General features: G+C 47.2%; 3 protein-coding genes across 3 annotated transcripts in view; all 3 read left to right on the forward strand.

The window, feature by feature from the left end:
- tp53i3 (tumor protein p53 inducible protein 3) overlaps nt 1-3,282 on the forward strand; it is a 3,443-nt gene extending 161 nt beyond the window's left edge. The window contains exons 1-5 of the mRNA XM_072457632.1: nt 1-8; nt 95-362; nt 1,253-1,465; nt 2,077-2,273; nt 3,071-3,282. The exon at nt 1-8 is cut by the window's left edge and continues 161 nt beyond it. Coding sequence (XP_072313733.1) covers nt 1-8; nt 95-362; nt 1,253-1,465; nt 2,077-2,273; nt 3,071-3,265 — 881 coding nt within the window. The 3' untranslated portion in view covers nt 3,266-3,282. The remainder of the gene's footprint in view (nt 9-94; nt 363-1,252; nt 1,466-2,076; nt 2,274-3,070) is intronic.
- A 42,705-nt stretch (nt 3,283-45,987) lies between these two features.
- LOC140370965 (protein NLRC3-like) lies at nt 45,988-54,574 on the forward strand. The gene is made up of 12 exons (XM_072458246.1): nt 45,988-46,022; nt 48,159-48,236; nt 49,471-49,545; nt 50,349-50,426; nt 50,560-50,641; nt 50,716-50,911; nt 51,216-53,007; nt 53,083-53,256; nt 53,335-53,505; nt 53,610-53,780; nt 53,842-53,888; nt 53,957-54,574. The coding sequence occupies exons 1-12, from the start codon at nt 45,988-45,990 to the stop codon at nt 54,490-54,492; spliced, it is 3,435 nt and encodes a 1,144-aa protein (XP_072314347.1). The 3' UTR covers nt 54,493-54,574.
- A 14,447-nt stretch (nt 54,575-69,021) lies between these two features.
- dnajc5gb (DnaJ (Hsp40) homolog, subfamily C, member 5 gamma b) overlaps nt 69,022-71,897 on the forward strand; it is a 6,359-nt gene continuing 3,483 nt past the window's right edge. Inside the window, exons 1-2 of the mRNA XM_072457625.1 lie at nt 69,022-69,166; nt 71,566-71,711. Of these exons, the coding sequence (XP_072313726.1) occupies nt 71,599-71,711 (113 nt within the window). The 5' untranslated portion in view covers nt 69,022-69,166; nt 71,566-71,598. The remainder of the gene's footprint in view (nt 69,167-71,565; nt 71,712-71,897) is intronic.

Consider the following 71,897-nt stretch of genomic DNA (forward strand, 5'->3'; position numbering starts at 1 on the left):
TTCTGCAGGTGAGGGTCGACGAGCCCGATGTCGAGATGTAAAAGTCGTTATCGCTCGGTGTAATTAACGTTTCCATGGTGCCGTGTGCGCTCAGAGGCGTGGCCTGTACCCTGCTCCTCCGGGAGAGAGCGAGGTCCTGGGCCTGGAGGTGTCCGGGACCGTGGAGGCAACGGGCCCGGGGCTGAAGAGCGGGTTCGGGCCCTCGGAGCGCGTCATGGCGTTGCTCTGCGGAGGCGGCTACGCCGAGTTTGTGAGCGTTCCAGAGGAGCTGCTCCTGCCGGCGCCTCCGAACCTGTCGTTCTCTGAAGCGGCGGGCGTCCCAGAGGCGTGGCTCACCGCCTTCCAGCTGCTGCACTTTGTAGGTGGGAAACTTCAGTCCTCCTCCTTTAGTCAGAGTCTAGTCAGCTTGAGTCCAACCCGAGTCCAGCTTGAGTCCAGCTTGAGTCCAGTTTGAGTCCAGTTTGAGTCCAGCTTGAGTCCAGCTTGAGTCCAGCCTGAGTCCAGCTTGAGTCCAGCCTGAGTCCAGCTTGAGTCCAGCCTGAGTCCAGCTTGAGTCCAGCCTGAGTCCAGCCTGAGTCCAGCTTGAGTCCAGCCTGAGTCCAGTTTGAGTCCAGTTTGAGTCCAGCTTGAGTCCAGCTTGAGTCCAGCCTGAGTCCAGCTTGAGTCCAGCCTGAGTCCAGCTTGAGTCCAGCCTGAGTCCAGCTTGAGTCCAGCCTGAGTCCAGCTTGAGTCCAGCTTGAGTCCAGCTTGAGTCCAGCCTGAGTCCAGTTTGAGTCCAGCTTGAGTCCAGTTTGAGTCCAGTTTGAGTCCAGCCTGAGTCCAGCTTGAGTCCGGCCCGAGTCCGGCCCGAGTCCGGCCCGAGTCCGGCCCGAGTCCAGCCCGAGTCCAGTCTGAGTCCAGCTTGAGTCCAGTCATTTAAATCCAATTATAATCCTGTACAAATGTATAAATCCCATTTTTAGAACTACAACAATGAATCAAATAATCAGGACAAGTCGTCTATAAAATAATAATGGTTGTATTTAGATAAACTTAATAATTATCTGGACTATAAAAGACTAAAACACAAAGATGGCAGTATTATTGAATGAAAATGTCAATCATCAACATTTGTAAATATGCTCAATCTCCACATTTCACCCTGTATTTGATGATGATGTATGTAAAAACCTGACTTTGGTTCGTTCTTGTGCCGCTTCTCGGTGTAGAACCCTTGGGTCATAACGCTGCTGCTCTCTGTCGCCCCCTGCAGCTCACGTTCAGGAGGGCGAGGTGGTGCTGATCCACGCCGGGGCCAGCGGCGTCGGGTCGGCCGCCGTTCAGCTCGTGCGTCTGTGCGGGGCGGTGCCTTTGGTGACGGCGGGAACGCGGGACAAACTGGCGCTGGCCAAGTCTCTGGGCGCCGCCGACGGGTTCAACTACCGAGAGGACGACTTTGTGGAGGGCGTGGCCCAGTTCACACAAGGTCAGTGCGAGCGACGAAGCCTCAGCTGTTTAAAGGGGCACTGTGTAACCTCTCATGGAGATATGCAGAGAATGTTACACAGGATGGCATTAAACATTTTTTATTTTATTGTATTCATTTTATGGTATTTATTCTTTATTTATTATTCATTTAATTTTATTGTATTTATATGTTTTTATTTATTATTCATTTAATTTTAATTTTATTGTATTTATTCTTTATTATTCATTTAATTTTTTTGTATTTATTCATTTTATTTTATTTCATTTTATTGTATTCATTGTATTTATTTTATTGTATTTATTTTTTATTTATTTAGTATTCATTTTATTTTCTTTATTTTCTTTAATTTATTTTATCGTATTTTATTAATTCGGGTTATTATTTATTTATTTTCTTTTATTTATTTATTATTTATTTTATGTCTTTAAAAACCTGCGTGCATAAGGGCAGACGGACCCTTCTTAAACACATTAAAAATGGTCCACACGTGTCACTCACTCACCAAATGCATTCTGGGAACCAGTTATTCTTCAGGATGTGTTTATAAGATCTCTTCACGACTTTCAGAGGCGAGAGCAAAGTTAAAGCTAAACGGTCATGTGTCGCAGGCCGAGGCGCAGACGTGATCCTCGACTGTATCGGAGGCTCGTGTTGGGAGAAGAACGTCTCGTGTTTGGCAGTGGACGGGCGCTGGGTGCTGTACGGGACACTAGGGGGCGCCACTGTGCACGGAGATCTGCTGAAGAGACTTCTGTCCAAGCGGGGCCAGCTCCTCTGCAGCCTGCTCCGCTCCAGAAGCCTACAGGTGAGAGGCGGGGTCTACATGTGAGGGGCGGGGTCTACAGGTGAGAGGAGCCTAGAGGTGAGGGGAGACTACAGGTGAGGGGAGGGGTCTCAGGAGGGGTCTATGGGTGAGAGGAGGAGGGGTCTACAGGTGAGGGGAGGAGGGGTCTACATGTGAGGGGAGGAGCCTACAGGTGAGGGGAGGAGTCTACAGGTGAGAGGAGGGGTCTGTTGATTACATTTATGTAAGTACTAATGAAAGACAGATATATATTTTATTGAATTGAAAATGTATTAGCGTCTCTTCTCCTCCTCTCCTTTCTCCCTTCTCTTCTCCTCCTCTCCTTTCTCCCTCCCCCTCCCTTCTCTTCTCCTCCTCTCCTTTCTCCCTCCCCCTCCCTTCTCTTCTCCTCCTCTCCTTTCTCCCTCCCCCTCCCTTCTCTTCTCCTCCTCTCCTTTCTCCCTCCCCCTCCCTTCTCTTCTCCTCCTCTCCTTTCTCCCTCCCCCTCCCTTCTCTTCTCCTCCTCTCCTTTCTCCCTCCCCCTCCCTTCTCTTCTCCTCCTCTCCTTTCTCCCTCCCCCTCCCTTCTCTTCTCCTCCTCTCCTTTCTCCCTCCCCCTCCCTTCTCTTCTCCTCCTCTCCTTTCTCCCTCCCCCTCCCTTCTCTTCTCCTCCTCTCCTTTCTCCCTCCTCCTCCCTTCTCTTCTCTTCTCTTCTCGTTTCTCCCTCCTCTTTCTCCTCCTCCCTCCTCTCTCTCCCACTCCCCTCCTCTCTCCTCCTCCTCCCTCTCTTCTTCTCCTCCTCCCTCTCTCCTCCTCCAGTACAAGTCGTCCCTGATTCGCTCGTTCGCGTCCCGAGCGTTGCCTCACTTCTCTGACCCTGAGCTTCTCCTGAGGCCAGTGATTGACCGAGAGTTCAGCCTGGAGGAGGTCGGCGACGCCCACCAGCACATGGAGGACAACAAGAACATGGGCAAAATCATCCTCAACGTCATTCCCAAACATCTACACGGATAAAGGGTCAAACAGAGACTATGAAGGCTTACACTTCCTATAGGGAATATTTATGAATAAACTGTATTATTGAGAAATACATTTTGGCTGTTTTGATTTAATAATACTTTTAGTTTTTGTCATGTATCCTGATTGCACAGAGCAGAGAATGATCCGGCACGTTCCTTCACCCTCGTGTTCCTCGGGTACTCGCATGTTCCTCCGGTTCCGACTGACACTGCTGCCACGAACTGTAAAGTCGATAGCCGCAGCTGCCCTGAGGTCTACTTTCTCTGCTTCTTTTTCCCGCCCAACATCAACTGTGCGTCATGGCGGTACTTGCTTATCTTCTCTAAATACTGAGCTTCTCTTTCTTTTAAATCTGTGTGCTTTTCTTTTTCATCCAGGTACATTAGTTGATGCTCGAGCACTCTGGCCATCCACACGTCTCTCTCTCTCATCCAAAACTCTTCTCTCTCTCGTTTGTCCTTCTCTAATTCTGCTCTGATGTTTGTATTTTCCTTCTGCAAGTTGTTCACCCGTCGTTCCAGTTCCTGAAGAGCCTTCGAGCGCTCCTCAATGTCGTCCAGCTCTCGTTTGTTTGTCGCTTCCATTCGTTGAGCCAACATTTCCTTCAAAATCTCTACAGTCGCTGCCAGATTCGTACGTTCTAGCGCATCAGCGACTCGTTTCTCCACGGTCTGGCACATCTCCTTCAACGAATCGGATTGAGTTGCCGCGTCAGCTTTAGCGACCTTGTCGTTAGCTCCGCTTTCCCGGTTTCTGGTACACGGCGACTTGTCTTTTTGAGCCAATCGTTCCTCCAGAGTCTCAACGGTCGCTGCCAGATTTGCGCATCGTTCTTCCATGATCCGGCACAACGCTTTCTCGCAGGTTCGGTTTCCCAGCACTTTTTCTTGCACATTTTGTCCTCGATGAAACTGCTGCTTCTTCAATCGGGCACGTTGCTGCTGCGTCGCCCGATTCATCCCCGTCGAACATTCTCTTTGCCTCAGACATTTATTAAACACTTTTCTCAATTGTTGCCTCATAATCTTGATGACTTCTTCTTCTTCCTCGTCGGTGATCCTTGCATCCTTCGCCTTGTGCTTTTCCCTGAAGATTTTTGCTACACCTGCGGTTTCTTTTGCCCGAAGGACGTTTCCTTTTCGGGACAACAGTTGCGCCAAGATGTTCACGAGTTCTTCAGGTTCAGCACCTTCATTCTCCAGATTAGTAGTTTGTTTGTGCTCCTTCCCAGACTCTTTAACTAACCTCGTTTCCTCGTGGTCTTTCTGCACAACTCCCTGTTTTAAAAGTACTTGCTCCTCTTCAAAAGCCTTTACTTTGGCACATTCTTCCTGAACTTCATCCACTTTTTGAGCCGTGTTTTCCCGTGCTAGACTCAGATGTTCCTCAGACATTTTCCGACTGACTTTGTTGCTCTCGATTCTCTTCATTTTAATATCCGTTTGCAGCCGCATTTCCTTGGGATACGGTTGGCTTTGGAACGCTCTCCGATGACTCTGGCAACGCTGTATCGTACGTTCCGATTCTCTCCGTTTCCTCTCCTTTTCGAACTCCATTTCTTTGGCTTGGCTCTCCTTGACTTGGTCTTCTGATGTTCTTAACTGGGCAGTACCCGCAGGAGTATATCTACTCACTTCTTTGCTTTTCTCGATTTCAGTCCCCGCAGCAGAAAGCTTGAAGACGTGTTTCACATCCTTTTGCGATCGCGTTTCTTTTCCCGGTTGCCCCTTGCGTGCGTTCACACAAACCTTCTTCACGAGCAGTTCTTCATTAGCCCTCAATTGGCCTTGCGTCTTATCCATAATTTGACCTCTGAAATGCTTACGCTCTTGCTTGAGCTTTTGACCACGTTCCCGGCTCGTCTCTGTCGTGATGCGGGTCAAGTTCGGTTCTTTAAAGTTAATTCCTTTTCCCTGTTGAAGATTCGCCGTTTCTATCCGGGATTCAAATTTGACGCGCTTCTTCTCAAGTTTCCTTTCCGTTTCACGCCCTTTCCTTTTCTCAGCGTCGTGTTCTTTCATAACGAACGCCGTTAATTTGTTTTGGAGACCGTCGATCGTGTCCAGTATTTCCGTGACGGCGAAATGCTTCACAAACACGGAGTCTCCAGCGTTAGTCATGGATTTCAGCGCATTTGGTCGAGAGCAAATCTTTGTGTCATCCATTGCTGTCGATGTGTGTTTTATATGTCGTCTATAAACTTATTCTCTGGTTGTTGTTGTTGTGTTACTTTTAATGGCGGATTGCAGCCAACTGGAAAGGTGCATTTACCGCCACCTACTGGAGTTATACGTTGTAAGTTTACGTCTTCAAAGTATGTGTTTTACGTTCAAAATAAAATTTAAATAAATCAATACAAAAGTAAAGGAGAGAAAGAGAGAGATCTTTCTTCTTCTTCGGTGTTTTATGGCGGTTTGTGTTCAAGTGTTACATTAGCGCCATCTACTCTTTTCATGGGACTTGTGATGTCATCTGCTCTATGACATCCCAGCTTTGGAAATCCTGTTTCCATGGAAACCAGTTTGTTATTGAGTGACTGCATAACGCATTATTGACAGTCCCTTTTGTGCCCGTCAGTGACCGAAGACCCACACCAGGATGCCACTGGGGGGCGGGTTATAAAGTCAGAAGAATAAAATCTGAAGTAGAAGTATGAGTAAGTAAGGAAGGAAGGAAGGAAGGAAGGAAGGAAGCTAAGGAAAGAAGCTAAGGAAGGAAGCTAAGGAAAGAAGCTAAGGAAAGAAGCTAAGGAAAGAAGCTAAGGAAAGAAGCTAAGGAAAGAAGCTAAGGAAGGAAGGAAGCTAAGCAAGGAAGGAAGGAAGCTAAGCAAGGAAGGAAGGAAGCTAAGGAAGGAAGCGAAGGAAGGAAAGAAGCTAAAGAAGGAAGCAAAGGAAGGAAAGAAGCGAGGAAGCTAAGGAAGGAAGGAAGGAAGCGAAGGAAGGAAGCGAAGGAAGGAAGCGAAGGAAGCTAAGCAAGGAAGGAAGGGAGGAAGCTAAAGAAGGAAGGAAGCTAAGGAAGGAAGGAAGCTAAGGTTGGAAGGAAGCAAAGGAAGCTAATGAAGGAAGGAAGCTAAGGAAGGAAGGAAGCGAAGGAAGGTAGCGAAGGAAGGAAGCTAAGCAAGGAAGGAAGGGAGGAAGCTAAAGAAGGAAGGAAGCAAAGGAAGCTAATGAAGGAAGGAAGCTAAGGAAGGAAGGAAGCTAAGGACGGAAGGAAGCTAATGAAGGAAGGAAGCTAAGGAAGGAAGGAAGCTAATGAAGGAAGGAAGCTAAGGAAGGAAGGAAGCTAAGGACGGAAGGAAGCTAATGAAGGAAGGAAGCTAAGGAAGGAAGGAAGCTAATGAAGGAAGGAAGCTAAGGAAGGAAGGAAGCTAAGGACGGAAGGAAGCTAATGAAGGAAGGAAGCTAAGGAAGGAAGGAAGCTAATGAAGGAAGGAAGCTAATGAAGGAAGGAAGCTAATGAAGGAAGGAAGCTAATGAAGGAAGGAAGCTAATGAAGGAAGGAAGCAAAGGACTGAAGGAAGCAAAGGAAGCTCATCAGCGCACTGGCTGTGGATGACGTCATGAGCAGGAACATTCAGGTGAAGTCGGGCGACACGTCGACAAGAAATGAACAGTAAAGGCAAAAATGATGAACTTTTACGGTTTGATCTTGGATTATTTAAAAGGAGAAATATATTGCACCAGTGTTTTTGTTTTTGTTTGTACTTCCAGGAAACATTGGCCCCGGTGAAAAGAAACTCGTTCTCCTCAGTCTGAGTTTAACGTTCTTAGATCATGTGAGCTTCTGTTTCTCCAAATCCTCCATTGGAAAAAACAAACTTTTTTCTGGAGTTGAAGTGAATTCCGACACCTGCTTCTGCCACGGCCTTTAATCTGAGACGTGGAGATAAGCTCAGCCAATAGGAACTCAGCTCAGACCTCAGCCAATAGGAACTCAGCTCACACCTCAGCCAATAGGAACTCAGCTCAGACCTCAGCCAATAGGAACTCAGCTCAGACCTCAGCCAATAGGAACTCAGCTCAGACCTCAGCCAATAGGAACTCAGCTCACACCTCAGCCAATAGGAACTCAGCTCAAACCTCAGCCAATAGGAACTCAGCTCAGACCTCAGCCAATAGGAACTCAGCTCAGACCTCAGCCAATAGGAACTCAGCTCAAACCTCAGCCAATAGGAACTCAGCTCAAACCTCAGCCAATAGGAACTCAGCTCAAACCTCAGCCAATAGGAACTCAGCTCAAACCTCAGCCAATAGGAACTCAGCTCAAACCTCAGCCAATAGGAACTCAGCTCAAACCTCAGCCAATAGGAACTCAGCTCACACCTCAGCCAATAGGAACTCAGCTCAGACCTCAGCCAATAGGAACTCAGCTCAAACCTCAGCCAATAGGAACTCAGCTCAAACCTCAGCCAATAGGAACTCAGCTCAGACCTCAGCCAATAGGAACTCAGCTCAGACCTCACCCAATAGGAACTCAGATCAGACCTCAGCCAATAGGAACTCAGCTCAAACCTCAGCCAATAGGAACTCAGCTCACACCTCAGCCAATAGGAACTCAGCTCAGACCTCAGCCAATAGGAACTCAGCTCAAACCTCAGCCAATAGGAACTCAGCTCAAACCTCAGCCAATAGGAACTCAGCTCAAACCTCAGCCAATAGGAACTCAGCTCAAACCTCAGCCAATAGGAACTCAGCTCACACCTCAGCCAATAGGAATTCAGCTCAGACCTCAGCCAATAGGAACTCAGCTCAAACCTCAGCCAATAGGAACTCAGCTCAAACCTCAGCCAATAGGAACTCAGCTCAGACCTCAGCCAATAGGAACTCAGCTCAGACCTCACCCAATAGGAACTCAGATCAGACCTCAGCCAATAGGAACTCAGCTCAAACCTCAGCCAATAGGAACTCAGCTCACACCTCAGCCAATAGGAACTCAGCTCAGACCTCAGCCAATAGGAACTCAGCTCAAACCTCAGCCAATAGGAACTCAGCTCACACCTCAGCCAATAGGAACTCAGCTCAGACCTCAGCCAATAGGAACTCAGCTCAAACCTCAGCCAATAGGAACTCAGATCAGACCTCAGCCAATAGGAACTCAGCTCAAACCTCAGCCAATAGGAACTCAGCTCAAACCTCAGCCAATAGGAACTCAGCTCACACCTCAGCCAATAGGAACTCAGCTCAGACCTCAGCCAATAGGAACTCAGCTCAGACCTCACCCAATAGGAACTCAGATCAGACCTCAGCCAATAGGAACTCAGCTCACACCTCAGCCAATAGGAACTCAGCTCAAACCTCAGCCAATAGGAACTCAGCTCACACCTCAGCCAATAGGAACTCAGCTCAAACCTCAGCCAATAGGAACTCAGCTCACACCTCAGCCAATAGGAACTCAGCTCAGACCTCAGCCAATAGGAACTCAGCTCAAACCTCAGCCAATAGGAACTCAGCTCAGACCTCAGCCAATAGGAACTCAGCTCACACCTCAGCCAATAGGAACTCAGCTCAGACGTCAGCCAATAGGAACTCAGCTCACACACTCAGCCAATCGATCACCGCGATTATTAAAGTCACAATATAATCTAAAAGAACAAAAACAACCGTAATTTTTAACCATTTAAGACAAAATATGACTCACTATCACAAGAGACTTTCAGGAGCGTTTTCCTGTTGCGTTTGTGACGCTTTAGTCCTGAGGGCTGTTACTCCCCTCAAACAGCCCTGACCTTTGTTCAGCTGTTTTATTATTCTACTTTTACTCATCTGCTCAAAGAGACAAATGAAGTCTGCAATTGTTCTGCAGAGCCTGTGTTCTGCAGAGCCTGTGTTCTACAGTGTGTTCTACAGAGCGTGTGTTCTACAGTGTGTTCTACAGAGCCTGTGTTCTACAGTGTGTTCTGCAGAGCCTGTGTTCTACAGTGTGTTCTACAGAGCGTGTGTTCTACAGTGTGTTCTACAGAGCCTGTGTTCTACAGTGTGTTCTACAGAGCGTGTGTTCTACAGTGTGTTCTACAGAGCGTGTGTTCTACAGTGTGTTCTACAGAGCCTGTGTTCTACAGTGTGTTCTACAGAGCCTGTGTTCTACAGTGTGTTCTACAGAGCGTGTGTTCTACAGTGTGTTCTACAGAGCCTGTGTTCTACAGTGTGTTCTACAGAGCCTGTGTTATACAGTGTGTTCTACAGAGCCTGTGTTCTACAGTGTGTTCTACAGAGCGTGTGTTCTACAGTGTGTTCTGCAGAGCCTGTGTTCTGCAGAGCCTGTGTTCTACAGTGTGTTCTACAGAGCGTGTGTTCTACAGTGTGTTCTACAGAGCCTGTGTTCTGCAGAGCCTGTGTTCTACAGTGTGTTCTACAGAGTGTTCTACAGAGCGTGTGTTCTACAGTGTGTTCTACAGAGCCTGTGTTCTACAGTGTGTTCTACAGAGTGTTCTACAGAGCATGTGTTCTACAGTGTGTGTTCTACAGAGCCTGTGTTCTGCAGAGCCTGTGTTCTACAGTGTGTTCTACAGAGCCTGCGTTCTACAGTGTGTTCTAGAGCATGTGTTCTACAGTGTGTTCTACAGTGTGTGTTCTACAGTGTGTTCTACAGTGTGTTCTACAGAGCATGTGTTCTACAGTGTGTTCTACAGTGTGTGTTCTACAGTGTGTTCTACAGAGCCTGTGTTCTACAGTGTGTTCTACAGAGCATGTGTTCTACAGTGTGTTCTACAGTGTGTGTTCTACAGTGTGTTCTACAGTGTGTTCTACAGAGCATGTGTTCTACAGTGTGTTCTACAGTGTGTTCTACAGAGCATGTGTTCTACAGTGTGTGTTTTACAGTGTGTGTTCTACAGAGCGTGTGTTCTGCAGAGCGTGTTTTACAGTGTGTGTTCTACAGAGCCTGTGTTCTACAGAGCATGTGTTCTGCAGAGCCTGTGTTCTACAGAGACGCCGCAATGTTTAACGTAATTTTCACGCATGTTTTGGGTTCGTTGGGTGTGTTTTCTGACGTCTCGACATTTCAATTTTAGCCAAAAAACTGTCCGTTTAGTTAAATGTGTGTTTTTCATGTTTATAGTAAACATCTGTAAAGACATGTTCAGTCCAGACTGAGCACAAATGCCAGGTCGTTCACACAGAATGAGTTAAATTAATAAAACGGTGATAAGCTTTTGTTGATTTTATAAAAACTTTATGAAAAATTAAATACATCTTAAAAAGTCAGTGATATTTCCACAAACTCCCCAGTATTATATTTATGAAAAAGGTGCAGAGGTTCACAGGACACATTTGAAAATGTCAAAAGCAATTTATTTTGCAAAAATAGAACTAAATACAAAAATAACTATACAAAACAGGAACAAGAAGGACCATGGCCTGGAGAAGAGTTTAAGGACACATTGTGGAAGAAGGGGTCAGATTCCTGCAGAACAGGGGTCGGGAACCAATGGCTCTTGATGATTTCATCCGGCTCGCAGATAACGATTCTTTACTGCTCATGTCCCGTTCAGGGCGGCAGGAGCAATTGTCCGTTCTTTTAATTGGATGATACTGGCCTATGTTGACTGTTGCTGGGTAAGACAGGTAAACGCCCCCCTTTGCTCGGGCATTAGCTCAAAGCTAACCCTTCGGCGAAGAAGATGGCGAAAAGAAAAATAGATGACGACTATCGTACATTTCAGGACGAATGGACCGAAGAATTCGCTTTTGTTGAGAGCAGGTTCTGCGGTGTGTAATTTGCAATGACAAAATTATATCGATGAAAAGGTCGAATGTGAAGTGGCACTTCGACACGCGCCATGCTACCTTTGCATCAGAATACCCTGAGGGAGACAGCAGAAAGAAAGCGTGCCAAGAGCTACTGAGCAGGGTGCAAGTTAGCCAGCAGCAACTCCCGACATGGTGACAATTCTGCTAGCTTTGCTGGATCTTGAGCAATAGTGAAGAACAGAACCATTCACAGATGGCAAGTATGCTAAAACATTCATGCTGGATGTAGCCAATGAACTTTTTGATGATTTTCCGAACAAAGACAAGATAATCAAACGGATACAAGACATGCCTCTGTCGGCAAGAACTGTTCATGATCGTACCATCGTGATGGCAAACAAAGTGGAGGAAACTCAATTGAAGGACATAAATGCAGCGCCGTTCTTTTCCCTGGCTTTGGATGAGTCAACAGACGTGAGCCATTTGTCGCAGTTCAGCGTGATATGCTGTTGGTGACACCCTGCGCGAAGAAAGTCTTGCATTTCTGCCATTAAAAAAGGGGCCACAAGAGGTGAGGATTTATTTAAGTCTTTCATGGAGTTTGCTCAAGAAAACAAATTACCTATAGATAAACTTGTGTGTGTACCGATGGTGCTCCTTGTATGATGGGGAATAAAAAAAGGATTTGTTGCGCTTCTCAGTGAACATGAAAATAGACCCATCCTAAGTTTCCATTGCATTATACACCAGGAGGCACTTTGTGCTCAGATGTGTGAAGTGATGTCGCTGGTCATTCATGTGGTCAACTTCATTGTTGTCCGAGCCTTAAATGATCGCCAGTTTAAAACACTGCTGGACAAAGTTGGAAATAACTATCCTGGTCTGCTTTTGCACAGCAATGTGCGTTGGATGTCAAGAGGGAAGGTGCTTAGCAGTTTTGCCTCAAAGAAATCCGGACTTTCCTTGAAATGAAAGGCATCGAGCATCCTGAGCTATCCCAAACTGAGTGGCTCTTCAAGTTTTACTTTCTCGTAGATTTGACTGAACATTTGAACCAGCTCAACTTAAAAAATGCAAGCCATTGGAAATACAGTGTTATCCCTTCAAAAAGCTGTATTTGCTTTTGAAAACAAGCTAGAGCTTTTCATCCTAGATCTTGAAACAGGTCGTTTACTACATTTTGAAAAACTAAGCCAATTTAAAGATGAATGCACAGCAAGTGAGCCTACTCAAAACTTTGCTCTTCACCAGCTAGCAGGCTGCACATCCAGTCTCCTACAGACCTTCAAAGCACGCTTTGGAGAAAAGTGAGCACGCTCGTCTTTTTAAGTTCACCCTTCCAAACGAGTGTTCACTGAACACAGACGACCTGAGTTACATTCCTGGTGTCTCAGTCAGAGGTTTTGAAGCAGACGTGGCTGACCTGAAGGCCTCAGACATGTGGGTGAATAAGTTCAAGTCACTGAATGACGATTTGGAAAGAATCACAAGACAGAAAGCGGAGTTGGCGAGCAAGCACATGTGGACAGAAATGTAAACACTTCAACCCGAAGACCAGCTGATTCTCAAAACTTTGAACGTGCTTCCTGTCACATGCCACACTGCAGCGTGTGAGTATTGCTGTATTGACCATGTTTGGATCTACGCATGCATGTGAGCAGCCATTCTCACATCTTAAAAACATCAAGTCCAACATACGATCACGTTTAACGGATGAAAGCCTCAACGCTCGCATGAAGCTTAACCTCACCAAGTACCAACCAGACTACAAGACATCTGCAAATCCATGCAGCACCAGAAGTCGCATTAATGGTGAGTATTATAACAACATTGTTTAAGAATATATTCAGAGGCTTATTATACTGACAGTTAAATTCACTTTTTAAATATATTACATGGCCCTCACTGAAATACATTTCTAATTTTTGTGCTTTCATGGCTCCCTTAGTCAAAAAGGTTCCCGACCCCTGCTGCAGAAGGTTCCAGCTTATGTCTAGTCCACTGGTTCTAGATTTAAGTCAAAGCAGGACCAGCAGCAGCAGCAGCAGAACCAGCAGCAGCAGGACCAGCAGCAGCAGCAGAAGGACCACCAGCAGCAGCAGCAGGAGGACCAGCAGCAGCAGGAGGAGGACCAGCAGCAGCAGGAGGAGGACCAGCAGCAGCAGGAGGAGGACCAGCAGCAGCAGGAGGAGGACCAGCAGCAGCAGGAGGAGGACCAGCAGCAGCAGGACCAGCAGCAGCAGCATGAGGACCAGCAGCAGCAGCAGCAGGAGGACCAGCAGCAGCAGCAGCAGGAGGACCAGCAGCAGCAGCAGGAGGCCCAGCAGCAGCAGCATGAGGACCAGCAGCAGCAGCAGCAGCAGCATGAGGACCAGCAGCAGCAGCAGCATGAGGACCAGCAGCAGGAGGACCAGCAGCAGCATGAGGACCAGCAGCAGGAGGCCCAGCAGCAGCAGCATGAGGACCAGCAGCAGCAGCAGCAGCAGCATGAGGACCAGCAGCAGCAGCAGCATGAGGACCAGCAGCAGGAGGACCAGCAGCAGCAGGAGGACCAGCAGCAGCAGGAGGACCAGCAGCAGCAGGATGACCAGCAGCAGCAGCAGGACCACCAGCAGCAGGACCACCAGCAGCAGGAGCACCAACAGCAGGAGCACCAACAGCAGCAGCGAAAAGAACATTGCACAGCAGTTATATTTTGGCCCAGAACATTTAGTGCAATATTATTTAAACTTTCACTAATGTATTAAACATATTTAATGAGGCATACGCATTATATGAAGCCAATATCATTTTACAGTTTCATAACAACAACAAACCTGATACTGCCGCTTCAGGCTCTGGGTCCTCTGTGGCCTCCTCCATCCTTCTCTCAATGAGTGATGAACAGGCCGAGGAAGGACATGACCCCAGAGAACAACCACCCTGCTCCTGACCCGTGCTCCTGACCCGTGCTCTTCCTCTTCTTTCCACCGAGTTCTGCAGACGTCCTCTGAATAAACGCATGAACTCTTCAAACACAAACTGGCACTAATTATTAAGACCGCATCAACTATAAACACATATTTATCGTTTAAAAGTTGTACTTACCAGGCAGTCCAGTCTCCAGCTGATCCTCCTCCAGGTCCTTCTTGTCCCTGTGATGGACCAGAGACATTGTAGAGCTCCTGGCGCTGACGCGCCGCCACAGCCTCTCGTCCGCCATCATCGCCGGTGCCGTGCTTCTTCAAAGGCGAAACGCGTACGTACGTCACTGGAGCGTCATCCCTGATTGGCTGCTGCAGAGGGTTGGACAAAGCTTAACATTTCCGCTTTAGACGTTCTGGACGCATCAGACGCACGTCCAGAACGCAGAAATCTTGCTGCGCAAAACGCAGAGCGCCAAAGACGCGCGTTTACATAGAACGTAATGTTACTCTGAATGTAAAGTGGCTTTGGACGCCGCGGTCTGAACGTCCTGTAAGATACATGACACGGGTGCGCCCCATTAGCATTTTAGTTATATTTTACCTTGCCGGGGGTCCGGACGAGGGAGCGAGACGGGGGTCCGGAAGAGGGAGCGAGCCGAGGGAGCGAGCCGGGAGGTCCAGACGAGGGAGCGAGCCAAATAACAAAATGGACTGAAAAACACAAAAGTTTGTCCTTCAGGCCGACTTAGCACGCTAAAGTACACGGATGCCGATCAGCTTTAAGGTATGAAGGAGCAGAGGGGGTCCAGAGGGGGGCGACTTAATATGCATCAAACACCGGCTAATGTTCATGTTTTACAATAAATAAGCTCAGATCTTGACACCATTTCAGTTCTGTGGGAATGATCCTTGACCTGGGTATATCTGAAGTTAATGTTTTTTTTCCTTTGAAATCTCATTCTCCATTATTCCACTATGGTTATACATCTCACTTACCAGAACTTTTTAATGACAGGAATGACCAGCTCAAGTCCAGGATTCAAGCGGATCATCTCTGATCATCTTTCATCAGCCACTCTGAGGAATAAGAGTGAACTTGTTTGTGGAAACACTTTCAACTGTTTTAGATGATTTAGACCATCAGAAGGTGACTTAGGGTCTTCAGAGGCAGGTGTTCAGTGGACATGGCCTCCTTCTGAGGACTTTCACGTCACCAATATCTGTAATGTTGCGCCTCATGAACTGTTTACCTCTTGCCTCGAGAGTGGGAGCATCAGAAGATCAGACTTTGGGTGAATTACAAGAAGTGTCAGGCCAGATTGAACTGGCGCTCGTGTCCATCTTGCTTCTGATATAAACAAACACCAAAGTCACTGGCCCTTGGACCAACAGTTGGACATCTCACCAGGTTCACCTCATGCACTAAAGATACTGAATAATCTTCACACCGCATCATTTGACAGTATCATGACCTTTAAAGAAGTCTGGCCCAACTGCAGATAAAACTGGAAGATGTCATTCTTTCAAGTCCCCCTGTCTTTATCTTTGAGGCTGTAAGAACTGTCAGAACGCTCAACAACAGAGCTAGCGATAATACCCTCTGTCCGAGGGGGCCGGAGGGCCCGGACGAGGGAGCCAGGCGAGGGGAACGGGGGGTCCGGATGAGCGGGACCGGGGTGTCCGGATGAGGTGGTCGCTGCGTGCGTTTCCACCATGTCCGGCACGTTTTCATCTGAGGAGAAAAGAGGGAATGAAAGACGATCCGTGCTTTACATCACACGTGGATCGTGTCGCATCAAGCTCTTTGATCCCTCCTCTCTCCTCCCTCCTCTCTCCTCCCTCCTCCCTCCTCTCCTCCCTCCTCTCCTCCCTCCTCTCACATACCTCGATGTTAGTGTTGTAGGTTGTTCTAAAGCGCAGCCCAAACTGGCTCGTTTGGCCCTTGACGTGGCTCAACTGTTTGGCCAATGTTAAAGGTCGTGATTGTGGCTTCGCTCCAGAGACAAAGGCAGAGCTTTTATTCTAAAGAAAAATATTTTCATATACAATAAGTAGTTACAGGTAGAATTCAGTTTATTTGTTGACCTGGTTTATGGGTAATATTTCGGTCATTACTGGGCCTTTCCATAGCACAAATAAAAATGTTTGTTTAATGAATGTTGTGATGTCTCGTGAACTCGACCTATTGAGGCTTTCACACCGTGTCATACAGTCACATTAATATAGAGCAAGAGCCACTTCATTTCTTAGTGTGTTTGTTTCAGATTAAAACTTATTATAGCCCAAGTGCTCAAATGTCCATTTAATTTCTCTCATTAATTTATTTCACAAAGAATATACCCATGACAGCCGACTCAGCTTTACGGGGGCCCCCTTCGTCTTGGGGCCCCTCCCCTTGATCACCATCCTTTTGAAAATCTGCAAAAAGAAATAGTAAATCTTCACATAAGGCAAGTTTATGTGCTCAATTCATACACAAGGCAATTCAAAGTGATTCACACAAAACAGTTTAAGACATAAAAGAGAAGAGTGTAAATAAAATCCCTTCAGTCACAAAACTGTTTTTAGTTTGGATTTCAAAATTGACAGTAGAACCTTTCTCACATCTTCAGAAAGATTGTTCCAGATTTTAGCTGGATAAAACTGAAACAGATTCCCCATGTTTAGTCCTGACTGGCACCAGCAGGAGGCCGGTCCATGTTTAGTCCTGACTGGCACCAGCAGGAGGCCGGTCCATGTTTAGTCCTGACTCTGGCACCAGCAGGAGGCCGGTCCATGTTTAGTCCTGACTCTGGCACCAGCAGGAGGCCGGTCCATGTCTAGTCCTGACTCTGGCACCAGCAGGAGGCCGGTCCATGTCTAGTCCTGACTCTGGCACCAGCAGGAGGCCGGTCCATGTCTAGTCCTGACTCTGGCGCCAGCAGGAGGCCGGTCCATGTTTAGTCCTGACTCTGGCGCCAGCAGGAGGCCGGTGCATGTTTAGTCCCGACTCTGGCGCCAGCAGGAGGCCAGTCCATGTTTAGTCCCGACTCTGGCACCAGCAGGAGGCCGGTCCATGTTTAGTCCTGACTCTGGCAGCAGCAGGAGGCCGGTCCATGTTTAGTCCCGACTCTGGCGCCAGCAGGAGGCCGGTCCATGTTTAGTCCCGACTCTGGCGCCAGCAGGAGGCCGGTCCATGTTTAGTCCCGACTCTGGCGCCAGCAGGAGGCCGGTCCATGTTTAGTCCCGACTCTGGCGCCAGCAGGAGGCCGGTCCATGTTTAGTCCCGACTCTGGCGCCAGCAGGAGGCCGGTCCATGTTTAGTCCCGACTCTGGCGCCAGCAGGAGGCCGGTCCATGTTTAGTCCCGACTCTGGCGCCAGCAGGAGGCCGGTCCATGTTTAGTCCCGACTCTGGCGCCAGCAGGAGGCCGGTCCATGTTTAGTCCCGACTCTGGCACCAGCAGGAGGCCGGTCCATGTTTAGTCCTGACTCTGGCACCAGCAGGAGGCCGGTCCATGTTTAGTCCTGACTCTGGCACCAGCAGGAGGCCGGTCCATGTCTAGTCCTGACTCTGACACCAGCAGGAGGCCGGTCCATGTTTAGTCCTGACTCTGGCACCAGCAGGAGGCCGGTCCATGTCTAGTCCTGACTCTGACACCAGCAGGAGGCCGGTCCATGTTTAGTCCTGACTCTGGCACCAGCAGGAGGCCGGTCCATGTCTAGTCCTGACTCTGACACCAGCAGGAGGCCGGTCCATGTTTAGTCCTGACTCTGGCACCAGCAGGAGGCTGGTCCATGTTTAGTCCCGACTCTGGCACCAGCAGGAGGCTGGTCCATGTTTAGTCCCGACTCTGGCACCAGCAGGAGGCTGGTCCATGTTTAGTCCTGACTCTGGCACCAGCAGGAGGCTGGTCCATGTTTAGTCCTGACTCTGGCACCAGCAGGAGGCTGGTCCATGTTTAGTCCTGACTCTGGCACCAGCAGGAGGCCGGGCCATGTTTAGTCCTTATTCTTAGAACCATGAAATGACCATACAAAAACTAAAAAAATAAATCAAAAACCAACCTCCTCCACAGCCCCTTTTACTCAGGTGATTGCCGACTTCATTCTTCTCATGGGCCACTGGTGTGGAGGGCGGGGCCACTGGTGTGGAGGGAGCAGCGGGTTCCCGATGAGGCGGTCGCTGCGTGCACAAAAACTTCAAAGTCCAATAGGAAAAAATGGTTTCGCTCAAAAAAATACTTGTCTGTTTAAAAGTGTGAGTGTTCTGACCTTGTCCAGCCGGGAAGCAACAGAGGGAGCCGGGGGTCCGGATGAGGGAGCCGTACAGACAAGGGAGCCAGGACAGGGAGTCCGGACAAAGGAGGTCCGGACGAGGGAGCCAGGGTAGACCTATCGGTAAATAAGAGGGCTTTGCCTTTCGACTCTGCACCGCCGCTGCACCAATCCGCCTTTCAATCTCACGCTCCATCCTTCCCTCACTCGTGAACAAGTCCCCGAGATACTTGAACTCCTCCACATGGGGCAAGGACTCCCCGCCCACCTAAAGAGGGCAGGCCACCTTTTTCCGGTCGAGAACCATGGCCTCGGATTTGGAGGTGCTGATTCTCATCCCAGCCGCTTCACACTCGGCCTGAACCGTCCCAGTGCAGCTGCAGGTCCGGGTTTGATGGAGCCATCAGGACAACATCGTCTGCAAACAGCAGAGATGAGATCCTGTGGTCCCCAAACCGGACACCCTCTGACCCCTGACCACACCCTCCGACCCCCTAGAAATTCTGTCCATAAAAATTATGAACAGAACCGGTGACATAGGGCAGCCCTGGCGGAGTCCAACATGCACTAGGAACAGGTCTGACTTACTGCCAGCAATGCGAACACAGCTCCTGCTCCGGTCATACAGGGACCGGACAGCCCTGAGCAAAGGGCCCCGGACTCCCGGAGCACCCCCTAAAGGACACCCCGCTGCGCCCCGGAACCTCGGGTGAGCAGAGCCCGCAGCATTTGTGCCCGCGGCCACCGCACATTCATCTCCGTGAGTGATCTCAAACGATGTCTATGAAATTCTCTTTTGGCTGGCACTAGGGTACAGAGCCGTGTATTATATTTGGGCTTTTTCCAAGGTGTTGATGAGGGAACCGTCTGGACGAGGGAACCGTTTGGACGAGGGAGAGCCGGGACTGGGGGGGGGTCCGGACAAGGGAGAGCCGGGATACTGGGGGGGGGGGGGGGGGGTCCGGACGAGGGAGAGCCGGGACTGGGGGGGGGGGGGGGGGGGGGGTCGGACGAGGGAGAGCCGGGACTGGGGGGGTCCGGACGAGGGGTCCGGACGAGGGGCAGCCATCCAGACAAGGGACTGGGGGGGTCCGGACGAGGGAGCCAGGACTGGGGGGGGGGCCGGTCCATGTTTAGTCCTTATTCTGAGAACCATGAAATGACCATACAAAAACAAAAAAGAACCTCCTCCTCCACCCCTTTTACTGTCAGGTGATGGCCAAATACATTATTTCCTTTGTTGTGGAGGGCGGGGCCGCCACTGGTGTGTTGTGGAGGGCGGGGCCGCCACTGGTGTGTTGTGGAGGGCGGGGCCGCCACTGGTGTGTTGTGGAGGGCGGGGCCGCCACTGGAGTTTTGTGGGCGGGGGGCCACTGGTGTGGAGGGCGGGGTCCCTTCACAATTTGTGCCTTTCATCTATAAGGTCTAGAAAGATTTAAAAAATAACGTTTTTTTTTTTTAATACATCAGATTTATAAATCAAATGTAATCACTTACTTCCAATTGGACGGTTTCCATTATGAGGCTCTCAGGGGCCAATGAAGTTTTTCCCTGAATGAATAGCTGGGCCTTGTACAGGGTCATGGTCTTTGATTGCTGGTGGAGGACATGGTGAGCTGAGGAAGCTCCTGCATCTCACCACTGAACACTTCTTACAAACTCATCCGTAAAACAAAATTCCCAATCGTATTTTTTCTTATCATGTCTGGTTTTTAACACTTTCCACCAGAAAATTAACAAATGATCAGAGTCAGAACAGACTTGATTCCCCAAATCTAAATATGTAAGTTGAAACCAATGAGTAATTTAAACCCCCTTAAAATAATTTGTTTTAAGGAAGTATTTAGGAAAAAGAAAGTCCTGACAAAAGAAATTAGCCACACCTTTTAAGCCCCCGCCAAATGGACACACCCGAGGTAATAAGAGGAGTTTGTTCTGCCTCTTCACTTTCTCTGCTCAAACCGAGAGGCCCCTGGAGCGGGGGGGGGGGGGGGGGGGGATGAAGAAGAGGTGGGGTTCTGCAGTTCTATAGGTGTCACAGTTGCAGTTGACAGAGGGTCAGTCCGGTGGAATCTGAGGGTCAGACCGGAGCGCACATCAGGGCACTAAAATTCCATACCCTGATAGTGAAAAGAAGTACTTTTAAAGCTATCCAATCATGTCTCATTCAAATATCACATCTACAGGAGTCAGTTGTGGTCATTTGAATGTAAACACCTCTGAAAAACTTTAGAAGACAACGGGGCTCAAACTTTCCCCACCTGGGCTCACAAGGAGGACAATTGTGCTCGTTTGCATCTGATTGAGACAAGCCCCTCCCCTCCTCACAGTGACACCGTTTGGTATTCAGAACGGCAAAAGCCGGGTTAGCCACGAAAACCTGGCGAAAGTGACAATAAAATCAAGAAAACTAACACCAAACTATCAAATCTTTTGACTACTTACGCCAGGCACTTTTTCATGGATCTTTTTTCTTTCTTTAGCCATCTTCAATGCTACAGACATTTACAGGAGGGAACATGAGTCAGACCTGGCTCACAGACAGACACAGACTGGATTGAAGTGAAATGTTGCACTTTTGAGACCAACTCATGTGAAGTTAAGAATAAAATGTGTTTTTTTAAGCAGATGTTAATTACAATGAGCTATAACGTTTTTTCGTGACAATTACTGTCGTGATCACATCCAATGGTATTTATGTTTTTATTTATTATTTATTTGTATCTTTATTATTTTCCCCTCCATCCCTTGTTGGGTAATGGGAGGTTTTGTCTATGGGAGTTTGTTTATAGGAGATCTTCTAAAAGTGTTTTTCAAACTTCCTATAAGTGATCTATTCTTTTCATCTGCATCTACCTCTGCATCTACCTCTGCATCTACCTCTGCATCTACCTCTGCATCTACCTCTGCATCTACCTCTGCATCTACCTGCGTTGCAACAATGAAATTTCCCTATGTGGGACAATAAAGGAATATCCTCCTGCTGGTGCGTATAATTGTATATGCTTTTAAATGGTTTACGGAATGTACAAAAAGAAAAAAAGCATTTTGCTGAAAAAACGTCAATTTATTTTTCAATTATTTTGCCGACTCACCAACTTGCCTTTATAAGTTGGTTTGCCTCTTTCGGCGCCACTGACATGTCCATTGTAATGTGAGCCTCTGTCAGGGAGTGAAATTTGACTTACGCAAATGCATTCTGGGATTGAAACACGCCCAGCAGCATCATCACAACAAACATGGCGGCGCTCGTGCCCCCCGCATGTTCCCCCCGCTCGCCTCGCTACCAAAATAAAGGATAGCGGCGTACAAAAGGTCGAAATATCTTAAAATCATGAGATTTAGTCTCCCGATCGGGTTGAGAGAGACATTTTCCGTCATTGACTGTTGAAGCCTGACCCCTGGTGGTCACTACGACTCAAAAAAATGACATTTTGCCTTAAACAGAGGTATATTCTATCAGCATTTCCATTCTATTTTCACCTTGCCGGGGGTCCGGACAGGGGAACCAGGGGTCCAGACGAGGGAGCAGGGGGTTCCGGATGAGGCGGTCGCTGCGTGCACAAAAACCTCAAAGTCCAATAGAAAAAAATGGTTTCACCTAAATAAATACTCGTCTGTTTGAAAGTGTTTGTGAGTGAGTGTTCTGACCTTGTCCAGCCGGGACGCAACAGATGGAACAGAGGGAGCCGGGGGTCTGGACGAGGGAGCCGGGGGGTCTGGACGAGGGAGAGCCGGGGGGAGGCCGGACGAGGACGAGCCGGGGGGGGGGCCGGACGAGGGCGAGCCGGGGGGGGGGGGGGGGGGGCCGGACGAGGGCGAGCCGGGGGGGGGGCCGGACGAGGGAGCCGAAAGAGGGTGAGCCGGGAGGGTCCGGACCAGGGAGAGCTGGGGTGGTCCGGACGAGGTTGAGCCTCAACGAGGTTGAGCCAGGGGGGGGCGCCCGACGAGGGAGAGCCGGGGGGGGCGCCCGGACGAGGGAGAGCCGGGGGGGCGCCCGGACGAGGGAGAGCCGGGGGGGCGCCCGGACGAGGGAGAGCCGGGGGGGGCGCCCGGACGAGGGAGAGCCGGGGGGGCGCGCCCGGACGAGGGAGAGCCGGGGGGGCGCCCGGAGGAGGGAGAGCCGGGGGGGGGTCCGGACGAGGGTGAGCCGGGGGGCACTCTACGATCACATGAGGACTTACACTGGAGAAAGAACATTCAGCTGTTCAGAGTGCTGGGGGGTTCGGACGTGGGAGCCAAGACGGGGGGGTCCGGGCGAGCCAGGACGGGGGAGCGGGAATGAAGAGGAGGAGCGTGAAAAGTGGACTCAGGGACTTCCATTGAACTGTCTTCCTCCCGTTCTCTTACTAAACACAAGGAAACACCAATTTTATTTAATATAATAGTGAGATACATTTTGAGCATCGACAGTGTTTACATTTTCAAACATGGTTAAAGTCTTTAGTTTAATACACATTAACGGCACAGAAATGAGCCACAAACGCAAAATTCTGTCCCTCTCATTGTGCACTATTAAACACTCACGTCAATGCCAATAATATTGTGTTCTATTCATTTTATGATTCAAACGTATTTGTGACGACTAAATAAATATAAGCTTCATCACGTTTGCAGCTAATAACTGTTCTGGCATTAAACACATAAAGCTTAAAATTGGACAAATACTTCATTGTGTTCAATCACATACTTAATTTAGATGTAGCCGCTGACATGCTAAATGGGGGTCCGGACGAGGGAGCCGGGGGGTCTGGACGAAGAAGGTCTGGACGAGGGAGAGCCGGGGGGAGGCCGGACGAGGGTGAGCCGGGGGGAGGCCGGACGAGGGTGAGTCAGGGGGGGGCGCCGGACGAGGGAGAGCCGGGGGGGGGGGGGGGGGGGGGGGGGGGGGGGGGGGGGGCGGACGATCTACGATCACATGAGGACTTACTGGAGAAAGAACATTCAGCTGTTCAGAGTGCTGGGGGGTTCGGACGTGGGGAACCAGGGGTCCAGACGATGGGGCCGAAAGAGGGCGAGCCTGGGTGGGGTCCGGACGAGGGCGAGCCTGGGTGGGGTCCGGACGAGGGCGAGGTCCGGACGAGGGCGAGGTCCGGACGAGGGCGAGCCTGGGTGGGGTCCGGACGAGGGAGCCGAAAGAGGGGGAGCCAGGGTCCGGACCAGGGAGAGCCGGGGTGGGGTGGTCCGGACGAGGGCGCGCCGGTGGGGTCCGGACGAGGACGAGCCGGGGGGGGGCCGGACGAGGGCGAGCCGGGGGGGGGGCCGGACGAGGGCGAGCCGGGGGGGGGCCGGACGAGGGAGCCGAAAGAGGGTGAGCCGGGAGGGTCCGGACCAGGGAGAGCTGGGGTGGTCCGGACGAGGTTGAGCCTCAACGAGGTTGAGCCAGGGGGGGCGCCCGACGAGGGAGAGCCGGGGGGGGCGCCCGGACGAGGGAGAGCCGGGGGGGGGGGCGCCCGGACGAGGGAGAGCCGGGGGGGGGGGGGGCGCCCGGACGAGGGAGAGCCGGGGGGGGGGGGCGCCCGGACGAGGGAGAGCCGGGGGGGGGGCGCCCGGACGAGGGAGAGCCGGGGGGGGGCGCCCGGACGAGGGAGAGCCGGGGGGGGGGCGCCCGGACGAGGGAGAGCCGGGGGGGGGGGCGCCCGGACGAGGGAGAGCCGGGGGGGGGCGCCCGGACGAGGGAGAGCCGGGGGGGCGCCCGGAGGAGGGAGAGCCGGGGGGGGGTCCGGACGAGGGTGAGCCGGGGGGCACTCTACGATCACATGAGGACTTACACTGGAGAAAGAACATTCAGCTGTTCAGAGTGCTGGGGGGTTCGGACGTGGGAGCCAAGACGGGGGGGTCCGGGCGAGCCAGGACGGGGGAGCGGGAATGAAGAGGAGGAGCGTGAAAAGTGGACTCAGGGACTTCCATTGAACTGTCTTCCTCCCGTTCTCTTACTAAACACAAGGAAACACCAATTTTATTTAATATAATAGTGAGATACATTTTGAGCATCGACAGTGTTTACATTTTCAAACATGGTTAAAGTCTTTAGTTTAATACACATTAACGGCACAGAAATGAGCCACAAACGCAAAATTCTGTCCCTCTCATTGTGCACTATTAAACACTCACGTCAATGCCAATAATATTGTGTTCTATTCATTTCATGATTCAAACGTATTTGTGACGACTAAATAAATATAAGCTTCATCACGTTTGCAGCTAATAACTGTTCTGGCATTAAACACATAAAGCTTAAAATTGGACAAATACTTCATTGTGTTCAATCACATACTTAATTTAGATGTAGCCGCTGACATGCTAAATGACATGCACCTGGTTAAAACTACCACAAATATAATTAGCCATGTGTAAACTCCAAATTATATTCAAATTTACCAGAACAGCGCAGCACAGTGCTATTTTTTTTATAATGGCCGGCTACAACTACCACACGTGCGGTCACGCCAACGACCCACACGTGCGGTCATGCTAACGAGACACGCTAACGACCCACACGTGCGGCCATGCTAACGAGCCATGCTAACGACCCACACGTGCGGTCATGCTAACGAGACATGCTAACGAGCCACACGTGACACGACCAACACGTGAGGTCATGCTAACGAGACACGCTAACGAGCCACACGTGACACGACCAACACGTGAGGTCATGCTAATAGTTAGTTAGCTTGGCTGCTAATGCTACCTGCTACACACTTAAGTTTCCTTTCAGTTCCAGCTGAGACTAATCTTAGAATCTTGGACCTTGGATGTTTAAAATGTAATGTTCATATTTTCTCGCCATTGCTGCCAGTTTAAAAGAAAAAAATATGTCAAAAAGTTGAGCTAGTTTTAGTAAAGTTTATTCATGTTGATGGTCACTGGTCAAACGCATACACTTGACACACAATTATGACATGTTCAATATTTTTAAGACTTACCCATTTGTCATCTTTCTGCCCCCCACGTGTGAGAAAAAGCGTCCGTGCGTCTGTCCGGTGTCCGGTGTAGGCGTGTGTCCGTGGTACGTGTGTGTGACAAGCATGGATCTATGGTGACAAGCTGCTCATTATGCTAATTAGAAAAGATGGCTGCCGGGATTTCCCAAGCTTTAACCACTCCCCCAAAAATATAACATAAATAAATCAGAATAATAAATTTAAATTTGGTTTAATGGAATAAAATAATGTCATACCTGGTGCTAGATTTAAAAAAATAAAAACAGAAAAAATTAGATGTATAGATAAAGATATATATGTTTAGACTAAACATGGACCGGCCTCCTGCTGGTGCCAGAGTCAGGACAAAACGTGGGCCGGCCTCCTGCTGGTGCCAGAGTCAGGACAAAACGTGGACCGGCCTCCTGCTGGTGCCAGAGTCAGGACAAAACGTGGACCGGCCTCCTGCTGGTGCCAGAGTCAGGACAAAACGTGGGCCGGCCTCCTGCTGGTGCCAGAGTCAGGACTAAACATGGACCGGCCTCCTGCTGGTGCCAGAGTCAGGACTAAACATGGACCGACCTCCTGCTGGTGCCAGAGTCAGGACTAAACATGGACCGACCTCCTGCTGGTGCCAGAGTCAGGACTAAACATGGACCGGCCTCCTGCTGGTGCCAGAGTCAGGACTAAACATGGACCGGCCTCCTGCTGGTGCCAGAGTCAGGACTAAACATGGACCGACCTCCTGCTGGTGCCAGAGTCAGGACTAAACATGGACCGGCCTCCTGCTGGTGCCAGAGTCAGGACTAAACATGGACCGGCCTCCTGCTGGTGCCAGAGTCAGGACTAAACATGGACTGGCCTCCTGCTGGTTCCAGCTGGTTCTTTGGACTCTTCTCTTTTATTTCTTAAACTGTTTTGTGATTTCTGTCATTTCTTTGTGATTTTAATGCATTTTTCCTGTTTTTGAAGCACTTTGAATTTCCTTGTGAATGAAATGTGTTCTACAAATAAACTTGCCTTGTCGTGTTTAAAGAGTTTTCCTTTTTCTTCCGGCTGAATTTGTTCTCACATTTAGGAAACATAAACTAATGTTTTATTACGCCTAATAAACATAAAAATATAACGTCTATCATTTTATATAATTATTAAACTAAGTGTAATGATTTAACTAAATAGCATTATTAAAGTTGAACAGATGTAGTTTAAAAGTACTAAAGGTCAGTGTTTTGGTCATAGACAGTTTCTATAAATAGTTCAGTCTCTTAAAGCTTCACTGTGTCACTTTTCTGGGGTGTGGCCTCTTCCACCTGCTCGTCTCCATGGAGATGACGCTGCTTTGCCTGGAGTGTTCTGTGTGGCTTTAAACACTTCTATCTGTGAGCGGGGTCGCCTCTCCACAGATCTGACCTGTAACTTGGTAAAACATCTCCATAGAAACCAGCAGCTGGTGAGCCCTGCTTCAGGAGAGTTACACACTGTGACTTTAATGACTCGTGTGACATGAAGGTCACTGGAAATCTAGAAACAAATGAGTTCTATATTTAATCAAATGTAAATGAACAAACAAAGAGCCACAGAACTTCTGTGGAAGCAAGAGGTGACGACAGTTTGATATATTTCCATATTCAAAATCAGAAGAAGAGACAATTTATAAACCAGAGAAGAAGAACACGAGAGACACTTCAACTCTGACACGTCAAGATAGCTACAGGTACGTTGGACCTGCTTTAGTCCTGGTTTAGACCTGGTTTAGTCCTGGTTTAGTCCTGCTTTAGTCCTGCTTTAGACCTGGTTTAGTCCTGGTTTAGTCCTGGTTTAGTCCTGCTTTAGACCTGGTTTAGTCCTGGTTTAGTCCTGGCTTAGTCCTGCTGGTTTAGTCCTGGTTTAGTCCTGCTTTAGACCTGGTTTAGTCCTGGTTTAGTCCTGGTTTTGACCTGGTTTAGACCTGGTTTAGTCCTGGTTTAGTCCTGGTTTAGTCCTGCTTTAGACCTGGTTTAGTCCTGGTTTAGTCCTGCTTTAGACCTGGTTTAGTCCTGGTTTAGTCCTGCTTTAGTCCTACTTTAGTCCTGCTTTAGACCTGGTTTAGTCCTGCTTTAGTCCTGCTTTAGACCTGGTTTAGTCCTGGTTTAGTCCTGCTTTAGACCTGGTTTAGTCCTGGTTTAGTCCTGGTTTAGTCCTGGTTTAGTCCTGCTTTAGTCCTGTTTTAGTCCTGGTTTAGTCCTGTTTTAGTCCTGGTTTAGACCTGGTTTAGTCCTGGTTTAGTCCTGGTTTAGTCCTGGTTTAGTCCTGGTTTAGACCTGGTTTAGTCCTGGTTTAGTCCTGGTTTAGTCCTGGTTTAGTCCTGCTTTAGATCTGCTTTAGTCCTGCTTTAGACCTGGTTTAGTCCTGCTTTAGTCCTGCTTTAGTCCTGCCTTAGACCTGCTTTAGACCTGCTTTAGACCTGGTTTAGACCTGCTTTAGTCCTGGTTTAGACCTGCTTTAGACCTGCTTTAGTCCTGGTTTAGACCTGCTTTAGTCCTGGTTTAGTCCTGCTTTAGACCTGCTTTAGACCTGCTTTAGTCCTGGTTTAGACCTGCTTTAGTCCGGGTTCAGACCTGCTTTAGTCCTGGTTTAGTCCTGCTTTAGACCTGCTTTAGACCTGGTTTAGACCTGCTTTAGTCCTGGTTTAGACCTGGTTTAGACCTGCTTTAGACCTGCTTTAGTCTTGGTTCAGACCTGCTTTAGTCCTGGTTTAGACCTGGTTTAGACCTGCTTTAGACCTGGTTTAGACCTGCTTTAGTCCTGGTTTAGACCTGCTTTAGACCTGCTTTAGTCCTGGTTTAGACCTGCTTTAGTCCTGGTTTAGTCCTGCTTTAGACCTGCTTTAGACCTGCTTTAGTCCTGGTTTAGACCTGCTTTAGTCCGGGTTTAGACCTGCTTTAGTCCTGGTTTAGTCCTGCTTTAGACCTGCTTTAGACCTGGTTTAGACCTGCTTTAGTCCTGGTTTAGACCTGGTTTAGACCTGCTTTAGACCTGCTTTAGTCTTGGTTTGGACCTGCTTTAGTCCTGGTTTAGACCTGGTTTAGACCTGCTTTAGTCTTGGTTTAGACCTGCTTTAGACCTGCTTTAGACCTGGTTTAGACCTGCTTTAGTCCTGCTTTAGTCTTGGTTTAGACCTGCTTTAGACCTGCTTTAGTCCTGGTTTAGTCCTGCTTTAGACCTGGTTTAGACCTGCTTTAGTCTTGGTTTAGACCTGCTTTAGACCTGCTTTAGACCTGGTTTAGACCTGCTTTAGTCCTGCTTTAGTCTTGGTTTAGACCTGCTTTAGACCTGCTTTAGTCCTGGTTTAGTCCTGCTTTAGACCTGGTTTAGACCTGGTTTAGACCTGCTTTAGTCTTGGTTTAGACCTGCTTTAGACCTGCTTTAGACCTGGTTTAGACCTGCTTTAGTCCTGCTTTAGTCTTGGTTTAGACCTGCTTTAGACCTGCTTTAGTCCTGCTTTAGTCCTGCTTTAGACCTGGTTTAGACCTGCTTTAGTCTTGGTCTAGACCTGGTTTAGACCTGCTTTAGTCTTGGTTTAGACCTGCTTTAGACCTGGTTTAGACCTGCTTTAGTCTTGGTCTAGACCTGGTTTAGACCTGCTTTAGACCTGGTTTAGACCTGCTTTAGTCTTGGTTTAGACCTGCTTTAGTCCTGCTTTAGACCTGGTTTAGACCTGCTTTAGTCCTGCTTTAGACCTGGTTTGGACCTGGTTTAGACCTGCTTTAGACCTGCTTTAGACCTGGTTTAGACCTGGTTTAGACCTGCTTTAGTCTTGGTTTAGACCTGCTTTAGACCTGCTTTAGACCTGGTTTAGACCTGGTTTAGTCCTGCTTTAGTCCTGGTTTAGACCTGCTTTAGTCCTGGTTTAGACCTGCTTTAGTCTTGGTTTAGACCTGCTTTAGACCTGGTTTAGACCTGCTTTAGTCTTGGTCTAGACCTGGTTTAGACCTGCTTTAGACCTGGTTTAGACCTGGTTTAGACCTGGTTTAGTCCTGCTTTAGTCCTGGTTTAGACCTGCTTTAGTCCTGGTTTAGACCTGGTTTAGTCCCGCTTTAGTCCTGGTTTAGACCTGCTTTAGTCCTGCTTTAGTCCTGGTTTAGACCTGCTTTAGTCCTGGTTTAGACCTGCTTTAGTCCTGCTTTAGTCCTGGTTTAGACCTGGTTTTGTCTCTCCAGGTGAACATGGACCAGTCTTCGTGGATCTTCGTGCTGTTGCTCAGTGAGTTTATCATTTTTCTGTTTTGATGTTTTTTCTGTTTGAAAAGTTTGAAAAGTCAAAGTGTAAATAGATGATTGATGTCATTGTTCATGCCCGGCTCCATCAGAACTCCATTTGAACTAAACTGTGTGATCAACCACCAAAGAAGAACCAGGTGTTTTATGAGCAAACATGAGCAAACTGCACCTTTAAGGACAAATGTGAGGACAGACCTGTGTTTAAATGAAATGATGAAACGTTCAGGTTCAGAGTGGACACTGTGTTGGTTTCCATGGGAACGACACAATCAAAAGCATCTCTTTAATGTTTAACGCTCGTAACGTGTCATGTTTTCTTCTTCTTCAAAGGTCAGATCGCTCTCTCTGCGTCTGAAGACCTCAAGTACCTCTTTATAAAAGACCCTAAGACCTGGAACCAAGCTCAGACGTTCTGCAGAGAGTTCTACACAGACCTGGCAACAGTGAGGAACATGAAGAACCTGAAGGAGCTGGAGAGTCTGACAGAACCAGACCAAGGACCAGACGGAGGAACAGACGGAGGAACAGACGGAGGAACAGACGTGTGGATCGGACTTCATCAAACCAGCGACGACGCCCTGGACACAAACAGGAAGTGGCTCTGGTCTCAGCCCGAGGTCCAGTTCAATGAAGCTGAAGCTAAAGCTCCGTGGAGGAAAGGGGAACCTGATGATAATGGAGGAGCTGAAAACTGTATGATTATTGATTTCAATAACAAATGGGGTGATGTACTATGTGATTTGACATTACATTTCATCTGCTACAACGGTGAGGACTGTTTTTACTTTTATTACACTTCAGTATAAAATAAATCTTATTGTAAATCCTTTATTCATGTTGTTGTTTATATGATATATGTTTATATTATATATTTATATATATATATATATATATATATATATATATATATACAGAGTCCTCCAGCTCCACTGTCGTGATCCATGAGGACAGATCCTGGACAGAGGCTCAGCAGTTCTGCAGAGAACACCACACTGACCTGATGAGTGGACTGGACCAGATAAGACAGTTCCAAGTCAAATATCCAGACCGTACCTCCTCCTCCTACTATTAGTTTGGTCTGTCCCGGGACACGTGGGCGTGGTCAGATGGAAGTAACTCCTCCTTCAGGAACTGGAACTCTGATGTAAATCCACTGAACCATAAATGTGCTGCTCTGAGAGCTCAAGGCCGATGGGAGAGCGACGCCTGTGACCTGAAGAAACCCTTTGTCTGCCACGGAGGTGAGTGAAGCCCCTCCCACATGAAGCCCCTCCCACATGACGACCCTCCCACATGACACCCCTCCCACATGAAGCCCCTCCCACATGACGACCTTCCCACATGACACCCCTCCCACATGAAGCCCCTCCCACATGAAGCCCCTCCCACATGAAGCCCCTCCCACATGAAGCCCCTCCCACATGAAGCCCCTCCCACATGACACCCCTCCCACATGAAGCCATTCCCACATGACACCCCTCCCACATGACACCCCTCCCACATGAAGCCCCTCCCACACGACGACCCTCCCACATGAAGCCCCTCCCACATGACACCCCTCCCACATGACAACCCTCCCACATGACACCCCTCCCACATGACACCCCTCCCGCACGAAGCCCCTCCCACATGACGACCCTCCCACATGAAGCCCCTCCCACATGACACCCCTCCCACATGACAACCCTCCCACATGACACCCCTCCCACATGACACCCCTCCCGCACGAAGCCCCTCCCACATGACGACCCTCCCGCACGAAGCCCCTCCCACATGACGACCCTCCCACATGATGCCCCTCCCACATGACACCCCTCCCACATGATGCCCCTCCCGCACGAAGCCCCTCCCACATGACGACCCTCCCACATGAAGCCCCTCCCACATGAAGCCCCTCCCACATGAAGACCCTCCCACATGAAGCCCTTCCCACATGAAGCCCCTCCCACATGACGCCCCTCCCGTACGAAGCCCCTCCCACATGACGACCCTCCCACATGTTGCCCCTCCCACATGACGCCCCTCCCACATGACGACCCTCCCACATGAAGCCCCTCCCACATGAAGCCCCTCCCACATGACGCCCCTCCCGTACGAAGCCCCTCCCACATGACGACCCTCCCACATGTTGCCCCTCCCACATGACGCCCCTCCCACATGACGACCCTCCCACATGAAGCCACTCCCACATGACACCCCTCCCGCACGAAGCCCCTCCCACATGACGACCCTCCCACATGTTGCCCCTCCCACATGACGCCCCTCCCACATGACGACCCTCCCACATGATGCCCCTCCCACATGACACCCCTCCCGTACGAAGCCCCTCCCACATGACGACCCTCCCACATGAAGCCACTCCCACATGACGACCCTCCCACATGATGCCCCTCCCACATGACGCCCCTCCCACATGATGCCCCACCCACATGACACCCCTCCCACATGACGCCCCTCCCACATGAAGCCCCTCCCACATTAAGCCCCTCCCACATGACGACCCTCCCACATGAAGCCACTCCCACATGACGACCCTCCCACATGATGCCCCACCCACATGACACCCCTCCCACATGACGCCCCTCCCACATGAAGCCCCTCCCACATGAAGCCCCTCCCACATGACGACCCTCCCACATGATGCCCCACCCACATGACACCCCTCCCACATGAAGACCCTCCCACATGACGACCCTCCCACATGACGACCCTCCCACATGACGCCCCTCCCACATGACGACCCTCCCACATGAAGACCCTCCCACATGACGACCCTCCCACATGACGACCCTCCCACATGACGCCCCTCCCACATGACGACCCTCCCACATGACGACCCTCCCACATGATGCCCCTCCCACATGACGACCCTCCCACATGAAGACCCTCCCACATGATGCCCCACCCACATGACGCCCCTCCCACATGAAGACCCTCCCACATGACGACCCTCCCACATGACGACCCTCCCACATGACGACCCTCCCACATGACGACCCTCCCACATGACGCCCCTCCCACATGACGACCCTCCCACATGACGACCCTCCCACATGATGCCCCTCCCACATGACGACCCTCCCACATGAAGACCCTCCCACATGATGCCCCACCCACATGACGCCCCTCCCACATGAAGACCCTCCCACATGACGACCCTCCCACATGACGACCCTCCCACATGACGCCCCTCCCACATGACGACCCTCCCACATGAAGACCCTCCCACATGATGCCCCTCCCACATGACGACCCTCCCACATGAAGCCCCTCCCGCACGAAGCCCCTCCCACATGACGACCCTCCCACATGATGCCCCTCCCACATGACACCCTTCCCGTACGAAGCCCCTCCCACATGACGACCCTCCCACTTGATGCCCCTCCCACATCACTCCCCTCCCACATGAAGCCCCTCCCACATGACGACCCTCCCACATGAAGCCCCTCCCACATGAAGACCCTCCCACATGACGACCCTCCCACATGAAGCCCCTCCCACATGAAGACCCTCCCACATGACGACCCTCCCACATGACGACCCTCCCACATGACGCCCCTCCCACATGACGACCCTCCCACATGACACCCTTCCCGTACGAAGCCCCTCCCACATGACGACCCTCCCACATGACGACCCTCCCACATGACGACCCTCCCACATGAAGACCCTCCCACATGACACCCTTCCCGTACGAAGCCCCTCCCACATGACGACCCTCCCACTTGATGCCCCTCCCACATCACTCCCCTCCCACATGAAGCCCCTCCCACATGACGACCCTCCCACATTACACCCCTCCCACATGATGTCCCTCCCACATGATGCCCCTCCCACATGACGACCCTCCCACATGAAGCCACTCCCACATGACACCCCTCCCGCACGAAGCCCCTCCCACATGACGACCCTCCCACATGATGCCCCTCCCACATGACGCCCCTCCCACATGAAGACCCTCCCACATGAAGACCCTCCCACATGATGCCCCACCCACATGACACCCCTCCCACATGACGCCCCTCCCACATGAAGACCCTCCCACATGAAGACCCTCCCACATGAAGACCCTCCCACATGAAGCCCCTCCCACATGACGCCCCTCCCACATGAAGACCCTCCCACATGACGACCCTCCCACATGAAGACCCTCCCACATGACGACCCTCCCACATGACGACCCTCCCACATGACGCCCCTCCCACATGACGCCCCTCCCACATGAAGACCCTCCCACATGACGACCCTCCCACATGACACCCCTCCCGCACGAAGCCCCTCCCACATGACGACCCTCCCACATGACGCCCCTCCCACATGACGCCCCTCCCACATGAAGCCCCTCCCACATGATGTCCCTCCCACATGATGCCCCTCCCACATGACGACCCTCCCACATGAAGCCACTCCCACATGACACCCCTCCCGCACGAAGCCCCTCCCACATGATGTCCCTCCCACATGATGCCCCTCCCACATGACGATCCTCCCACATGAAGCCCCTCCCACATATGAAGCCCCTCCCACACAGACTGTTACCTCTGAAATTACTTTTTTAAACTCTTTATTGTTGCAGATGGAACGATCCAGAAGAAGATTCTGAAGAAGACTCTGGTGAAAATAAGTCTGTTCTCAGCTGTAGATCTCAACTCACTCGACCCTGAACTCCTCAAACAGGAAGTACGTGTAGTACTTTGTAGTTGTGTATTATTATATTTATAGAACAATGGGATGGAACACATCCAGGAGCTCTAACGTTTGAGAGAGTGAAACATGAAGTGTTAAACTAACACGAGAATCCCATGAGTTTCAGAACATGTTTGAAGCTCTAAATGACACGTTTACAACGCCATCGATGGTGATTTGGATCTGAGTTTGATTCACTGCAGCTTTGTTCAAGTCGTTCATAGAATCCTTTTCAGGCTTTTCTTTCTGCATCACAAAAGCCACTGGTTTAAAATCCTGCACAAATGAATCAATCTGTGTGTTTTCCTTTATGGTCTTTAGTTCCAGTGTCTGTGTTTATTCTTCTCATTTCTCAGTCTCAGAAAAATGAACTTCTCTCCTTTTTCTTCAGATGGAGAAGAAGTTCAAAGAAAAGAACCTCAACGTCAAACTGAGCTGGAAAACAGGAAAAGACGGAAAGATTTTCCAAAAACAAGACAAAGACAAGAAGAAGACTAAGAAGGACGAGCTGTGATGAAGACGAGGATTAAGACCATAAACACATTTCCATTGCCTTTGTAAGTGACTAAACACAACTAGGAATGAGCTTCAACACCATGGCAACCGTGCTATCGTAGTACTATCCACAACCTGGGTTATGTAGTACACATGTAGTATACATGTAGTATACATGTAGTATACATGTAGTATAGCAGTACTGCAGTATAGTATATAGAAGTATAGTATATAGAAGTATAGTACATAGAAGTATAGTACATAGAAGTATAGTACATAGAAGTATAGTATATAGAAATATAGTATATAGAAGTATAGTACATAGAAGTATAGTATATAGAAGTATAGTACATAGAAGTATAGTATATAGAAGTATAGTATATAGAAGTATAGTATATAGAAGTATAGTATATATAGAAGTATAGTACATAGAAGTATAGTATATAGAAGTATAGTATATAGAAGTATAGTACATAGAAGTATAGTATATAGAAGTATAGTATATATAGAAGTATAGTATATAGAAGTATAGTATATAGAAGTATAGTACATAGAAGTATAGTATATAGAAGTATAGTACATAGAAGTATAGTATATAGAAGTATAGTACATAGAAGTATAGTATATAGAAGTATAGTATATAGAAGTATAGTATATAGAAGTATAGTACATAGAAGTATAGTATATAGAAGTATAGTATATAGAAGTATAGTACATAGAAGTATAGTATATAGAAGTATAGTACATAGAAGTATAGTATATAGAAGTATAGTACATAGAAGTATAGTATATAGAAGTATAGTACATAGAAGTATAGTACATAGAAGTATAGTACATAGAAGTATAGTATATAGAAGTATAGTACATAGAAGTATAGTATATAGAAGTATAGTATATAGAAGTATAGTATATAGAAGTATAGTACATAGAAGTATAGTATATAGAAGTATAGTATATATAGAAGTATAGTATATAGAAGTATAGTATATAGAAGTATAGTACATAGAAGTATAGTATATAGAAGTATAGTATATAGAAGTATAGTACATAGAAGTATAGTACATAGAAGTATAGTATATAGAAGTATAGTACATAGAAGTATAGTATATAGAAGTATAGTATATAGAAGTATAGTACATAGAAGTATAGTATATAGAAGTATAGTATATAGAAGTATAGTATATAGAAGTATAGTACATAGAAGTATAGTACATAGAAGTATAGTATATAGAAGTATAATACATAGAAGTATAGTACATAGAAGTATAGTACATAGAAGTATAGTACATAGAAGTATAGTATATAGAAGTATAATACATAGAAGTATAGTACATAGAAGTATAGTACATAGAAGTATAGTACATAGAAGTATAGTATATAGAAGTATAGTATATAGAAGTATAGTACATAGAAGTATAGTACATAGAAGTATAGTATATAGAAGTATAATACATAGAAGTATAGTACATAGAAGTATAGTACATAGAAGTATAGTACATAGAAGTATAGTACAGAGCAGTGGTTCTTAATCTTTTTGGAGGTGCTGAACTCGATCAGTCTCAGCAGCACATTCACTGAACACTTCTTAATTGGAAACATAAAATATGTTTGTTTTTTTCAGATTCATATCATAGGTTTATATTTTACTGGTGCACAAAATGAACCGTGCATCAACATCACTGTTCAAACATTTTCACACAAAAACAAAAACATAACCATGAATATTTACTACAAATCCGTGACTTCTGCTGTTTCCTTTCACAGAGCAGTTCAGAAATGTGCCACTCTGTCATTTTCACAACAAAGTCTCTTCCTTTTCTTCAGTTTTATGTCCAGCATCCTCCAAAAGGATTGCAAAGATATTATAGTATAGTAAAGTAGTTATAGAAAAGGAGAAGGGAAATGGCCCCAGAGGCTGACCTTTTGGCCCTTTTGGGGCCAGGCTGGTGCCAGGTCTGATCCCAAAAGGGGTTTTGATACAGGTCAGACTCTGGGCCATTTCCCTGGTCTTTTTGGCCCTTTTAGTTGCAGCTGGTGCCAAGACTTTACCCAGAAAGGTGGTCTTTGATTTAGTCTAAACTATTAAGAAAGAAACCACAGGAGGTGCATCACCACAGTCACAAGTCGACTACTGAGAGCACCAAGTTCCCTGCAGCACAAACAGGCCGAGCGGGCGTGTCATCACCATCATGAGTCGGATGTGTGTCTTGACCTCCACTGAACCCTGAGACTGACTCACCCATCGAACCCAGGTTCAGAACCACTGCTATAGAGTTTCAACAAGATGACTTTGTCTCCTTTATGTGTGTGTGATGAATTCAATCACTTAGAGAACAATATTAGTGGTTGTGCTTTTAACATTTGACGTCTTGAGATTTCACAAAACAAAAGTCAAGATCCAGGTTTATCCTTCGTAATACAGTGTGTGTCGTTTGACTCACAAATGCAGAGCACGTTTGAAGATAAAAGTCCTCTGCTTCCTTTTGTTCAGGCCTTATGGATTCAAGCTCATGTCATTAAGTACAGTCATAAAAAGGGGCGTGGCTGATGACTCCCAAACAGCAGTGTAAGTTTGGTTCTGGTCAGCTGTCATTGTGTCCTTAGGCAAGACACTTGGCCCACACTGCCTGGTAAAGAGCGTTGACGCCTTTTGTAGATGTGGTGTGTTCTTTTGTTCTCTCTGTGTGAGGTGAAGTGAGGGTCAGTTGTGCCCGTTTGACCCTGGAACTTTTTGTTCTTCTGATGGAGGCGGGTTAAGGTTAGCCTGACCTGCCCGACCCTATTACTGTTATTATTAATATTAATATTATTATTATTATTATTATTAGGCCCGAGCACCACAAGCTGGCGAGAGGCTTATTAATCTCGTAAGGCCGTGCAAAGCACGGCTGCGAAAGTGCGCACATAGTGCGCACGAAATCGAGCGCGAAGCACTCGCCCACTTCCAAACACTCACTAACGCACTCCTTCACTCACGCACGCCCCGTGTATACTAATTAGTTGTAGGAAAATGGAACATTACCGTTGTAAACGGGCGAAGCCCGTGCAAAAGTGCGCACTAAACGAGCACTTTACATTGGGATGACGACCACGCACTCATTTGCGCTAAGTAGCTCACGAATACGTTCCCCATCTCTTGCATGTTCCGTGCATATAAGCATGTAATGCAAAAATTGAACATTATTACTGTATAGAGGGCCAAAAACACAAAGTGGGCGGAGCCCACTCAAAATTAACGAAAGTACCCGTCAGTGACCAGGGCATCGGAATATTATTCTTTCTTTCTTTCTTTCTTTCTTTCTTCTTCTTCTCGGGACCAACCCCCCTATTTTTCACCCAGTGAACATTGACGAAAAGTCACAAAAATTTGCACACCTCTAAAAATCGTGCCTCTCTACATTCTGGCTATTTCCCTTTTCTAAAATAAAAAATTGGCGCGTCAGCGCCCCCAAATGTACCAAAAATGCATTGAGAGATGGGAAATGACCCCAAAAAAAATCTGATCGTAGAATCATGAAATTTGGCGCAGAAGTAGATGGTGACAAGAGAAGTAAAAAATATTACTACGGCAACGCCGTCCGCCCAACCAAATGTCGGCCATATTGCTTCAAAAATGGCTAAACATGACTCAGGAGTTTGTCCAAACGTCGTACTTTTACGGACCCCTCCCAGGGCGTTGGCTCTAAAAAGCTGAAATTTGGTGAAAATGCTACTGAGGAGTGGGACATCAAAAGTTATTCAAATTACATTGATACCTGTCAAGGTCTCTGTGCGGCGAAGCCGCAAACTGTAGCTAGAATTTCAGAAATCTCCCAAATTTAACATTTCTGCCGTTTGCGCAGATAAAGTCCGAATTGCGTCAAATTAGAATCAGTTGTTAAACTCTTTGCCCTAAACCTACTTGAAGTGAAATAAATTAATTTGGAGCCACAGCGCCCCCTACAGATTTTATATGGAGGTTAAATGTTTAGTTTTGCGAAATTATATGAAATTTGACACACAACTCAATTTTGGCATCCCCATCAAAAAAGTCAATGAGACCCATGTCATAATTGTTATGGTGTTGCCGTAGCGATGACCAAAACCTTCCATGTTATTCCAATGGGGAAATCGCCAGAACATGTTTACACTTCAGACTTTCACAAACTCCTCCCAGGGCGTCAGCCCTATTAACCTGAAATTTGGTGAGACTCATCTTCAGGGGTGAACCATCAAAAGTTATCCACATTTTTATTCAAAAAGTCACAGTGTCTGTGCGGCAAAGCCGCACATTTTGCCAAGAATTCAAAATAAAATAGCTTTTTGATGGTGAAACAAAGGGGAGAAGATGTGACAGCGTCACAGATTCAGCAGTAGGCGTAATAAAAGGACAATTGGGGCGCATTAGCGCCCCCTCCTCTTGCGGCGTGGCGGCGGCGTGGCGAGGGCCGATCATTGCCGCTTGCGGCTATATTTATTATTATTATCATTATTATTATAGCACCTGTTCTTAGGCCATTATACATTTTACACATTTACCTTGTTAAAAATATAATCCAGAGATTGTTCATTTTATTTTATCATTTATTTTTAAATCTGTTTTAGACATGGATTTGTTTGAAAAATGTAAGATTATTAACATAAAGTCTAATAAAGTTTGTTCTAAAGCCAACATGATGCTGTTATTTTTCTTGTCTTTCAAACACAGACAAATGTCAAACTTTTAACATTTCACAATCTGTATAAATATGAAAATACACTTATATTAATACGAGCTTATTGACAATTATAATAAAGGCTAAACAGAAAACATGTTGGGAAGTGGTTGACTTGATAATTCTCTTTAGGTTTCATGTGATGTGAACATTGTGGGGAGTGAATCAAGCCTGGGAAAGATACGGGGAAAATATGTAAAAACATTCCCCCCTAGTGCTATTTCTGTGTCACATCACACAGATGGGGAAACAAAATGCGAGTCAGGCTCAATCTGAGAAATGTGATCCATATTCTCTGTGAAAAGATAACACCCAGTCCCACTGAAACTAGTCTGAAACTTTCTGTTCTAAATGTCAGATCTTTATGTAACGAATCACTCTTAATTAGGCCTGAGCCCCAGCAGGGCGTGGCAGGGCCTATTGGTCCTGCAGCGCTGCTGAAGGCACGGATCATGCAGACTTACTCCTGCTATGACAGAGAAAAGTCTACAATGCTCACATTTGCTCTGTTATTATTAATATTATCATTATTATTATTATTAGGCCCGAGCGCCACAAGCTGGCGAGAGGCCTATTAATCTCGTAAGGCCGTGCAAAGCACGGCTGCGAAAGTGCGCACGTAGTGCGCACGAAATCCAATATTCAGTGACATGTCATGTGATCCTGCTGAGAACAGCTTTAGTCCCAGTTTAAGTGATCAATTTGTCGACTTGACCATGAATTCTCTGAAGTCTGCTCTTGACGTTGTCGCGCCGTTAAAACAGAAGGTCATTAGGCCAAAGTGCGCCTCCCCATGGTACAACCAAGAACTGCGTTCACTTAAACAAAGAGTTAAAAAGTTAGAGGGATTATTTCGTCGCTCTCACACAGAAGAATCCCTAAAAGCATGGAAAAGTTGCCTGCTGTCCTATAAGCAGGCTCTGCGTAAGGCCCAAACCAGATATTATTCAAATCTAATAGAAGTCAACAAAAGTAACACTAAATTCCTTTTCAGCACTGTAGCTAGGCTAACAAACTGTCACAGTGCAGTAGAGCCCTCAATCCCAGCTACACTTAGCTCTGATGATTTCCTCCTATTTTTTAACAATAAAATAAAAACAATCAGAGATAAATTAGATGAAATTACCCCCGCTATTAGCCCTGAACTAGCCAAAGCTGTAAATCTAACGTCCCATATAAATCCACCTGCAAACTTAGAAAGGTTCACAGCTGTTGATCAAGCAGAGATAACTTCAGCCATTATGTCCTCTAAAAGCTCAACTTGTGTCCTAGACCCCATTCCAAGCAGACTCCTCAAAGACATTCTCCCCCTAATTATAGACCCTATTCTTAATATAATAAATACTTCACTCGAAAGTGGCCATGTTCCACAGTCCTTCAAACATGCAGTCATTAAACCTCTTCTGAAAAAGCCTAATCTAGATCCCGACCTATTGGTAAACTACAGACCTATTTCAAATCTTCCCTTCGTCTCTAAAATCCTTGAAAAAGTTGTAGTAAAACAGCTTTGTCGCCACCTGCAGGACAATAACTTATTTGAAGTTTTCCAGACAGGGTTCAGAGCCCACCACAGCACTGAAACTGCACTAGTTAAAGTCACAAATGATTTGTTATTAGCCGCTGACGATGGACTGGTCTCAATCCTGGTTCTGTTGGACCTGAGCGCAGCGTTTGACACCATTGACCACAACATTCTACTGCAGAGGTTAGAATGTGATGTAGGTGTTGGAGGAACAGCCCTCAGCTGGTTTAAATCCTATTTATCTGATAGGTTCCAATTTGTTAATGTAAACCAGAGCTCCTCACCAAGCTCTAAAGTAATTTACGGTGTGCCACAGGGTTCGGTACTCGGTCCAATTCTGTTTACTCTTTATCTGCTGCCATTAGGCAACATTATCAGAAAGCATGACATTAACTTCCACTGCTATGCAGACGACACTCAGCTGTATTTATCAATGAAACCTGATCAGAGCGATCAAGTAGACAGACTTAGTACTTGTGTGAAGGAGATAAAAACCTGGATGACACTAAACTACCTGCTTCTTAACCCTGAAAAAACCGAGGTCATTGTGCTTGGCCCTAAGCATCTACGAGACTCTCTATCTGAGCAGATAGTCACACTGGACAATGTCAGTGTAGCCTCCAGTTCTACTGTAAGAAACCTTGGAGTCTTATTTGACCAGGAGCTCTCATTTAAAGCTCATATAAATCAAGCTTGTAAAACAGCCTATTTCCATTTGCGCAACAAGAGCCAAAATCAGAAGAATCCTGCCCTAAAAGTGATGCCGAAAAACTTATCCATGCATTTGTAACGACTAGATTAGACTACTGTAACTCCCTGCTTGCAGCGTGTCCTAAAAGCTCCATAAAAAGCTTTCAACTGGTTCAAAATGCAGCAGCAAGATTACTAACAGGAACAAAAAGAAGAGAGCACATTACGCCAGTGCTGAAGTCTCTTCACTGGCTCCTGTCGAGTTTAGAATCAAATTCAAAATTCTACTCTTGACCTACAAAGCCATAAATGACATGGCCCCATCCTACCTCAAAGATGCTATAGAACCATATTATCCAAACAGAGCTCTTCGCTCTCAGAATGCCGGCCTTCTGGTGGTGCCAAGAGTCTCTAAAAGTACAGTAGGAGGTAGAGCGTTTAGCTACCAAGCTCCTGTGTTATGGAATCAGCTCCCGACCCATGTTAAATATGCTGACACAGTCTCTTCATTTAAGTCCAGGCTTAAAACGTTCCTCTTCGAAATCGCTTATGGTCAGACTAGTTAGGAACAGAAAGACAAACCCACAGCTTCAGCTACGCTGCCCTAGGAGTAACTATGCTGGGGGAAGTATGACAGCTTGAGCACTATCCTCTTCTTCTTCTGACTACTTATGCTATCAAACAATATTTATTTTTTAATTCCACTTGCAAACTGTTCACCGCCTTCTTTTTCTTTCTTTCACTCCTGAGGACCTGTGGACCCAGATGCCCCTCCCCTGGTGAAGTGGTCCCTGCCCTGTGTGGACGGTCCCTCATCTGCCTGAAGAGTGGGTCCAGCTCGACTCAGACGGTCCCTCATCTGCCTGAAGAGTGGGTCCAGTTCGCCTCAGTCGGTCCCTCATCTGCCTGAGGAGTGGGTCCAGTTCCAGTCTCCCTCGTGTCCGTCTGTCCGTCTGTGAGAGTCGGATCTCTCCTTCACTGGAACTCCTCCAGGTTTCTACGCTTTTTTGCCAAAGAGGTTTTTTTGTAGTTTTTCCTGGTCCAGAAGGAGAGTCTAAGGACAGAGGACCCTGGGACATCGTCCCTCGCCACCACAGACATTGTTGATTCATTTCTCCCTGTGGCCCTCAGAGGCAACTGTTGTTGTGATTTTGGGCCTTACAAAAATAAATTGATTTGATTTGACAATAGTTGACGACAGCAGCACAAAGCGCTGCATTCCTCCAAAAACTCTGAAAACACTCCTGCATCGTGCTGTACGCCAGAGTCCAGGCTAAAGAATGGAAGTCTATGGAGAGTGATGAGCGCGTAAGGTTTAGTCCTAGTTTAGACCTGGTTTAGACCTGGTTTAGACCTGGTTTAGACCTGGTTTAGTCCTGGTTTAGACCTGGTTCAGTCCTGATTTAGTCCTGGTTTAGACCTGGTTTAGACCTGGTTTAGACCTGGTTTGGACCTGGTTTGGACCTGGTTTAGACCTGGTTTAGACCTGGTTTGGACCTGGTTTAGACCTGGTTTAGTCCTGGTTTAGACCTGGTTTAGTCCCGGTTTGGACCCGGTTAAGACCTGGTTTAGACCTGGTTTAGTCCTGGTTTAGTCCTGGTTCAGACCTGGTTTAGTCCTGGTTTAGTCCTGGTTTAGTCCCGGTTTGGACCCGGTTAAGACCTGGTTTGGACCTGGTTTAGTCCTGGTTTAGTCCTGGTTCAGACCTGGTTTAGTCCTGGTTCAGACCTGGTTTAGTCCTGGTTTAGTCCTGGTTTAGACCTGGTTTAGACCTGGTTTAGACCTGGTTTAGTCCTGGTTTTATTAGTCAGAAGTATTTCCGGTTAGTCTGCACTGCCCTCTTGTGGCTTTTATTGTGAAACTGCAGTAAAAGTATTTCTTTCAAACTCTTTAAACTGCTCTGTATCAATCCAACACAACTTTATTTATTCTGTGAATTTTAACCAACACAAAGTCTCAAAATTAAAATATGTGTAAACATTTAAATAGATAAAAATGTACAAACCAAATACAAACTAATTAAAAACAATATGAAATATAGCAATAATAAAGAGGGTCAGAGGAGCACACAATTCTCACGCCGGGTTAAATGTTAGTGACTAAAAGTGTATTTTTAACTTGATGTGGGCGTGGTCAGCTCAGTGTCCAGAGCATTGCAGTGGTCAAGACGTGTGGAGATAAAAGCACGTATCGCCCTCTTCAGGACGCTCAAGGATAAAACACATTTCAGATCAAAACCAGTTTAAACACAGCATTTATCTGTTTATTGAACCTCTGTGACGACGCTGAGGTCAGAGGCTGTTGACCTGATGTAGGACCAGAGAGACCCCCAAGTCTGACCCCCAAGTCTGACCCCCAAGTCTGACCCCAAGTCTGACCCCCAAGTCTGACCCCAAGTCTGACCCCAAGTCTGACCCCAAGTCTGACCCCAAGTCTGACCCCCAAGTCTGACCCCAAGTCTGACCCCAAGTCTGACCCCAAGTCTGACCCCCAAGTCTCCATAACATCATCAGGCCTGAGCGTCACATTCTGGCGAGAGCTGTGTATCAGGTCCGTGTGAAGCTCTGATGAGTCAAAGGAAAATGGAAGATAAACGTTGTAAAAGGGGCGGAGCTGCACTAAACGAGCAATTTACACGATGACGACCGCGAATGTCCGAATTGCGTCAAATTAGAATCAGTTGTTAAACCCTTTGCCCTAAACCTACTTGAAGTGAAACAAATTAATTTAGTGCGACAGCGCCCCCTACAGAGATAAATTACATTTTATAAGAGTCAAATATTTATTTTTGGGAAATTTTAAGATATTTGGCACAAAATTCCATTTTAATATCCTGATCAAAAAGTCAATGAGACCCATGTCATATTTGTTGCGGCGCAGCAGAAACCTCCCGTGTTATTCCAATGGGAAAATCACCAAATGTCTGAAATTTGAACATGCTGATATTTTATACTTTCACAAACTCCTCCTCGGGCATTAGCTAAACTTTGGTGAGACTCATCTTCAGGGGTGGGACATCCAAAGTTATCACAAGGTTTTCTTTTTAAATCATGTGCAGCGCAGACGCAAACTTTTCCATTTACATGTAAAGCAAAGAGGAGAAGACACGACAGCGTCATGGATTCAGCAGTAGGTGTAATGACAGTAAAATCGCGTTAGCGCCCCCTCCTTTTGTGTTTGGGGGCGAGGGCCCATCATCGTCGCTTGCGGCTATATTTGTATTTCTTCTTCTAATCTTGATTTCATGTTTTAACAGAAATATGGCTTGACAAACACACAGGAAATGTAGTTCTAATAGAATCTGCTTCACCCAACTTCAAGTTTGAATCTGAAACACTAGAAACAAAAAGGGGGCGGAGTCTGCAGTTTTTAGAGATGAAATAGTCTCAGTCTTAATTATGTTAGATCTGAGAGCTGCTTTTGACACTGTCCATCATGGGATCCTCTTACAGAGACTAGAGGACTGGGTGGGCATCACTGGCCCCGCCCTAAACTGGTTAAGGTCCTATCTGGAAGACAGGAAGTACTTTGTGTCTCAGACCACATGACCCTGACCTGTGGAGTCCCCCAAGGGTCAGTCCTGGGACCCCTTCTGTTCAACCTCTACATGTTGCCGTTAGGTCAGTTGATACGCAGCAGAAATGTGTCCTATCACAATGATGCAGACGAGTCGGATCTATGTTTCACTGTCTCAGGTGAATATGGACCAGTGGATTCACTCCTGCTGGTGCCAGAGTCAGGACTAAACATGAACCGGCCTCCTGCTGGTGCCAGAGTCAGGACTAAACATGAACCGGCCTCCTGCTGGTGCCAGAGTCAGGACTAAACATGGACCAGCCTCCTGCTGGTGCCAGAGTCAAGACTAAACATGGACCGGCCTCCTGCTGGTGCCAGAGTCAGGACTAAACATGGACCAGCCTCCTGCTGGTGCCAGAGTCAAGACTAAACATGGACCGGCCTCCTGCTGGTGCCAGAGTCAAGACTAAACATGGACCAGCCTCCTGCTGGTGCCAGAGTCAAGACTAAACATGGACCGGCCTCCTGCTGGTGCCAGAGTCAGGACTAAACATGGACCAGCCTCCTGCTGGTGCCAGAGTCAGGACTAAACATGGACCGGCCTCCTGCTGGTGCCAGAGTCAGGACTAAACATGGACCGGCCTCCTGCTGGTGCCAGAGTCAGGACTAAACATGGACCGGCCTCCTGCTGGTGCCAGAGTCAGGACTAAACATGGACCGGCCTCCTGCTGGTGCCAGAGTCAGGACTAAACATGGACCGGCCTCCTGCTGGTGCCAGAGCCCGCAGGAGTCCGAAGTTTACTAAACATTCTCTTGTAGTTTCACTTTCAGAACTGGTCCAGCCACTTCTCTGAGACGACAGAAGAACAAAGGTGAGGCTAAAGTTTGATCATTTTACACTTTGAAATACTTGTTATACGTGTTATTAGGTCATTATTTAGTGTTATTTATCTGTGTAGTGGCTGGTTCTACTTCTGGACAGTAGTATTTGTACTTCTGAACCGTAGTATTTGTACTTCTGGACCATAGTATTTGTACTTCGGCTCACGACATATCAGCGTGCGACAGGTGGAAACTCCAACATGGACCAAGGCGAGGGCGCTCCACGAGGTCAGAGGTGAGCAGTACATTTACTCTTGTACTTTTTGAATAAAACTACCACGTGGAGTACTTTTCCGACCGCGTACTTTTACACCCACGAGTGACAGAATGTACGGAATGTGTCTCGTACTGGAGTAAACGCTGACAGTATTCAAAACGTGCTCCGTCCTAGCTGTTCTCATTTATGATCCTTTGTACATTGTTATGCGTTTTGTTGCCACTGTAACGTCCAGACGGTCCAAACCTGCGGCGCAAGTGGAAAAAGTACAAAAGTAAAAACGCAGTACTCAAGAACTACTTTTTGGTATCTCTATTTTTACTTCGGAACATTTCACAGCGGATACTTTGTACTTTTACTTCACAGCGTTTGAGAATACATAACTGTACTTTTTGTCTGATTTGCGGGGTATTTATTAAAAATATTCAACATGAGAGTTCTAGCCCCGCCCCCTGAGCAAGCAAAAATATCCAGACAATTATTGCTTTTATTATGATTTGAGTTATTTTTGCTGCACCCTCCCCCACCCACCCACCCTCACACTCTCCCCTCGGGGCCGCACACTCTCCCCTCGGGGCCTCACACTCTCCCCTCGGGGCCTCACACTCTCCCCTCGGGGCCGCACACTCTCCCCTCGGGGCCGCACACTCTCCCCTCGGGGCCTCACACTCTCCCCTCGGGGCCGCACACTCTGCCCTCGGGGCCGCACACTCTCCCCTCGGGGCCGCACACTCTCCCCTCGGGGCCGCACACTCTGCCCTCGGGGCCGCACACTCTCCCCTCGGGGCCGCACACTCTCCCCTCGGGGCCTCACACTCTCCCCTCGGGGCCGCACACTCTCCCCTCGGGGCCGCACACTCTCCCCTCGGGGCCTCACACTCTCCCCTCGGGGCCGCACACTCTCCCCTCGGGGCCGCACACTCTCCCCTCGGGGCCTCACACTCTCCCCTCGGGGCCGCACACTCTCCCCTCGGGGCCTCACACTCTCCCCTCGGGGCCGCACACTCTCCCCTCGGGGCCGCACACTCTCCCCTCGGGGCCTCACACTCTCCCCTCGGGGCCGCACACTCTCCCCTCGGGGCCTCACACTCTCCCCTCGGGTTGTATGTTTGTGTAACTGTAAATGTTGCCGCCTCTTGAGCACGACTCTCCTGGAAAAGAGCTTTTTCATCTCAAACAAATGAGATATAAACATATGAGATATAAACACATGAGATATAAACACATGAGATATAAACAAATGAGATATAAACATATGAGATATAAACAAATGAGATATAAACATATGAGATATAAACAAATGAGATATAAACACATGAGATATAAACACATGAGATATAAACATATGAGATATAAACATATGAGATATAAACATATGAGATATAAACATATGAGATATAAACACATGAGATATAAACATATGAGATATAAACAAATGAGATATAAACATATGAGATATAAACACATGAGATATAAACACATGAGATATAAACAAATGAGATATAAACATGAGATATAAACACATGAGATATAAACACATGAGATATAAACATATGAGATATAAACAAATGAGATATAAACACATGAGATATAAACACATGAGATATAAACATATGAGATATAAACATATGAGATATAAACATATGAGATGTAAACATATGAGATATAAACAAATGAGATGTAAACATATGAGATATAAACACATGAGATATAAACAAATGAGATATAAACATATGAGATATAAACAAATGAGATATAAACATATGAGATATAAACAAATGAGATATAAACATATGAGATATAAACACATGAGATATAAACACATGAGATATAAACATATGAGATATAAACATATGAGATGTAAACATATGAGATATAAACAAATGAGATGTAAACATATGAGATATAAACATCTCATATGTTTATATATGATATAAACATATGAGATATAAACATATGAGATATAAACATATGAGATATAAACATATGAGATACAAACAAATGAGATATAAACAAATGAGATATAAACATATGAGATATAAACATATGAGATATAAACACATGAGATATAAACATATGAGATATAAACACATGAGATATAAACACATGAGATATAAACATATGAGATATAATCAGATGAAAACATTTCCACAGAAGTGATCCAGACAGATATGTGTCCGTCAAGAAGACCAGCTCCCTTCACAGAGACCTGGACTTCAGAAAACAATTACAGTAAGTGAACAGAAACTCAACATAAGCTGAGGTCAGATCCAGCAGCAAAACATCTCATTATATTTGAACGTTTTGCTTCAAGAACGACATTATAGAGATTATAAGAGTAACTTCTCAAACACTTGGTCCACAGAGCGACACGGCCGCTAATCTAAGTGCGGCGGATCCGTAAACCAAGTAATAAAATAACTAAGGCCTTACGTGAGTTAAATATTTCTGTTCTTGGGCCCTTATCTTCTCGGCTCTCGAGAGTTAAGTCACAGCCACATAAAACACTTAATTGTAGAAAAAGCTTCAGTTGTTTCATCTCGACTCTGAACTGAGTCCAGATGAAACAACTGAAGCTTTTTCTACAATGGAACACGCCTGGACGAATGAGGGATTACACCGACATAAAACACTTCAATTCAACTTTTTATACAAACGTTTTATATTTAGGCTAGGTAAAATAATATGTCTGTTTGCCGTAACCCGACCGACCCGCTATGAAACTAGCCGACTGGAAAAAAAATCTCAGCATTTTGTTGAAAAAACGTCAAAATCTTTTATTTTTCAATTATTTCGCCGACTCACCGACCGGACTTTCCTAAACCGCCATGTCGAATATTTTTATCACGCTGATGAACCTATCTTTCATCTCAAAGGACTGAGAACGCACCGCGCAACACATGTGCGTCTTCAAGCAAACAGACAATTTATTTGGGGTAGCCTCATTGTCTTTTTTTACGTCCCTTTGGTTCACGCTCTTTCATTCTTGCGTTTAAACAAATACACAACATTATAAAATAGAAACTGGCTGAGTTTGATATTTTCCCGGCGTTTTTCTTTCAGACCTGAATCTGGACGCGAAGCGGATCCTCGCGGTTCCTCGCTGAAAAGTAACAGCTCCTTGTTCCGAAACTTGGAATTAAAACGATTTTTAAAGTGAGTTCACGAAAAACAAATGCGTTTTCCCGAAGCACAAACGAAAGTCCTTTGTAAATGTGTCACAAATGATCCACAAGGGGGCGCCAGGGGTGTAACGTGTGACACAAATGATCCACCAGGGGGCGCCAGGGGTGTAACGTGTGACACAAATGATCCACCAGGGGGCGCCAGGGGTGTAACGTGTGACAAAAATGATCCACCAGGGGGCGCCAGGGGTGTAACATGGGCAAATGATGCACTGCAAACACAGGCAGAACATGCAAACTCCGCACAGGCCTGAATAACATCGTCTGTGTCTCGTCCACAGCCTGGACTCCGCCTACTCGTCCATGACGAGTGACATCATCGCACATGTCCAAGACGCAGCCAAACCAAGGACACGGTCAGAACAAAGCGGAATAGTTGGTTTAATGTTCGTTAATGAGATTCAGATCCGATTGCAGGTTTAGTATCACGTTACAGTATAATAAGTATTAAAATAACTCTTAAACGTGTTGTAACATTGTTCCTCGTCAAAAACATACCTAGAGTAGTATTTAGCTTATTTTGCGCACGTTTGATGAATGTTTAAAAAGACCTAAAGCTGGCACATGTTTGACGTCATTGGTCGAGCGCCGAGATCTTCTATTTTTGAGTCTCATAAATCATCTCCAGACTCGTGAGCATTTCTGTCATCGAACCCCTTCATCTCACCTGCCCGCTCACGTTAGCCTGTCAAAGTGACATGTTTAGCAAGTCTAACAAGTCTAACAAGTCTAACAAGTCTAACATGTCTAACTTCATTGGTGACTGTAGAGTCATGAGTGCGATGGCCTTCTCTGGCCACTAGGAGGCAGAACACTGGCACACATTATCTACAGGGCAAAGCTGGGATTACTTCCTCTACATTTGTACTTTGATCTCTCTGTTCCTTTACCTCCTTTTGCTTGGACCATGAGTTCTTGTCCTTAAATGCCTTTAAAACCAAGTAGAAAGCATTATAGATCAATAATTTGCAAATGTGTTTCATAACTTGTGTTATTTTAAAGTTGTATGTTTGTGTAACTGTAAATGTTGCCGCCTCTTGAGCACGACTCTCCTGGAAATGAGCTTTTTCATCTCAAACACATGAGATGTAAACACATGAGATGTAAACACATGAGATGTAAACACATGAGATATAATCAGATGAAAACATTTCCACAGAAGTGATCCAGACAGATATGTGTCCGTCAAGAAGACCAGCTCCCTTCACAGAGACCTGGACTTCAGAAAACAATTACAGTAAGTGAACAGAAACTCAACATAAGCTGAGGTCAGATCCAGCAGCAAAACATCTCATTATATTTGAACGTTTTGCTTCAAGAACGACATTATAGAGATTATAAGAGTAACTTCTCAAACACTTGGTCCACAGAGCGACACGGCCGGCTCCAGATGAAGCTCCAGATGAAGCTCCAGATGAAGCTCCAGATGAAGCTCTCCACTCCATATTTCAGGTCAGTGTTGGAACGTCCACATCTTCCACTGACCACTGCCTTCAATGCTTTAATGTTTATATTTTCTTCTTCAGCATTTGGAGAAGACCCTCATTTATTTCGTCAAGGGGGAACTACAGCGGTTCTACAGGGTTCTGGCCTCAGATTACCCACAATGCCTTGTGAACGAAGAGGACGAGGAGCAGAGAAACAGAAAGGCCTTTCTGGACATCACGCTGGACGTCCTGAGGAGGATGCAGCAGGAGGAGCTGGCAGATCGGCTCCACAGCAGTGAGTTCGGTTCCACCTGAAGAACCCATGACAACGAAATGACAATGATGGAAATAGTTGACGGTTAAACTCTTTTAAAATATGTATATAAATGAATAATGAACATAAATAATCATAACTTTAACATAAATTCTGATCTAGACGAGGAGAACCTGCACATGCTGGTGGTGTATTGACGGTTATCTTTGTTGGTGATTATCAGGATTATAAATATGTACCACTAACGATTATTGTCCACCCTTTTTATTGCGATAACCGACATGATCTTTTAACGGCCCTGACTCTGTTCTCTGTGCGTCTTCAGGCAGTCGTTCGGGCGTCTGCCTGAAGCAGCTGAAGTCCAGTCTGAAGCAGAGGTTCAGCCATGTCTTTGAGGGCGTGGCCAAAGCGGGAAACTCCGCCCCCCTGAACCAGATCTACACAGAGCTCTACATCATAGAAGGCGGAGCCACAGAGGTCAACCAGGAGCATGAGGTCAGACACATCGAGACTGTGTCCAGGAAACCATCCACACCAGAAGTAACAATAACAAGTGAAGACATCTTTAAAGACCCCGCCCACAGACGGGGACCAATCAGAGCAGGACAGACACACGGACCGATCAGGACGGTGATGACGAAGGGCGTGGCCGGCGTGGGGAAAACAGTGCTGACTCAGAAGTTCAGTCTGGACTGGGCTGAAGGCCGGGCCCACCAGGAGCTCCAGCTGCTGTTCCCGTTCACGTTCAGAGAGCTCAACGTGCTCAGAGACACACGGTTCAGCCTGGTGGAGCTGCTGCACTACTTCTTCAGCCCATCCAAAGATCTATGCAGTTTCCATCAGCTCCCGGTGCTCTTCATCCTTGACGGTCTGGACGAGTGCAGACTTCCTCTGGACTTCAGCCAAACCCGCGTCCTGACTGACCCCACAGAGTCCGTCTCAGTGGACGTGCTGCTGGTGAACCTCATCAGGGGGAAGCTGCTTCCCTCCGCTCGCCTCTGGATAACCACGCGCCCCGCGGCGGCCAATCAGATCCCTGCTGAGTGCGTCTCCATGGTGACAGAGGTGCGAGGGTTCACCGACCCGCAGAAGGAGCAGTACTTCAGGAAGAGGTTCTGGGACGAGCTGCAGGCCACAGCCGTCATCTCCCACATCAAGAGCATCCGCAGCCTCCACATCATGTGCCACATCCCGGTCTTCTGCTGGATCCTCTCCACAGTTATACAGAAGCTTCTGGAACAAACAGAGGAACCAGAGCTGCCCCGGACCCTCACACAGATGTACGTCCACTTCCTGGTGGTGCAGGCCAAAGTCAAGAGCCAGAAGTATGACGCTCGCTCTGAGACGGACCGTCACTGGAGTCCAGAGACCAGGGAGATGGTGCGGTCGCTGGGAAAACTGGCCTTTGAGCAGCTGCAGGAAGGAAACCTGATCTTCTATGATTCAGACCTGGTGGAGTGTGGGCTGGACGCTGCAGAGGTGGCTCGTTACTCTGGAGTGTTCACACAGGTCTTTAGAGAGGAGTCTGGTCTTTACCAGGACAAGGTCTACTGCTTCATCCATCTGAGCGTGCAGGAGTTTCTGGCAGCTCTCTACGTCCATCTGACCTTCTACGACACTGGAAACAATCTGCTGTGCCCAGAACAAACACATGACCCTAAAGAGGCCAGGCAGCTCTTCTACCAGTGTGCTGTGGATCAAACTTTACAGAGTCCAAACGGACACTGGGACCTGTTCCTGCGCTTTCTCCTGGGGCTGTCTCTGCCGGCCAACCAGCGCCTCCTGCAAGGTCTGATCCCGCAGACAGGGGGCGCTGCAGAGGAAACAGCATTGTACATCAAATTGCAGATGAACGATTGTGATTCCACAGAGAAATCCTTGAACCTGCTCCACGGTCTCAGTGAGCTGAATGACCGGAGCCTGTTGGATCTGGTTCAAACGAATCTCAGAGCGGGAAAGTTCTCCAAACGCATGTTTCCAGCTCAGTGGTCCGCACTGGCCTTCATCCTGCTGTCCTCAGAGACAGAGCTGGACGAGTTTGACCTGAGGAGGTTCTGTGCATCACAGGACGTCCTGCTGAGGCTGATGCCCGTCGTCAAGGCTTCCAACAAAGCCATGTGAGTGTCCTCTGTTTACAGGACACAAAGAACCACAGTTGACACTTTTAATACTTACTCTTTCCTTCTCTGCAGCCTGACTGCCTCTGGCCTTGGAGGAGAGGCTTGTGCTGCTCTGTCTAAAGTCCTGTCAGGACAGTCGTCGTGTCTGAAGAATCTTGATCTGAGCCACAACATTCTGAGGGACACTGGGGTCCAGCAGCTGACTGTGGGCCTTCATAGTCCTCACTGCACACTGGAGACTCTGAGGTGATTTCCGATCCTTTCAAGTGTAAACTGAGCGCCAAGCAACAGAACTAAATCCAACCCGGTCGATACTTCTTCCAGACTGCAGTGCTGTGGCCTGTCGGAGAGCAGCTGTGGTCCCTTGTCCTCGGTCCTGTCCTCCTCCTCCGGCCTCAGACAACTGGACCTCAGTAACAACGACCTGACGGATGACGGAGTGACGCAGTTGTCCGTGGGCCTGAGGAGTCCAGAGTGCAGGCTGCAGTCGCTCAGGTCTGCACAGCTCTGCGCAGCTCTGCACGGCGCTGCGCAGCTCTGCCACTGCACATTTCAGACTTGACGTTTTGGTACCAGACCTGAGTGACGTTTGTGTCCAGGCTGTCCGGGTGCATGGTCTCCGGGAGAGGCGTCTCTGTCCTCAGGGACGCGTTGGAGCTGAATTCTCATCTGACGGCGCTAGATCTGAGCTACAACCATCCAGGATTTCCCGGAGCAAATCTGATGTTGACTGTGGAGAACAATGTTCATGGGAGTCTGAGCAGCATCAGGTACTGGCCCATGGACTCTAAGGAATTATGGACTCTCATTTCAGTAACTGTGTGTTTTCAGGTTGACACCATGCATGGAACAGTTCTTAAAACCAGGCCTAGAGAAATGTAAGTACAACCTTGATATGCATTGCTGAGGAGTGGAACAGAAGTGTAAATGAAAATGTCTCCTTCAGACTCGTGTAAACTGACTCTGGATGAGAACACCGCGTACCCAAAACTGGAGCTCTCGGCCGACCTGAGGACGGTGATCTTTGTGAAGGAGGAGCAGCCGTACCCGGACCACCGGGCCCGGTTTGACTGGTACCCTCAGGTCCTGTGCTCCTCTCCTCTGAGCGGGCGACACTACTGGGAGGTGGAGTGGAGCGGCGTGGTCAGCGTCGCCGTGAGCTACGGAGACCTCCCACGGAAAGGACAGGACACGGGCATCGTGTTCGGGCAAAACGGGCTCTCCTGGAGGATCTGGTGCTCGGACGGTCGGCTCTCTGTCTGTGGGAATAAACAGGAGGAGTACCTGGAGGTCCCGTGCTCGGACGCCTTCGGGAGAGTAGCCGTTTTCCTCGATTGCGACGTGGGGTTTCTCTCGTTCCACAGAGTCGTGGAGGCTCGACTGGTGCACCTTCACACCTTTCACACCAAGTTCACTCGACCTCTGTTCGCCGGCTTTGGGTTCGGGTCCCGTTTGTCCTCAGCAACTCTCGTCAGCAAGTAACGACTGTCGCCCCACAGCCAGACGGTCCCGAGTTTGATTCCCGGACTCCGTGGATGCATGTTCTCCCTGTGTTCTGGTGGGTTTTCTCTGTATCCGCCTGCACCACTCACATGCAGCCGACATCGCAGTGTCTGGCATCAGTGTGTGTAAGTTTTATGACAGAGAAAACCATTATGACTGACCTAGAATCATATTATTTCAGCATTTAACAAATAACCAGTATTTTAATTAAAATAAAGAAAAACAACAGTCCTACCTAAATGTAAATGCTCTTATTCAAACAAAGCTATAGAAGGTTATTACAGCTCTAATTCCATTTGAAAGGAAGTTAAAACCAGCACACGAGCTGGTCCTCCTGGACAGAGGTCTAACTCTGGTGATGATTGAAGGATTTGCACATTTAGTGTCATAAACTTATATTCATAATGTCATTCTCTGTTTGCAGATTTAGTTTTGTGTAATTCTAATAAAATCATTTGTACTCTAGGATTCACTGGTCTTGATTTACTATTGTGAAAAATAAATTGATCCATCTATCATTTACTTTAATTTAATTTATTTTTGTAACGCCCGAAATCACAACAGCCGTCGTCTCCAAGGGCGACAGTGAGAACAGATTAAACAATGTTCATAGGGACTTGAACCTCCCCTGTCCTTAGACAAATGTCCCAGGGTCCCGTGTCCTTAGACCCTCCTTCTCGGCCAGGAAAAACCACAAAGAATCCCCTTGTGAAAAAGTATAAACCTGGAGGAGTTCCAGAGTGACGGGAGGATCTGACTCCCTCAGACGGACGCGAGAGAGACAGTGGAGTTTTTATTTTATTGTTAAAAAATAGAAGTAAATCCTCTTACAAATCCCTTACACAGACTTAATTTTAACTCTTTGTTTATGTGGATGCAGTTCTTGGTTGTACCATGGGGAGGCGCGCTTTGGCCTAATGACCTTCTGTTTTAACGGTGCTGCAACATCAAGAGCAGACTTCAGAGAATTCATGGTCAAGTGGACAGACCGGTCACTTATACTGGGACTAAAACTGTTCTCAGCAGGATCACATGACATGATCACATGACATGATCACATGACATGTCACTGAATATTGGCTCTATTATTTCTTTGAATTTTGAGATAGATTTTTCAGATATTGTCCTTTTCATTATAACTTTATTTTGTGGGACTGGATGATCTTTAAGAATAAACTGAAAGGTAATTAGGAAATGATCTGACAATATAGGGTTTTGAGGGAGGACACTGAGGTCACTAATCTCTGTTCCATACGTTAGGACAAGATCCAGAGTGTTCTTGTGAGTGTGAGTCGGCTTATTTACATTCTGAGTGAAACCAATGCTGTCTAACAAGGCGCATTACTGAGAGAGTCATCACTCACGTTCACGTGGATATTAAAAACTATCACTATTATATCCCAATCTAATACTGAGTTTGATATAAAACGTTAACGCAGTTAAACACGCCACAGGAGACCAGGAGGACAAAACTCCTTTTTGGTTTCTCCATTTTGGACACGTGATTGATCAGACGAGGCTTTGAAATAACAGTTATAAGTATGTTGTCATGGATCACGAGAACAGCACGATGCCAGGAGGGTTTGAAGTGTTTTTGAAGATGCCAGTCCCTCTTTTCCTCAAGGGTTAAAATCCACTGCCCTGGACCACAGTGACGTTTTTACGCCTTGTTTATGACTTTCAAAATGATGAACAATGTATATCTTTGCCATAGCGATCCCCGGCTCTATTGGGACATTATTAATTCAATAATACCAGTTTGTCGTCGTATGATGTCAGGATTCAGTTTCATAAAAGCCAAGACGTCACTATAGATACACGCCAGAGTGTCATGGCGGTTAGATACCGACCGTCTCTCTCTTTCTCTCTCTCTTTCCTTTAAAAAAACAACAAAATACAGTATACTATACGGTAAAGCGAAAAAACACATACTTTGAAAACTTACAAATGCAGAAGACGTACGACTCCGGTAGGTGGTGCTAAATGCACCTTTTCAGTTGCAGACCGCCTTTAAAAGTAACACCACAACAACAACAACAACAACAACAACAACAACATGAAGTCCTCTCATTCTCGAGTCGAGTTGAGTTGAGTTGACTTCAGTCGAGCTCATCCATCCATCCATTTTCTGCCGCTTATCCGGGGCCGGGTCGTGGGGGCAGCAGTCTGAGCAGGGACTCCCAGACTTCCTTCTCCCCAGACACTTCCTCTAACTCCTCCGGGGGGATCCCGAGGCGTTCCCAGGCCAGCCGAGAGACATAGTCTCTCCAGCGTGTCCTGGGTCTTCCCCGGGGCCTCTTCCCGGTGGGACATGCCTGAAACATCTCCCGAGGGAGGCGCCCAGGAGGCATCCGGAACAGATGCCCGAGCCACCTCAGCTGGCTCCTCTCGACGTGGAGGAGCAGCGGCTCTACTCCAAGCCCCCCCCCGTGTGGCCGAGCTCCTCACCTTATCTCTAAGGGAGCGCCCAGCCACACGGCGGAGGAAACTCATTTCGACCGCTTGTATCCGCGATCTTGTTCTTTTGGTCACTACCCAAAGATCATGACCATAGGTGAGGTCAGGAACGTAGACCGACCGGTAAATAGAGAGCTTTGCCTTTCGGCTCAGCTCCCTCTTTACCACAACGGACCGATGCAGCGACTGCATCACTGCAGCCGCTGCACCGATCCGCCTGTCCATCTCACGCTCCATCCTTCCCTCACTCGTGAACAAGACCTCGAGATACTTGAACTCCTCCACTTGGGGCAAGGACACCCCACCCACCTGAAGAGGGCAAGCCACCTTTTTCCGGTCGAGAACCATGGCCTCGGATTTGGAGGTGCTGATTCTCATCCCAGCCGCTTCACACTCGGCTGCAAACCGTCCCAGTGCATGTTGCTGGTCCGGGTTTGATGGAGCCATCAGGACAACATCGTCTGCAAACGATGCAGCGATGAGATCCTGTTGTCCCCAAACCGGACACCCTCCGACCCCTGACCACACCCTCCGACCCCTGACTGCGCCTAGAAATTCTGTCCATAAAAACTATGAACAGAACCGGTGACAAAGGGCAGCCCTGGCGGAGTTCAACATGCACTGGGAACAGGTCTGACTTACTGCCGGCAATGCGAACACAGCTCCTGCTCCGGTCGTACAGGGACCGGACAGCCCTGAGCAAAGGGCCCCGGACCCCGTACTCCCGGAGCAGCCCCAAAGGACACCCCGAGGGACAAGGTCGAAAGCCTTCTCCAGATCCACAAAGCACATGTGGACTGGTTGGGCAAACTCCCATGAGCCCTCGAGCACCCGATGGAGGGTATAGAGCTGGTCCAGTGTTCCACGACCGGGACGAAAACCACTCTGCTCCTCCTGAATCCGAGGTTCGACTATCGGTCGGATTCTCCTCTCCAGTACCTTGGAATAGACCTTACCCGGGAGGCTGAGGAGTGTGATCCCTCTGTAGTTGGAACACACCCACTCCGAGTCCCCGGTCTCTACTTCCTCTTCGGAAGACGTGACTGAGGGATTAAGGAGATCCTCAAAGTATTCCTTCCACCGTCCGACGACATCCCCAGTCGAGGTCAGCAGGCCTCCACCCGCACCGTAAACGGTGTTGGTGAGACACTGCTTCCCCCTCCTGAGGCGCCGGACGGTTTGCCAGAATTTCTTTGGTGCCGACCGATAGTCCTCCACCATGGCCTTCCCGAACTCCTCCCAGGTCCGGGTTTTTGCCTCTGCGACAGCACGAGCCGCGGCTCGCTTGGCCTGCCGATACCTGTCGATGACCTCCGGAGACCCACAACCCAGAGTGGCCTGATAGGCCTCCTTCTTCAGTCTGACGGCATCCCTTACTTCCGGTGTCCACCACCGGGTTCGGGGGTTGCCGCCACGACAGGCACCGGAGGCCTTGCGACCACATCTCCGAGCAGCCGCATCAACAATGGAGGCGGAGAACATGGTCCACTCGGACTCAATGTCCCCAACCTCCCCCGGGACATGGGAGAAGCTCTCCCGGAGGTGCGAGTTGAATACCCTACTGACAGAGGGCTCCACTAGACGTTCCCAACAGACCCTCACAATGCGCTTGGGTCTGCCAAGTCTGTCCGGCTTCCTCCTCCGCCAGCGGATCCAACTCACCACCAGGTGGTGATCGGTTGAAAACTCTGCCCCTCTCTTCACCCGAGTGTCCAAGACACGCGGCCGGAGGTCTGATGACACGACAACAAAGTCGATCATTGACCTCCGGCCTAGGGTGTCCACTGATGAACACCCTTGTGCTTGAACATGGTGTTCGTTATGGACAAACCGTGGCTAGCACAGAAGTCCAATAACTGAACACCGCTCGGGTTCAGATCGGGGAAGCCGTTCTTCCCGATCACCCCTCCCCAGGTGTCACTGTCATTGCCCACGTGGGCGTTGAAGTCCCCCAGTAGAACAACGGAGTCCCCGGTCGGTGCACTGTCCAGTACCCCTCCCAAGGACTCCAAGAAGGCCGGTTACTCTGCACTGCTGTTCGGCCCGTAGGCCGCCACAACAGTGAGAGACCTGTCCCCCACCCGAAGGCGGAGGGACGCGACCCTCTCGTTCACCGGGGTAAACTCCAACACGTGGCGGCTGAGCTGAGGGGCTATAAGCAAGCCCACACCAGCCCGCCGCCTCTCCCCACGGGCAACACCAGAGAAGTGGAGCGTCCAACCCCTCTCGAGGAGATGGGTTCCAGAGCCCAAACTGTGCGTGGAGGTGAGGCCGACTATATCTAGTCGGTATTGCTCAACCTCCCGCACAAGCTCAGGCTCTTTCTCCCCCAGCGAAGTGACATTCCATGTCCCCAGAGTTAGTCTCTGTGTCTGGAGATCTGGTCGCCGAGGCCCCTGCCGTCGACTGCCGCCCAGATCTCTCTGCACCGGCCCCTTATGGATCCTCCTGCGGGTGGTGGGCCCACGGGAGGGCGGCCCCACGTTGCTCCTTCGGGCTGTGCCCGGCCGGGCCCCGTGGGGTAAGACCCGGCCACCAGGTGCTCGCCATCGAGCACCCATCCCAGGCCTGGCTCCAGGATGGGGCCACGGTGACACCGATCCGGGCGACGTAAACGGCCTTGTTCTTTTACTCATCATAGGGGGCTTCTGAACCGATCTTTGTCCGACCCGTCACCTAGGACCTGTTTGCCTTTGGGAGACCCTACCAGGGGCTTGAAGCCCCCACAACATAGCTCCCGGGATCATTCGGGCGCTCAAACCCCTCCACCACGTTAAGGTGTCGGTTCAAGGAGGAGGACTTCAGTCGAGTGCAGTGTCCATATTCTCCACATATTCACACAACCCCATTTGTTCTGCCTCAACATGCCTGATGTAAGTTGGACTCGCCGCCGCAGACGAGGGTTCCCTCAGAGTGGTTTACAATACAGTCCGATCAACATGAGCATAAAGTATAATTAGTTTGACCAATTTAGTTCAGTTTGTTCTTATAATACGGGGGCAGCATTTTGACAACGAGGGGCCACCAGGAAACAACATTATTCCCAGTTATAAATGTGAATTTTCCATGCAAATGGCTGCTGGAATATGACAAAAAATGTATCAAAATGTTTGGCTCATGACAGAAATCACAAAAACTGTCAAAATGTACCCATAGAAACCCAATATAACTTGTCTCTGTAGAAAAGTTATAAGGCGCTGGTACAGCTAGCAGCCCGGTGTAAACGCTCTTTCTTTTTTCTCACACTTATTGTGCTTTATCTCCTATATTTTGTAAATATAGTTAGTTTCAGACTTCCTATAAGTGATCTGTTCTTCTATATCTACCTCTGTATCTTCCTGCGTTGCACCAATGCAATTTCCCCATGTGGGACAATAAAGGAATATCTTATCTTAAGTGGTTTTGAGGGACCAAAAAATCACACATATCATTCTAAACGGGAATGAATTCATTATTTTTGATGACAACAAACTGTTATTGAATATTGCAATATTTGAAATTGCATTTACAAATTTGAATAATTCCACAGCTCAAATGCAAAGGTGTTAAAAAGTAGATAAAAAAACGCCCCTAACCCGTAACGCAAAATCTGTCTCAAAACCCTAACCCCTACTGCTCATTCAATTGCATTTCAATAATTGTAAACAAAAACATATTGATCCAAAAATATATATAATAAATTTATTAATACAAATAATAATCATGAATAAATAATAATAAAAAATAATGTTTTCATAAATAAATAAAATAATTTTGGTATGAAATATATGGCCTACTAAAACACATTGAAATACTGGTGTTATCTTACCGTTATCATAGAAAAAAGATAAACATAAAATAATAATTAAATTCCTGACAATTTTATATTTATTTATTTATTCACTTAAATGAACAGATTAAAAACAAATCAGTTACTGTGCAACTATATACTATGAAACATATTGGTTCAACAGTAAAAGAAAACGATTAAAAAAAAACGGCAAAACAAAAACAAAATATAATTAAAGCCGCAAGCGGCATCCAACGGCCCTCGCGGGCCGCCGGCCTTCCGACTCTGCGCTTTCGACTTGATAAAGATGGCGCCCTTATTGTGTGTTGAATAAAAAAAGAACTTGACAGACGGCGACACATTGGACATGGCCAATCCAGTGCAAATGAACACAAGTGTCAGTCAAATTTGCTGCGCCGCCGCACAGAGACCGTAGCACTTGGAATAAAAATATGGATAACTTTTGATGCCGCGCTTGTGTAGATGATTTTTCCCAAAGTAAAGCTTGATCGAGCTATTGCCCACGGAGGAGTTTGTTAAAGTGTGAAGCGTAAATGTGAACATTTCAAGGATTTGGCGTTTTTCCCATTTGTGACAGTATATTTGCAGCTCCACGGCACAGAGACCGTACCACTTAAAATCAAAATATGGATAACTTTTGATGCCCCGTTTGTGTAGATGATTTTCCCCAAATATGAACTTGATCAGACAATCGGCCTAGGAGGAGTTTGTTAAAGTGTGAAGCGTAAAAATGTGGTGATTTGAGCGATTCTACGATTTTCCCATAAGGATAACATGGGATGTTTCTGTCAACGCTACGGTTACGCCGTACAAAATATGACTTTGGCTCTCATACTTTTATGATCAGGATGGCAAATTAGAATTTTGTTCAAAATATCATGTCATTTGGAAAAACTCTATTGTTTATAGGCCACTCTGAAGGCCAAATAGTCAGAATTCTGGGAAACGTTTGCGGCTCCGTCGCACAAAGACCGTAAAAGTTATCCTTAAAATTTGGATAACTTTAGATACACCACTTGTCTAGAGGACGTACACCGATTTTGAGGTTGGTGGGCAAAACGCACTAGGAGGACTTCGTTAAAGTGTAAAACATAAAAATGTGGTAATTTGAGAGATTTTGTGGTTTTCCTATAGGGATAACATGGGAGGTTTCTGTCATCGCTACGACTACGGCGTAAAAATTTAGGCATTTTTGTGATTGGCTTTTGTGATCGGGACGGCAAAATAGAATTTTGGGTAAAGTTTAGACAATTTTGGTAAAACTAATTTTTGACCTTCAATGTTAATTTAAAGGTCACTCTGTAGGGGGCGCTATCACTGCCATTTCAATTTTGTCAGCCTAAACTGGTCCAAACTAGAAAGTTTAACAACTGATTCAAATTTGGTCCTAATCGGACTGGTTTTGATCAAATGGGAGCAATTTTTAGACCTGCAATATTCCAAAATAAGTTGTCCAACTTTGCGGCTGCGCCGCACACAGACCGTAAAAGGTATCTCAAAAAATTGAATAACTTTAGATGCCCCACTTGTCCAGAGGACGTACGCCGATTTTGAAGTCGGTGGGCAAAACGCCCTAGGAGGAGTTCGTCAAAGTTTGACGTAAACAAAATGGCTAACTCAGCTTGTTTTCATTTTCAAAGGAAGATGGCGGCCATAGGGTAAGTTTGGGGGCGTGGCCACAATGATTTTTTTTGTTTATCCTCACGAGAGGAATGCGTGTCCCGAATTTCGTAGCTTTACGCCAAAGTTGACCTCGGGGCGTCTCCAATAGGCGCAATGTATTTTGACTTTTGTCGGTGGCGCTGTCGCGCCATTTTTTAACGAAAAAAAAAATGGCCCAGAAAAAATCAAATTTTTCGCCGATTCTGAATTTTGGGCAAAGTTTGGTGAGTTTTTGAGCATGTTCAGGGGGTCAAATTAGAGCTCAAAAAGCAGAAGAACAAGAAAAATAAAAATAATAATATTTTTAGCAAAAACAATATAGCCGTTTCCACTATAACAACAAATTATACATCGTTTGAAAGCTCTAAGCCTTCCCCATGCCGCCATGGGGTGGAATCATCATTACGAGCGCTTACGCGCTCGTCACTCCCCATTCCGTCGGGATGCCCCGCCCACTCCCCATAGACTTCCATTGATTTGAGCAGATACAAGCATGGCCCATGCCTGCGGCATGGATTCTCGCGTACGGGACGATGCCAGGAGGGTTTTTGGAGGAATGCAGCGCTTCGCGCTGCTGTTGTCAACAATTTGTGAATGGGCTACGCCCATTCACAAATTGTTGACTATTTCTGTCATAGCAGGAGTAAGTATGCATGATCCATGCCTTCGGCATGGGCTAGTTCACTGTACTTGCCAGGGGCGACGGGGTACCAAACATGCGGGCTGCGCCCGCATGTTTGGTCAGACAGTTGCAACGCTGCCTTCGGCAGCGTTGCGGGAGCAATAGGCCCTCCCCCTGCTGGGGCTCGGGCCTAATAATAATAATAATATTTTTAGCAAAAACAATATAGCCGTTTTTACTATAACAACAAATGATACATCGTTTGAAAGCTCTAAGCCTTCCCGATGCCGCCATGGGGTGGAATCATCATTACGAGCGCTTACGCGCTCGTCACTCCCTATTCCGTCGGGATGCCCCGCCCACTCCCCATAGACTTCCATTGATTTGAGCAGATACAAGCATGGCCCATGCCTGCGGCATGGATTCTCGCGTACGGGACGATGCCAGGAGGGTTTTTGGAGGAATGCAGCGCTTCGCGCTGCTGTTGTCAACAATTAGTGAATGGGCTACGCCCATTCACTAATTGTTGACTATTTCTGTCATAGCAGGAGTAAGTATGCATGATCCATGCCTTCGGCATGGGCTAGTTCACTGTACTTGCCAGGGGCGACGGGGTACCAAATGTTTGGTCAGACAGTTGCAACGCTGCCGAAGGCAGCGTTGCGGGAGCAATAGGCCCTCCCCCTGCTGGGGCTCGGGCCTAATTAAATGATCGGCTCTCGCCACCTCGCCACGCCGCAAGAGGAGGGGGTGCTAACGTGCCCCAATTGTCCTTTTATTACGCCTACTGCTGAATCCGTGACGCTGTCACATCTTCTCCCCTTTGTTTTACCATCAAAAAGCAATTATATTTTTAATTCTTGGCAAAATGTGCGGCTTTGCCGCACAGACACCGTGACTCTTTGAATAAAAATGTGGATAACTTTTGATGGTTCACCCCTGAAGATGAGTCTCACCAAATTTCAGGTTAATAGGGCTAACGCCCTGGGAGGAGTTTGTGAAAGTCTAAAGTGTAAACATGTTCTGGCGATTTCCCCATTGGAATAACATGGGAGGTTTTGGTCATCGCTACGGCAACGCCATGACAATTATGACATGGATCTCATTGACTTTTTTGATGGGGCCAAAATTGAGTTGTGTGTCAAATTTCATATAATTTCGCAAAACTAAACATTTAACCTCCATATAAAATCTGTAGGGGGCGCTGTGGCGCCAAATTAATTTATTTCACTTCAAGTACGTTTAGCGCAAAGAGTTTAACAACTGATTCTAATTTGACGCAATTCGGACTTTATCTGCGCAAACGGCAGAAATGTTAAATTTGGGAGATTTCTGAAATTCTAGCTACAGTTTGCGGCTTCGCCGCACAGAGACCGTGACAGGTATCAATGTAATTTGAATAACTTTTGATGTCCCACTCCTCAGTAGCATTTTCACCAAATTTCAGCTTTTTAGGGCCAACGCCCTGGGAGGAGTTCGTAAAAGTACGACGTTTGGACAAACTCCTGAGTCATGTTTAGCCATTTTTGAAGCAATATGGCCGACATTTGGTTGGGCGGACGGCGTTGCCGTAATAATATTTTTTACTTCTCTTGTCACCATCTACCTCTGCGCCAAATTTCATGATTCTACGATCAGATTTTTTTTGGGTCATTTCCCATCTCTCAATGCATTTTTGGTACATTTGGGGGCGCTGACGCGCCAATTTTTTTATTTTAGAAAAGGGAAATAGCCAGAATGTAGAGAGGCACGATTTTTAGAGGTGTGCTAATTTTTGTGACTTTTCGTCAATGTTCACTGGGTGAAAAATAGGGGGGTTGGTCCCGAGAAGAAGAAGAAGAAGAAGAAGAAGAAGAAGAAGAAGAAGAAGAAGAAGAAGAAGAAGAAGAAGAAGAAGAAGAAGAAGAAGAAGAAGAAGAAAGAATAATATTCCGATGCGAAAACAATGTTTCCCATTTTTCAAATATCATAAATTATACATTTGCGGAAAGCGCTCGCGCTTTCCTACCTCATGGTGTGGGTCCCTGGTCACTGACGGGTACTTTCGTTAATTTTGAGTGGGCTCCGCCCACTTTGTGTTTTTGGCCCTCTATACAGTAATAATGTTCAATTTTTGCATTACATGCTTATATGCACGGAACATGCAAGAGATGGGGAACGTGTTCGTGAGCTACTTTATATGGGGATGTGGCAATGTAAAGTGCTCGTTTAGTGCGCACTTTTGCACGGGCTTCACCCTTTTACAACGCTAATGTTCCATTTTCCTACTACTAATTAGTATACACGGGGCGTGCATGAGTGGAGGAGTGCGTTAGTGAGTGTTTGGAAGTGGGCGAGCTCTTCGCGCTCGATTTTGTGCGCACTACGTGCGCACAAAATCGCAGCCGTGTTTTGCACGGCCTTACGAGCCTAAAAGGCCTCTCGCCAGCTTGTGGCGCTCGGGCCTAATTAAATAAAAATAGCGGACAATTATAGACATCCAAATTATCCATGGATAAGACACATTTGAATGCACTTTTGGATTTGTCAAAGGAAAGAGAATTACAGAAACGTTTTAAGTAATTCCTCCAATGAACAAAGAACAGACATTTTTGTAACCTTTCTTTTTTAAACTTATTTTTTTTTAAATAAACAAAAAGTTTTTATTACCATTTTTTTTTACATCGAATTTATTTAAAATTTTAAAAAATCGTATAATATACAATTAATATTTTCGATGTGAAACAAAATTATTTCGATGAAAAAAAAAAATCAATGTAAAAAAAAAATCTTCATAAAAAATGCTTTTACAGCGTTTCCGCGCCAAATTCCAGTCCCACGTTTCACACAAACAAGAGCTGTATCTACCTCTGTATCTACCTGCGTTGCAACAATGAAATTTCCCCATGTGTGGACAATAAAGGAATATCTTATCTAATTATCCTAGGTGCTGGTACAGCTGGCCGCCCGGTGTAAACGCTCTCTCTTCTTTCTCACACTTATTGTGCTTTATGTCCTATATTTTGTAAATATAATTAGTATATTTTTTCTATTTTACTGTACGATAGGGACACGCGCTGGAATAGTTTTTTAATTCAACTGTTTTTGACTTTTTTCGGCTGGATTTGAGCGTTTTTCGTTGCGTTCGTTGTGTTGTTGTGACGTGAGCTAGCTCCGAGCGAGCCCACCAAAATGCTTGTGAAGCACTGCTCTCCTGCACTTGTAGGCTGCAAACACGGCATCCACAGGCTCTCTTCCTCATCTCTGGTGACTTTAACCACGCTTCTCCCTCTTCTGTTCTACCAACATACACCCAGTATGTTACCTGCCCCACCAGAGAGAATAGAACATTGGACTTGTTTTTTGCCAACACCAAGGAGGCTTATTCTTCTTCCCCCCTCCCTCCCCTGGGCAGCTCGGACCACAACCTTGTACATCTGAGGCCTGTGTATGAACCCATCGTGCGCAGGCAGCCTGTGGTGTCCCGTGAGGTGAGGATGTGGTCTGCTGAGAGCGAGGAGGCTCTGAGGGACTGCTTCAGCACCACTGTCTGGACTGAGCTTTATGACCCACATGGGGAGGACATCAACACCATCACAGAGTGCATCACGGACTACATCAACTTCTGTTTTGAGAACATTGTTCCCTCCCGGACGGTGCGGTGTTTTCCAAACAACAAGCCATGGATTAACCGTGAACTGAAGGCTCTGCTGAAGGAGAAGAAGAGAGCCTTCAGGTCAGGGAACAAGGAGGAGCTGAGGACTGTGCAGAAGGAGCTGAGGAGGAAGATCAGGCAGGCTGAGGCCGGCTACAAGAGGAGGATGGAGGAGCAGCTGCAGCAAAAGAACATTCAGGGAGTGTGGAGGAGCCTGAAAATCATCTCGGGCTTCAAAATCCCCCCTGCCCAGACAGAGGGGGATCTACAGTGGGTGAATGATTTAAATGCTCACTTCTTGAGGTTTGATCGGTCACCCGCCCCTCCCCCTGCACAGCTGCATGCTCCCTCTTCCACAGCTGGACAATGCCCTGCATCTGTTCCTCTTCACTTATCTGCCCCGGACCATCAGCTCCCCACTTCGCCTGGACTCACCCATCCCCCCAGCACACGGTCAACCACTGACTGTCACAGCAGCACAGGTGAGGAGTGAGCTGAAGAGGATTAAAGTGAGGAAGGCAGCAGGACCTGATGGCATCAGCCCCAGGCTCCTTAAGTCCTGCGCAGATGAACTGTGTGGAGTTGTGGAGCATGTCTTCAACATGAGCCTGAAGCTGAGGGTGGTACCACAGGTCTGGAAGACCTCCTGTCTGGTACCTGTGCCTAAGACACCGCGCCCCAAAGACCTCAACAGCTTCAGGCCAGTGGCTCTCACATCCCACCTGATGAAGACACTGGAGCGGCTAGTCCTGGACCACCTCCGCTCCACCATGAGCTCAGCCATGGACCCGCTGCAGTTTGCATATCGGTCTGGCATCGGAGTGGAGGACGCCATCATCTCCCTGCTGCACCGCTCTCTCTCTCACCTGGAAAAGCCTGGCAGCTCTGTGAGGATCCTGTTCTTTGATCTTTCCAGCGCCTTCAACACCATCCAGCCGCTGCTCCTGAGGGACAAGCTGGAGACGGCTGGTGTGGAGTATGACCTGGCAGAGTGGATCCTGGACTACCTCACAGACCGACCCCAGTTTGTGAGAGCACGGGACTGTGTGTCTGACACTCGGACCTGCAGTGTGGGGGCGCCCCAGGGCACTGTCCTCGCGCCCTTTCTCTTCACCCTTTACACTGCAGACTTCAGACATGACACGGACAGCTGTGTCCTGCAGAAGTTCTCTGACGACTCTGCCATCATCGGACTCATCACGGACGACGATGACGCGGAGTACAGAGGACTGGCGCAGGACTTTGTGGACTGGTGTCAGCGGAACCACCTCCTCATCAACGCGGGGAAGACCAAGGAGATGGTGGTGGATTTCCGCAGACGCCACCCCACTGCCCCCTCACCAGTGAACATCCTGGGACGGGACATTGAGAGAGTGGACTCATACAAGTACCTGGGTGTTCATCTGAACCACAAACTGGACTGGACTCATAACACAGACGCACTGTACAGGAAGAGCCAGAGTCGGCTCTACCTCCTGAGGAGACTCAGGTCTTTTGGAGTGACAGGGCCACTCCTGAAGACCTTCTACGACTCTGTGGTGGCATCAGCCCTCCTGTACGGTGTGGCCTGCTGGAGCAGCAGCATCACAGAGAGGGAGAGGAGGAGGCTGGACAGAGTCATCAAGAAGTCCAGCTCCGTCCTGGGCTGTGCTCTGGACTCGGTGCAGGAGGTGGGGGACAGAAGGGTCCTGGCTAGATTCACATCTATGCTGGACCATGAGTGTCACCCCCTGCAGGACACTCTGTCCCCTGCAGGACACTCTCTCCGCTCTGGAGAGCAGCTTCAGTGAGAGACTGATCCACCCTCTATGTGTGAAGGAAAGGTTCCGTAGGTCTTTCCTTCCTGCTGCTGTCAGACTTTATAACAAAAACTGTTAGTACTGAACACTCGCAATACTGACCTAACCATGTGCAATTCTGTCATATGTGCAATTGCTGTTGGAATTCATGTGCAATTCATGTGCAATTACTATGAAATTCATGTGCAATCTATGTGCTGTCGTGACACATATTCATGTGCAATTACTGTCGTGATCACATGCAATGGTATTTATGTATTTATTTATTTATTCATTTGTCTATAGGAGTTTTTATTTATTTATAGGAGATCTTCTACTGAAAGTGTTTTTCAGACTTCCTATAAGTGATCTGTTCTTCTGTATCTACCTCTGTATCTTCCTGCGTTGCACCAATGAAATTTCCCCATGTGGGACAATAAAGGAATATCTTATCTTATCTTATCTTACACAGCGAAAACAAACAGAAACGTGTAAATTCTCGAGGGCTCGTACGCGCTTACGTCACACGCACGTTACGCACGGCGCTCGTCCTACGTCACTTCCTGCTCCTCTGCCGCTGTAAACTTTTGGACAACTTTTAACAAATCCGATCTTTCTCAGTTCATCAAATGGAGACGACTTTAGCCCGAGCCGCGGAGCGTGTCTGGACCGTGTGATTGAACCACGAGCCCGCGGGATTTAACCATCAAGTACGTCAAAGATGATTGTTTTATTTGCAGAAGTTGTGGCTAAGTCGCCTCATGCTGCGGCTAAAGTTAGCTCTGTCATTAGCAGTTTGTCAGAAGTTGACCTTAAGATTCGACAAACGACGTGAATTAATTAATGTCAACTTTATTAGTGCGATTATTTTAAAGCATAACTACGGTTTGTCCTAAATGCTCACGTCACAAACTTAGTTAATAAATTATACATTGATTTAAAAATAAAAGAAAAAGGAAAAAAAATCGTAATTTTTTGATGATCAGATTATTATATTATTATGTGTGTTTATAATTGACAGAATAAATGTAAAGGCACATTTTAACAGTAGCCCACACATTTGTTTGTACAGTTTGTCGTCATAAATAAATAAATTGTACAATTAACTTAAATGATTAAATGGTTTTCAGTTCAGGAAGTCGTGTTGAGTCGTATTTTAAGACATTTTCAAGACATTATTAACCAATTAAAGATTGGAATATAATGACTGAATCCTTCTAGATGGAGAATATTCACAAATAAAGTGGATTATTTCGATTTTTTTCAGATTTAATAACTCTTGTGCTTGGGCCTGCAGCAATTACTTTCACTTTTTATATGTATGTTAAAAAAAAACATGTGTGTTTTTGAACATATATAGTCCAGATAATGTTTGTTTTGTCACTTTTGTCTAATTTGAATGTACATGTTGCAGTTCTAGTTTATTCTTTCTTTTCCAGTATCGAAACCGTGGCCGTTGTGGAAGTGAAATTAAGCAACGTAACGTAACGATGACTTAACGATCGTAACCCGAAGTGTTCTCGTCCCGTGCAAACAAGCGCTTCTCTCGATCTGATCCCTCCCTGGACGTATTTGCATAACCTCAATGTTTAAACGTCGCTGCTGTTAATCCTCGTGTGTATTTCAAAGTACACGACACTCGTTAATTTACCGTTTGTACTGTAAAGTTGTTCATCCGTGCGATCCACAGCTTCATCGTAATCGTTTTCTGGACCCGACGACCTCCAAAACGGACAATTATTCAATCAAAATGTCAAATGGAATAAACCATTTCCTGTTTTCCTCATTTATACACTTTATTTGTCAATATTCTCTATCTTGAAGCCTCCGATCACAATGTTTCAACCTTTTATCTGGTCGATAATATATTTAGAAAGTCTCACTGTGCAATAGAAATACTGTATTTTCCAGAGTATAAGTCGCACCAGCCAAAGAATGCATAATAGAGAAGAAAAAAACATATAAGTCGCATTGAAGTATGAAATGCAGTGTGAAAATAACAAATAATATCACATATGTCGCTCCGAAGTATAAATATAAGTATAAGTCGCACCCCGGCCAAAACTATGAAAAAAGGTGCTTCTTATAGTCCGAAAAATACGGTAAACGATTTCCAATTTTCCTCATTAATACACTTTATTTGTCAATATTCTCCTCCGATCACTATGTTTCAACCTTTTGTTTGGTCGATAATGTATTTAAAAAGTCTCACTGTGCAATAGAAATGATAGTTTGACTGTTGACCACTAAAATAGTCGTTACCTGCGTGCTTAAACCTTTACAATATTTCGCTAAAGGATTTGTTAGATTTAATTGATGTTTTTTGTATTGATGGGCGATACCGGACTTTTTACTACCGATAATATTTTCGAGAAATGTACTGTGAGCTGGAGCAAAAAATCAAAAGCATGATGTATGTGCAGATGAATAAAAGTACTACGGCGCTCGCACGGATGATGATCTTAAATATCCTTTAAGATCACTTTTTGAATATTACCTGTAGGAGCTCGGTCAATTCAATTAAAACGGGATAGTGACAATTTACGTTCAGCAGCTGTTGGTAAATTGTGACTATCGCGTGTGTGTCTGTGTGTGAGAAAATAGGTCCCACGCGGTGGAGTGACCCATTTTCAACCTGGCGGTGTCTCTTCAGCCTGGCAGGGGCCCGCCGCAGCATGGCGCAGCATGCAAATTGTCACTTGTAAACTCATGACGAACTGTCAAACGTTTCTCTTCTAAGATTTGTAAATCAAATGGCGGCCCTTGCACTTGAAAATGCCCGTCCACATTTTAAAATACCCCGTCCAAAATAGGAAGACAGGTCTCTAAAAGCCTGCATTTCGATACCTCGGTCTGTAGCAATTTATTGATATTTCATCGTCGCTAGTTTCTCACTAACGCTAACTGTTTTTGCCCTCTTCTTTTCTCTTGTTTTTCCGTAGACGTGTGTGATTTTACTATCTTTTAAATTTTTTTTTATTATTGATGTTTTTGCATGCAAATCAATGTGTTTCAGTAGCGAATGATTGATATTTCGGCGTTGCTAGTTGCTCACTAACGCTAACTGTTTTTTCCCCTCTTTTTTTCCTCTTTTTTTGTTTTCCTGCAGACGTGTGTGAGTCCGTCTTCGGTTTATGGAATCATGGAGGATCCGAACAGACCTCAGAGGAAGATGTCCACCGCCGGGGAAAGTCTCTACAGCGTCCTGGGCCTCGAGAAGCGAGCGACGCCGGACGAAATCAAGAAAGCGTACAGGTCTGAATTCAACTTACAAAGACCATAAACCGCTTTCGGATTACTTTATGCGTCTAAACTTTGTCCCGTCTCGTGAAATGGATTGATCTTTTATGACTTTTACCCCACGTGACACTTTCCAGGATGGAGCGCGGTGTGTTTCACTAGTTTCCCTCGTACGTCTTCATGTGAAATCTGAAATATTAA

Source organism: Eucyclogobius newberryi, unplaced genomic scaffold (assembly GCF_026437365.1).
Source record: "Eucyclogobius newberryi isolate DKJ021-1_F unplaced genomic scaffold, fEucNew1.0.hap1 SCAF_21, whole genome shotgun sequence".
NCBI classification, from domain to species: domain Eukaryota; kingdom Metazoa; phylum Chordata; class Actinopteri; order Gobiiformes; family Gobiidae; genus Eucyclogobius; species Eucyclogobius newberryi.

Excerpts from the sequence above, each read along its gene's own strand:
- LOC140370965 (XM_072458246.1), top strand. The coding sequence starts at position 45,988 with ATGGACCAAGGCGAGGGCGCTCCACGAGGTCAGAG. Across the intron at positions 46,023-48,158 it reads GGCGCTCCACGAGGTCAGAG|AAGTGATCCAGACAGATATG; the intron begins GTGAGCAGTACA and ends ACATTTCCACAG. Across the intron at positions 50,642-50,715 it reads CTCTCCACTCCATATTTCAG|CATTTGGAGAAGACCCTCAT; the intron begins GTCAGTGTTGGA and ends TTTCTTCTTCAG.